The sequence below is a fragment of the Cryptomeria japonica genome, chromosome 7, assembly GCF_030272615.1.
Source record: "Cryptomeria japonica chromosome 7, Sugi_1.0, whole genome shotgun sequence".
Lineage (NCBI taxonomy): Eukaryota > Viridiplantae > Streptophyta > Pinopsida > Cupressales > Cupressaceae > Cryptomeria > Cryptomeria japonica.
Window position 1 is genome coordinate 244,765,164 of NC_081411.1, and position 72,089 is coordinate 244,837,252.

The window sequence follows — 72,089 nt, forward strand, 5'->3', positions numbered from 1 at the left end:
TACAACCATGAAAAAGAAACTATAATATACAAGGAATTATTGCTTGAAATTTAAACTAAGATATAAATTTTTACGTGATTTGTAGTACCCCTCCTCGATTGAACTTATTAGACTCATATTTTACTATTGTTACTTTCCGTGGATACATTACCATTATGTGTTATTCTAACTTATATGACATTATTTCATGCTTTATTTGGATATGAGATGCATAATTTATTTACAGTATTTCAGTACTTGTGATTTGTGGTATTTTATGGATTAGTGTTATGTACTGACACTTTAATTTATCTATGCAAAGTGTAATTATATGTTGGGTGTCTGTGAGTGTATTGGATACAAGGGGACGATTTTCCTTCACTCACTCCAGTGAGATAGGGAACGTCACGATTCTCCTTCATCGGTGTGCGTACCGTGTATTCTATATTTGTATATATGCATATGTGGTTCAATGATGCAGGTCATTGTAATTACAAGTACCAGGTAGGTACGGGGTATCGTCTCCACCTGGCTCCATAGGTCTGAGCATGCCTTACTTGTCTGATGGGAGTGGAGGAGATAGTGGTTGACCCTAATTGTACCTCAGTTACACTCTTGTGAGTGTCGTCAGTCGGTCGTTCCTTTTGGTTTTGTTCAGTCGTCGAGTCAGTTTGTTTGACTTTTTCAGAATCTTTGTTTGGGTCTTCTCAGTTTGTGTGCCCTAGTAGATTGAATTAATTAATTGAGTTATGGCATCACTTTATAGTTAGCATATTTAAATTATGAATTATAATGCTTTAGTGATTATGAATTTAATTAATTAAGGGAAGTGATTAAATTTAGTTACAAATTGCATTACATTAGAAATATAATTTTATTTAAATTTGGTAGAAAATAAATTAGTTGCATTTATTATTCTCTAGATTTTAAAAATAATATTTCCTTCCTTTATTAGTTTGCAAATTTCATGATTTTAGAAATATAATTTTATTTATACATTAGGGGTAAATAAATAAAATTAAATGTATTTATTGTACTCTAGATTTTTTTAAAAATAAATTAGAAATAAATAAAATAAGTTAAATTACTTTCCTAAATGTTGCTTTTAGAAAGTTATTTAATTGTGCATGAGAAAAGAATAAAAGAAAAGGGAAAGTGTTGTTTTTAGAATAATGTATTTTTACTTGCCTTTTTGGAAAATTAGAAAATAAAATTCAAATGATTTTTAGTTTGAAAGGGGATTATTATTATTTTGGGGAGAGGAAAATATTTTTGGGGGGAAACCTAAAAAGTTTAGGTAAAAAAAAAATCTTTATTTTTTATTCCGAGAGTTCATGGGAAGGAGGCGCCTGTGTGTGAAAGAAATTGTTTTGAGATTTTTGGAATGCATGTTCTTGGAGAAGGCCAAGATTTTGGAATTTGTTTGGGAAGGAGTTTCTGATTTCAGGTTGGAAGCTTGTTGCACGATAGAAGCTCTCCAACAAATTTCTTCCTGGAAAGCTCTACAGGTTGGACAACCTCTTCTTGTTGTTATAAGAAAATCCATTTATTTCTTCCCTTCTTCTGGATGTTGTTTGTTAAAAAAAATAAAATAGATGATTATCAACGTGCAGTGTTTTTGGAGTATTTGTTATGAGGTTTATTGAAGTTGCAGTCCATTTTGATTTTAAATAAAAATGCAACTCCAAACCCTTCTTGTTTTATTTCAGGTTTCTTGGTTAAAATCTATTCTTTCATTTTTGTTTATGAAAATAATTCGATTTCCTGGTTATTGTAGTTTTAAATTTGTGAAATTTGGGGAATTTATGCTGGCAAAATTTTGCCAAAGTTTCCCTTGTGCTTCCATTCAATTAAATTTTGTTCATGAAAGTTTCAAATTTTGGATGAAATTGGGGTTTGCCAGAAAATTAGTTTCCAGTTATTTTGGTTTTTCGAATGAAATTGTCTAGTTATGGTGTTTTCTCCTTCTTTGTTTTGTCTCAGAGATTGAGCTAGAGATTATAATTATCTCTGTTATTTTAAATGTAGTTGTAAATTAAATTTTATTTATCTTTGTTTTATTTAGTTGTAAATTTAATTTAATTTACCCTTGGTGCTAAATTTAATTTAGAATTAAATTTAATTTGTTTATGCTATTGAAATGGTTTTTTTTTTTAAATCAAAATTTTTAATTTGTCTGAGGGAGGCGACAACCTGCTACCCCACAGTAGCAGAGCTACCCTAAGGTAACGATTGCTAGCGTAAGGCAACAACGCTACCCCAAGGTAGCAACTACTACCTATGGTAACAATGCTACCGTAAGGTAGTGACTACTACCACAAGGTAGCACTTGCTACCATATGGTAGTAGGCTACCATATGGTTATCCTATAGTCATGTGATGTTTTAATTTTTAATTTTTTTTTTTTTAAATATACATTTATATATAGCATGGTTTTGCTTTGGTTATAATATGTTCTGTGTAGTTTTAAAATGTTTGTTTATGAGAAAATTAAATATTCATTTTAGTATGTATATTTTAAATATGATATAACTATATGGTGTATATTCGAAGAATATATATATTCATGTAATTCTATTATATTATTATATATATCTAATTTGGAATATGATCTATGTTATGAAAACCATTTAATTGGGATATTTGGTAATTATTCTTAAACATATGACTAGGGGGAAATATTTTAATGTGATAAATTTAGCTTTTTGAACAAATGACAATATGGAATTTCCTTTATTATATAGTTGTATTTTCATATTCTCTGAAGTAACTTTAATTGCAAGTTATTTATGCCTTGACTATTTAAAGAAAATATTGCCTATTTTAGAATCTCAGTGTAAATAATAATTGTAGTGAAAGCTTTATTTCCTTGCAATTTTAGTTGTATTGTCGTCTTGTCGTAAATGGATATACCCCTTGGTCAGAGGTTGTTGAGTAAACCTGTCGATGTGAGCCATTGTGTATTTTATTCCATATGGTCAATCATGGTTTATTTATAGTGTACCTTTCATCTGCTTTTGTTCAGGATTAGTTATGGCTGTCAGTTTTGCCATAGTATTCTCATAGAGAGAAACCTTTCCTGTTAGTGTCCTATGAGAGAGAGTGGCTTTCGATGTAGGGGCCGCACCCAAAGAGGATGATAGGATAACCCCTCGAAAGTCAGTTAAGAAGTGATAACCTAATAATTGATTAGGGGGTGGGTAGCTAAAATATTAAATTAAGATAATGTGCCTCGCACATGGTTGAGTGCTTGTATAGGCTCAGGATGTGGTGAGAAGGCCTGGAATGGCAAACCTACCACCTTGTCTTCACGAAGGGATTGGAAGGGTCTGCATGATGCTTAGATGGAGTCGGGGGTTCAGGAGAGGTTACCAGGATAACGCATGATGGGGGTCGGGACCTGTGGAGGCCTAACTAGGGTAACCACCTTAAGCCATGTGATGACACTCTCTCCTTAGAGTCACTAGTGTTAATGAGTTGAGTCACATGGGATTTGTGGAGTCATGTTATACCGTTGTGCTTGTCTTGTTTTTCTTGCTTGAGGGTCTTCTGCTACCTCCCAACACGGTGGGGTGGTTCCACTTTGGGATCACATGGTCGGGCGGTAGTGCCACTTCCCATCGGATATCTATGTTCATACCTTCATGCGAGGAAAGGCTTCGCTGGTGTTTCTTGGTTCGTGGTTCATGTACCAGCTCATGTTCACAATAATTGTTCAGTTGAGACCTTGTGGTCACTGTATCTAACATTTATATAACCTTGGCATTGTAACTTTTGTATTCCGTGGTATTTTTGGAAGCCATGTATTTATGGATATTATAATATTTTATTAATGGAATGTATGTTAATTCATTTGCTTTAATCTTTTGTATAAATGAGCTATGGAAAAATAAATGCATTGGAATACTTTGATTCTTTCATTATGAAAATTAGATGTATGAGTATGTTTTTAATTTAAGCATTTAATTTTCCTAATTAGATGGACAATTGGATTAACCATGGTGTTAATATAATCTACGAATTAATCTTCGTTGGTAACCCTTATGAAATCATGTGTTAGACTTCTGCTATGTTATTAAACGTGCAATTTTTATAATTAATGCACTTATCTTTTTAAAAAATAAATATATTTCACCCTTTAGTTGCCTAGTTGTGTTGTTTTCCTTTAGGGTTTCTGACGAGCATTACATGATTGAAAGTAACACAATCAAATCATCTACTTTTGGAATAGTATTTTCTTGAAAGAAAACTATGATAATAATTAAAATTCTAAAACTTGAACTAAATGCATGAAAGTACTATTCGTTTGAAAACTATGATACTTATAGAAGATAACTTATAAAAATGTACATAATACTTTAAGCATAAATCCTAATACCTCAAAGGTACTAGATTACTTGAAAGAAAATTAAATGATTAAATGACAAGACTTTGGAAAATAAATTAACATTTACTTGTTGAAGGGAAAAAAATTATTTAATAATAAGCTTCAAATAACCACATTATTTTAATTACCAAAGTTTGAACTTAAGATTATAAGAGAGTCTAATTACTTGCTAATTAACCAGTATAAGTAAAGCTCCTAAATAATTATAATCAATATTCTTCTAGTTGGTTTTGATCTAATGTCAAATCCTTTGCAAGAATATACATAGATAACTAACTATTCCATCCACTTGAAGCAATGTTAACTTTACCCTTGGATATTTCTACAAATAATAACCTTACAAATTTCAAACTCTTAGAAGGTAGCTAAATTTTTCTCCTAGATTTTCCCTCAATTAAAATTGTCGTTTAATTTTCTTAGAGATCATGGAATAGGTTTCTCAAAAACTCATGTTAAGGTAAGAATCCAATAATAACAAATTATAAATTATTTCATCTTCGTAGCTAAGTTTCACTAGACATTCACAAAGGATGAGTACTAAATTTGAGATTTCATAAGATAAGGTCTATTTTAGTAATATCTTGCAAAACGATAGCAATTTTGGTTCCGTTTCCATTTGCTAAAAACAATGGTTTCTTTACATCTTAGTTAATACAAGTGTTCTTCCAAATAGATTATACCATTCAGGTTGTATGAAGATTTAACTATGAAATTCTCCTCTAAGTTTAAATGTTAATAAATTCGTTGTTTTGCAATATAAATGTGATTACTTCTTTTTGCTAGTCATGAGTGCTTCTAAAGCTTGTGTACGCTCAATAGCCTTGTATACTTTGTATCTTGAAAACTAACTCACATAAAGGTATGTTCAAATGTTCAACTTCTTGAATTGAGGAGAAATTTTACTAAACATTAATTCATTTTGCTTGAAATACATAAAATGGGTAACCATGAGTCTAAACTCATTTACTTGGTAGGTAAATTCTTTTGACCTTTAATACTTGGACTATTTTGAAATATACAAAAAGGTAGTTTGAAGTCCAAAAAAAAATATAAATAAATAAATAAAGAACTTAGATATTTGAAATGTATTAAATGTCTTGGGAAAATCTACTTACTACTATGTACTATTTGAGACTAAATAGAGACACTTGAAGAAAAAGAACCAATACTATAGAATAAGTGTATCATTGGTGAAATATCATTTTCCCTAAATGATTAATCACCTCTTAAATTTTTCTTTAATAAACAAACTTTGCTATACACTAAAGAATAAATCTTTTCTTATAAGAGTAGGTTATAAATTAAATCTCAACTATAAATTAATTCTATTGACATAAATAATTTTAATAACCAAATTCTAATGAATAAATTTTAACTAAGTAAACCCCTTAGTATATATACAAAAATAAATTCTAATTGTAAATCGTAATTGTATTTTAATTTTAATAAAGCCCCCCTCCTCTTGTTTTTTACATTATTACTAACTTCAAAATAAAAATAAAAATAAATAAATAAATTTTAACGATGTAAACAAACTATAAAGAAAAAGTATATACAAATTAATTCTAATAAATTAAAATTCATTCATTAAACAATTAATAAATTATAATTTAATTCACTCAACTCGAATCAATGCAAATCAATTTAGTATTAACAAGATGTTATTTATAATCAATTAGTACCAATTTTAAGACAACATATATACCAATATTATTTTATAACCTAAACTTATTATAGTCAACTATATATAATATATCAATTATATTAATAATTTATTAATAACTAAATTAACAACAAAATTGTAAAAATAACAACAGTTATACCAATTGAAATAACATGGTTGCGATGCCATAATAACTTTACACACCCGAAACTTAATTGACATTAATTCTTAAAAGGTTTATATAAGTGTTTATATTATTTTTTTAATGTATTTATGTATATATTGATTTGATCTGAGTTTATAGAAAAATAAATAAATAGAGATAGACTTAGGAATTAAATAATGTAATCACTAAAAGATATAATTAATTCATAGAGAACAATATGAAAGAAAAAAAATAAAAATAAAAAAAGAAAAATTAAATTTATCTCTAACGCATTCTCGGATGGGTAATAATTTTTTTTTTAATTTCTCAATGAAGTGATATTACTCAGGGAGAAAGAAAAACACATGGGACATGTTCCCAGGGAGATACAAAATTTCTTGAATAGATGATCAAGTATATGTTCACAAAAAACAATTAAATTAATTCATAGAGAGAGAGAGAGTAAAATTTATTTACAGGGAAGGAAATATTATATTCACGGATGTTTACACAGAGGAACGATTTTATTCTTTATGCTCACAAAAAGAGTAAAATAAGATCTATACACAAATGAATAAATTTATATTCATAAAGAGAATATTTATTCACAAAAAAAGAATAAATAAGAGAAGTAAGATTTATACACAGGTATCATATGCTCAAGAAATAAGTTTATTCACATGAAAGTAATTAAAAAATAAAAAATAAATAGATGATCAACATATATTCACAAAAAGATAAGTTTATTCAAGGGGAGATAATTACATATGGAAAATAAGATTTTTTTTACACAGATCCTTTTTTCTAGATTTTAAAATTCAAGAAAGCAAAAACAAAGATATGATTTTTCTTTCTTTTTCTCTAAAACAGATTAAATATATAAAAAGAAATCTTGAGATGCATTTTTTTGAAAATAACTTTTATCAATGTATTATTTTTAATTTTTTAATTTTTATTTATTTATAATGAAAATAGATTTTCTTTTGATTAATCTTTCTAAACAATTAAGATGAGCAATTTTTTTATATAAATGAAGATTCCAGAGAGATAAAATCTATATATTAAAAATATAAATTTTACACATATAAATGAGAGAGTACAAGAGAGGAGAACCTAGATTGTCGAAGCTTGATGTTGAATCCTCTCCAATCTTCCAGCTATCCTTCTTAGATCCTTCCTTGTAACTTCATGAAAATTCTTCATCCAAACTTAAAAGAAACCTACTATACAAGTGACTACCAAATTCTACTTCTACCAACAAGAATAAGAACTCTAGAAAATTTCTTTTCATCCCCAAACTATGAACTCCCTTTTTGAAAGCTTTGCATACATTATATAGAAAAGATGCACAAATTCCACTATCAAGATAATTAATTAAAAATGGAGGTTCTTTTTCCAAAATTGGTTTCATACAAAATTGATTGATCACTTAGTGGATGATTTACATGCAAGAATATGAAATTTGAATTTTACCCCTAGAAACTTCTATTTCCTCCTACGACATGTGCTAAATTAACATATTAAGAAAATAAGAAATTTCAAAATTAATTTCATGCAAAATGATTGTTTTCATAGTGGGGGTTACACTTGACCATGCATTTGAAATTTGAATTCGAGATTCCTTCCCAAAAATATTTTCATGCAAGACATATTCCTTACAACTTTTCATAGTGGTAGTTACATTTGATCGTGCATTTAAAATCTGAATTTGAATTCATTCCTAGAATCTTCTTATTTCTCCTACACCATGTGCTCAATTATAATATTGAGGAAATAAATAATTTTCAAATAAATTATGACCTCACGTGCAAGTCACCACTTATTAATTCTTCGTTTTAAACTAATTCCACCCTTATTAAATTTGTCATCTCTAACTAACATTGCTCATAAAATTAGTAGTAGTAGTAGTAGTAGTAGTAGTAGTAGTAGTATTACTAATAATAATAATAATAATGTTAATAATAATAATAATAATAATAATAGCAAGTCTAATGAAGGTCTAAAAAGAGGGTTATGACACTCTCCCTCTCATAGTCTCTATTTCTCTCTCACAAAACTCTCGCCCCCTCTCCCTCCCCCCCTCCCTAGAAACTAAATTCATAGGGAAAAGATACTCCACACACCTCATCAAGATCTAAGATCCAAATATATGTAAAATAAAAACATATAAATTATAAAGATAATCAAGATCGATTACCTATAAGGAGAGAGATCTCTACATAGATGAAAATAGAGATAGAGAGGGAGATATAAATAAAGAGAGAGGATAGAGATAAAGAGAGGTAGAATATATAAATATATAGAGAGGGAGAGATAGAGATGTATAAAGATAAAGATACAAATAAGGAGAGATTTAAGGGTGAAGAGAGATGAAGGGATAAAGAGAGGGAGAGATAGAAGGAGAAATAGAGAGAGATAGACATACCTCGAAAAGAGATAGAGACATAAATAGAGATATAGATATTATGGACTATGAAGAGAGAGATAAATACTGAAGAAAAGGGATGGATATAAAGAGGGAGACATATCTAAATATTGAAAAGGACAGAGGAAGATAGAGATAAAAATGAAGATAAAGGAAGAGGGGGACGAATAGATAGAGAGAAAGAGAATGGTAAAGACAAAGACAAATATATAGAGAGATAGAGAAAAATTGATAGAGAGGGGTACATAGAGTGAGATACAAATAGGGATAGATAGAGAGGGAAAGAGAAGAGGGATATATATATATATATATATATATATAAGGGTTATAGAGAAGAATGGAGGGAGAGAGCCAGAGATATATAGAGAGGGAGTAAATAAAGAGATAAAGGTAGATAAAGAGAGAGATACATAGAGAGGGCGATAGAGGAAGAGAGGGAGAGGTAGATTTATAATGTATAGAGGAAGAGATATAAAGACATAGGGACATATAGAAAGAGATATAGATAGGAAAGAGATAGAGATGTGAAGATGGAGGCAGAAATATATATGGATAGAAGTTGATAGAGAGAGGACAAGTGGAGGGAGAGACAGAGTGAAAAAGTGAGATTTAAAGATAATGATATATAAATATATATGAAGATAGATCCATAGGAAGATAAAGATAGAGGGGAAAAGATAGGGATAGAAATGAGGTGATAGAGAAAAGTAATAAATAGGTATAGGCAAGATAAGGTAGAGTGGGGAGATAAATTGAAAGAAGAGAGTTTATTAGAGAGATATAGAAATAAGGAGTGACAATGATACCGTGAGACATTGAGATATATGTAGAGATAGACGTAAATTGAGAAATGTCTAGATGGGATGAGAAAATGAGTGAGATAAGTAGAGAAGGAAGAGATAGATAAAATATATTAATAGAAGTATAGATAGACAAGTGATAGATAAACGAGGTGATAGGAAAAAAAAGAGACTTTGCATACAAAATTTGTGTGTATTTAAAGTTTTAAAATAAAGGATTAACTTCAAACAAATATAATTAATTTTGGGTGTATATTCTATTAAATTTAACTTATTCGATTCATATTACCTTTCCAACTCCTGCAAAATGTCAAATTTTTGATAAGAAACACAAAAGTTATGCCGATTTTACTAAAATATTTTTTTTATGTTGAGAATATCCGTTTTGGAAAACATGACATCACTATAATGATGTCACAAAATAGATATCTATTAATATTGGATATCTGATATTAATGAATATCCATTTTAGTTTAGTATTACCAAACTAAATTCAAATTTTGGCCTACCCATACAAAAATTCAAAGCGGAATTTGGCATGTTTGGAAAAGTTTAAAACATGTTTTTTTTTTCCTATTGCCACTTTTTGGCCCCTCATGATCCTACACATACCCTTTTGCAACTTTCTCTCTTAAAAAATTATACGAAATTGCAATATATTTAGTTCTTGAATGCGTTACTGAATTTTTTAAAATATTAATAGGACTTGTATTATCGCACAAAATAGGATTTTCTCCTTCATACACTACCTTGATATCTTTTAGAGTTTGTTTCATCCATATCACTTGAGAGAAGTAAGATGCTATTACAATGTATTCTACCTCTATAGTAGATAAATGACATTGAATCCTATTTTTTTACTTAGCTAAGAGACCAATTTGTCTCCTAAGAAAAATGCACCACCACTTGTACTTCTTTTGTCATCTACACATATAGCCCAATTGGCATATGTATATGATTTCAATGTGAAATATCATCCTTCTTGTACCACAATCCATAGTTCACAGTGCCTTTCAGATATCTAAGTACCCTTTTTGTTTCATCTTTATTTGATTGCTTAAGGTAGGCTTGATATCTAGCCACCAAACAAATAGCCTACATAATATCCAATCTTGAGGTAGTTAGATACAATAATCTTTAAATTATAGAGTTATATCATTTATTATCAACATTTGAAGATTCATCATCTTTTCTTAGCTTACAACTAGTAGCCAAGGTAGTTGCATCTGGTTTAAAATTATCCATCTCAAATTTTCTTAACAACTCTTTAATGTACTCGGTCTAAGAAATGAAGATACCCTTTTCTGACTGAGTGACTTGTAGACCAAGGAAAAATGATATCTCGCCAATCATGGACATCTCAAATTTTGTGTTTATTAGGTAAACATACTATAGACACTATCATCTCCTCCAAATATGGTGTCATCAACATATGCAAGAAAAAGCAATAATTTTTTACTTCCAATTTTGAAACACGATTCTTTGTTCGCAATATCCTTTCTAAAGTTCTACTATAACAAATATTTGTCCAACCTTGTATACCAAACTCTAGGAGATTGCTTGAGTCCATACATTGTCTTATTCAACCTGCAAATCATATCCAGTTCTTCTATCAACTTAAACCATCTATTTATTTAATATATACTTCTTAATAAATCTCTCCATCCACGAATTTTGACTTGACATCCATCTGAAATACCTAGAAATTTGTGTGTTACAAATGCAAGAAACATCGTTATGGCTTCCATACTTTCTACTAGAGAAAATGTCTCCTCATAATCTATATCTTCAACTTGAGAGTAACATTTTCAAATAAACATTTCCTTGCTCCTAGTGAATTTTATCTCTTCATTCAACTTGTTCTAGAACATCGACTTGGTTTCTATCACATTTTTATCCACTAGTCTAGATACTAGTTCCCATGTCTAATTCTTTTCTATCTGATTCAACTCTTCTTCTAGTGCCTTCATGCAACTTTCATCTTTAGTAGTTTCCATATAGGTCCTTGGCTCAACTTGAGATAGGAAGTAATAATTTACTTGTTTACTAAGTTTTTCAAATCTTATTCTTTTCTAGACACCTTTTCTCTTGTCTCCAATGATATGAAATTCTAAGTGATTCTTTTGTACATACTTTGTTTGTATTTTAGTATCTTATTTAGGTTAGTCTTCTTCTGCATTAGTTTCTTCTACTTCCAGATCAACTTTATTTTTAGCAACAACTGGCATTAATTATATTTGAATTTGTTTTAGATGCAACCTCAAGTTGATTCCTTTCAACTAAGTGATTCTTTTGTACATACTTTGTTGGTGTTTTAGTAGCTTGTTCAGGTTATTCTTCTTCTGCATTAAAGTTTCTTCTACTTCTAGATCAACTTTCTTTTTAGCAACAACTGACATAATTTCTATTTGACTCTAGTTTAGATGCTACCTTGTGTTGACTCCCTTTTCATTCAACTTGTTTTGGAACACCCACTTGATTTCGATCACATTTTTGTCCACTGGTCTAGATACTAGCTCCCATATTTGATTCTTTTCTATCTAATTCAGCTCTTCTTCCAATGCCTTGATCCAACTTTCATCTTTACTGGTTTCCATTTAGGTCCTTGGATCAACTTGAGATAGGAAGTAATAATTTTCTTGTTTACTAAGTTCTGCAACTCTTCTTCTTGTCTAGACACCCTTGCTTTTGTCTCCAATGATCTGAAATTCTAATTTAATCTTTTGCACATACTTTGTTAGTTTTTTAGTAGCTTGTGTAGACACCTAAAAAATTGCACAATGAATTAAGTGAATTTTATTCATTTAATTTTCCATAATTCTTCAAACTAATTAAATTAAGATTTAATTAATATCCCTTTTCTTCTTATTGACCGTTTAATCAAATTTAAGATTTGATTAAATCTCCTTTTTCTAGCCTAACCTATTAATTAAAATAAGGTTTGATTAAGTACCCTTAGCCATTTGATTGAATAAATATTATTTATTTGATTAAAATCCCCTTTCCCATTTTAATTAAATCTATATTTAATTAAAATCCCCTTTGTATTTAAATAAATCAAAATTCATTTATAAATCCCCCCACTTGCAAAATCTTACAAATGCAAGTTGCATCCTTTTTGGCTAAATTAAACCATTTTAATTTGCTAAAATATCTATTTTCTTCACCCACTTACATTCTCCTACATCTCCCAATTGCCTCCTAGACATCCTTCTAGAAACCTCCTAATATCATCCTAATCATGTCTAATCTCCTAATCATGTCACAACCCTAAATTTGGGGAAAGTCTTCAAAATGTGTTGAAGACTCTACCTTTTTCAACAAGTTAACTTGTTGAGTCTTCCAAACATGTAAGGCTCTTACATAAACCACTAGTGGTTTTCCTCTTTGAGGAAGTTAGCCTCTAAAGTCTACAAAAGGTATTTAATGCCTCTTACAAGCCCACACCCATTAGCCATGATGGTTGTCCCTTTAACTAATTTCCCATGTTGCACAAGAGTTTACCTCTTGGGTAATAGTATGCCTCTCTGGTTAATGACATTATCCAATGATGTCACTCCTTGAGGTTATCCCTAATTGCTTGCTTAGCATATAATGCTTGTTTATAATCCTCTCAAGCCCTCTCAAGGTGACATTTGTCAACATGGGATTGGATTGAATCTCTCCCATGGATTGATAACTTTCAATCCTAGCCCTTGTTGAGATTACTCAATCTCAACCATCCATTTCTCCATTTTGCCTAGAAATAGAGCTCATTTCTTCAATTCAAGGATCCCAATCTTGGGCATCCAAATTATAATCATTTTGTAGGTTATCAAGGAGCTCAATTGTCATCTTAAAGCATCTAAGTCTTCTAGCATTAGCATCATAGCATTTAGCTTTATTGAATTATGTTTTAGATCTTTTAGCCTAAATTTCATGTCAATTACATACTATTTCATCTTCATCTATCTTAATTAGCTCATCATAATCTTCAATTTGGAATTAACTTAGCCTCATATCATCTCCACCATCTTGATCATAACTAGCTTTTCATCTTGCATCCTTAGCCTTCATATCATCAACTTAGTATTCACTAGGATCTTAGTTGCATTCATTTTGATCCTAGAATCATCATATAAATCTCGTTCTCTAGGTTGACATCCAAGAGATCAAATTCTCTTCCATATGAGCACCACCTTGAATCTTAAGGATCTTTAGGGATAGAGGAGCATGGAACGATTTTGAGAGTTTTTGGTTCACTAACATGTTTTTGTGATTACTAACTCTAATGAAATATTTCATGTGTGTGTTTGAGGTGTTTTCTCCCATTGCAAGATGATCCCACATTTCCGGCATATATCTTTGGCATGATCGCATTTTACATTATTATCATAGTGCATATCATATCAAGAACATTTGACACTTTAGATCTCATTATCCAAAGTACATAAATGGACAAAAACATGTTAGAAATATTTGCACAATAATAAGCATATGCAGTCATCAAATCCAACCATCATAGGCATATCACCTTCCAAACATATAGTATCTATTAGACATACATTACAATCATCATAGAAACATGTAGATCATAAAAATAAAAAAATGCATGCAACATATCATCTACATCATCATCCAAATAAAAGTCATATAGATTATAGGCATATCATATAGCTCATCAAAATCAAAGTAGCTGTATCCATAATATATCATCATGCATATGTGTGACCACATGATGATCCAAAGGAAACTCAGTGATACAAGTTAGATCCAATCATCAGTGAAACAATAAAATGTCCAAAGTCCCTATATATCATATCAATAACAATGCCCATCAAATCAAGAAACATTAGTATCAAGAAAATAAATGAACATCAATAATCAATGAGGTCATCAAAGCATCATATCAGAGCATCAATAAGTATCATATCAATGAGAATGTCAATGTATCATATCAATGGGATAAAAATACAACAATGTACCATATCGAGAGGGAGAATAAAAATACAATGATGTGTGTATATATCAATAAATACATCAAGGTACAAAATCAACATCTGTGAGCACAGTTAAGGGGTAGGATCAACATGACCACCTCTAGAACCTTCCGACCAAGAGATAGAGCTACCTGCACTTGTTCTCCTACAAGGGGCATCCCTCCTAGGTCCCATTACCCCCTTACTACCTCCATGTCTGTGAGATCCACGCCGTTGAGCTATCGGTGCCGCCGCAAAGTATAAATCCATGTAATATGTAGCCCGCCCAGACTGATAGATGAGAGTACGAATAGTCTCGTCTGTCACTTCCTGTGTGGTGACCTATTGTAAGGTCTGCACTATCTCCTCTGCCCAGCCCTGATGATCCCTCTCAGTATCTCGATCAGCTGTGAGCTGAACAATCTGTTCCTACACTACCTGCAAACTCTGTTGCATTGTATCTCTCTCGACTTGAGCGGTATCTTGCTCTAATGACACCGTGGTAACCTGTCTTTGCAGCTATGTCACTTGTGCCTGAGCCTGTGTAATCTGACCCTATAGCCTCTACAACAAGGCCTTTAATTCGGCTAGTTGTGCCTGTTGTTGATGCAGAGGCACTCTAATCTATACCACCGATGGCTTTGAAGGTTGTGGATCCTGAGCACCAACCTATCGAGGGGTAGGAGGCAACATATTTATCCTTCAACGGTGACCAAGTGGTTGAACATCCTCCTCCTCCTCATCCACATCCATCCCTCCCAAACCAATCACCCCTCCTCCTCCACCAACATCCTCAGACTTAGTCTCCTCATCGAAAGAATCATCAACATCCCCCTCAGATCTGTCATCACCTGAGCCCTTGATAGGGAGATTCTCACAAAGAAGTACAACTTGACTTATACATTAAGTTTAGGTCTCATTGTGGACTTCCTTGTTTATCCTATGCCCTACTCACCTTGTTTGAACCAACACCAACCGCCAAAATTCTTTGGAGAACTCTCTACTAGTGTGTTTGCTTTAATTACTCAATCAAGGTTAGGATTCACGAGAGTAAATCCAACCACCAACATGTCTATTTCTTTATCCTTCACTTGCAGGGGAATAGGAGGAGTCTGAGATGGTTTGACTACTCCTACCATGTAGTTTTGAAGTTTGTTTCCCTTCATTTTCTTATCGCCTTCAAGATTCCTATGTTTTAGGCCTTGTAGTCCTATGAGCCCCTTTTAGGCCCCCTTTCTCGGTTTTGCTCATTTTCTCAAAAAAATTCCAAAGGACTCCCTAAAATATTTTGTGATCTGGATACCCTTTTGGACACTCTTCAAGATTTAGGAGTTGAGAAGGTCTGGTTTGTCCATAAAAGTACAACTCCAAATTGGCTCTTTTGAAGGGTTTAGGGCTTATGAGTTTTCTTCAATGGGTTTACTGTTCTTCACACCTTGTCATATCTCTCTACTATTAATAGAGAACTATATAATAACAAAATTCAATGCCAAACACTTGACACTATTATATTGGATCACCCCTACAAGCAATAATGAGAATAGCAATCATGCTCCTAGCCAGGCTATGGAAAAGCTCGCCTAGGGAATGAAGGTAAAATGATCCCAAGAAACTTCCAAGACACAAAATGAAATATTTACATTATTTACAAACTCCATTACTTGAATCCCTAAGGGGATAGAGAAACTGCAAAGGAAATTCAAGTTGGAGCCATTCTCTTGGGCTTTAGCCCCTACTCAGGTCGAGAGTAGTGTAAATAGGAAAGAATTTCAAAACACTTGTCTAATCTGCACAAAGAAATGTCACAATTACTTTCTAAGCACCACACCAGCATATACTAAGCGTCCATGAAGGTACAGTATGAAATCTAATTCATCCAATATAGACTGCAATAAGCAATTCGCCAAATTTTGTGAAAACAAGAAAAATGCTTGAAGTTACTTATTGAAGAATTTGATTATCTGTATCTTTCAATCCACTTAAAATGTTTTGAAAGGCCATATATATTCCTAATTACTCCAAAAAATCCACCCATCGGACCTCTAACCACCGATTGAGCATTTTGAAAAAGTTGCTCACATTGTTGCAAAATGTTGTCAAGCAAACATGACAACTTTTGTGCCATAATGCATTTTTGCAACTTTTTCATATCTACACACTCTTGACCCTCTAGGATGGTTTCCTAACTACAAATAAACATTTTCAAAAACCTTATGAGGCCTTACAAGGCATTTTACACAATTTTGCAACATGATGCCATTTTAGGCTTACAAAGGCACATTGGCCAAAACTGAGAAAACAAGCTAAGATTAATGATCACCAGACTATAAAAAAAACTCAAACACATTATTGGACTCCTCAATAGTACTTTATTAAATCTTTGACCCAATGAGAATCATGCACTCCAAAATTTTGAAAATTCATCAAGAAACCTCAGGTGCTCCTGCACCAGCTCTCCGCGGCCTCCACTGCAACAACATCCTTGGCCTGCACTGGCCCTTCTCATCCCAACTATTGCCTCCATCCTCCTCCTCTCCTTCCTCATCTCCTCCTCCACCCCCACCACCACCTAATCTTCTACCACCCCTCCCATCTCTCCCACCTCTCCTGCCTCTCCCTTGTCCTCGCCTACCACCTTGACGACCTCCCCCTTCGCCCTGATCATCATCAGCATCATCATCCACCTCCTCAAGTGAAGGAATAGGCTCTCTTGGCCCTGTAAGTTTTGGGAACTTGTGTGCCATTTTACAATGAGAATACTCATATGTCATGCCCGCATCAGCTACATCCACCTGCATGTTCCATACACAGTAGGGAAATGAGTAGAACTTGACACAGGTTGTGGCAAAATCCAGTATCGGCCCCCAATCTGTCCTCTCCTTGTGCACCCTAGCATACACGAACATCCCTGCAGGATAGGTTGCACATGACCAAATTGCTGGTATACCCAAGGAAGAATAAATTGCTTTACAACATAGGGTTGCGACCCAAAAGAAACTTGCTCAAAAATAAATATTGCACCTCCAATCCATCCTCGGGCCAAGGCTCACAAAGCTGATATGACCTCCATACCACTGTCTCCATATCATCTAGGGCCTGCCTCCAATACTCTAACTTACTGAGCATCGGCTGGGAAGCAGCTAGTCAATACATCATCGAATATGGAGCTCCTCCTGGCCTGAATTTGTTTGTAATCAGGGGAGTCACTGCTATATGCCCCCATGCCCATATCTGAAGTAATCTGCACCCGAAAGCTAAACTGGCCACCTCATCATAGACAACCTAGTGGAGGTTATTGTATAAGTGAGTGAGTAGACATATGCCCCAAACATATCGTATGCGCAACTGCACCATCCGTCGAAGCACCCTACCCCATCCAACTGACAATCCATGTGATCTCCAATCTAGAATCAAGAAACCACAAATCAAGCCTACCAATACCGAAGGGAGTGTGGCATAGCTATCTAACATGTCCTGCCAAGCCACTGAGTAACCTACAATATGTGGATCGTCGAACACCTCCCACAGAGCATCTGTCCCTCCAACCTCCTCTACATATACAAACCAACTCTCTTGTAATCAAAATCCAGAGAATCCGATAGACATCCTCGGGTGTCACTGTAATCTCACCCGTCGGTAAATGAAAGGTTTTATTCTCTCTATGGCACCTCTCAGCCAGCGCGGTGAGTAGAGCCCTATTCTTCTGATAAGAAGCCATCTCTAACAAGTGTATAAAACCACAAATCTTTATAACTTCTAAATCATCAGCAGTCAAACAATCTCTCATAGACAAGGTCTTCGGCTATTTATCTTGAAGCTGAAGAGCACCTCGATGGACCCATATCAACTTAGGGGTATTATATCAGTTTTATCTATCCTAAGCAATCAATAATCAAACAACAAGGGCATCTATCAAGTGATGACAATCACGACGTCACACAAAAACCATATCGATATCAAGCTTCATATCGAGAATCAATCTATCAGGACCATATGGGTTGGGATTGGGGGTTTGCCTTTAGGTCAAACCCCAGTTTTGGAATTAACCAAGTAATGAAAACAAGTACTTGCAAGTAGATGTAAATGAAAGACTGAATTGTGAATCACCTCAAGGGAGGTTGTGATAGTAATGTTGGTAGAAGTGTTTGTGTGGAATTGAATGTTGAAATCAACCTCCTCTTCAATGGTTGAATTCTTGACTTGAATGCAACGCCTAGCTTTGAAGAGAGACTTGAGAATGCTCAATGCTGGAAAAGAATTCTTGAATGTTTGATCGCTTGTGCCACTTGAATCTATCCAACTTTGACCTCTCCAACTTTTTGAGCTTATCCAAATAAGAGAACAAATGCCCCTTAAATACATGTTAGTGGATTTGATTTTCGTCACGGGCCAACATCAAAATAGTTTCACAACCAACAATGCAACCCTATATATATATATATATATATATATATATATATATATATATATATATATATATAAGAAATAAAGTCAAAGAATAAAAAGACTACAAAAGATAACAAGAAAATAAATAAAAATAACTAAATGAATAAATAAATGAATGAAAAATAACTAAGAATAAACATTATGACTCTTCAAATGGTTGATAACAATAAATTGATCATTGCTAATGTCATATGTATCGATCTCTATTATGTTCATTTGACTAACGGCCATAAATCAACCACCGTCGTGCTTATAAGACCGAGGGCCTAAAGACTATCACCCGTTCACATGTAATAATTTGGTAAACAGAAGAATTTTATTTTGCAATTGTAGAGTGTATCAGCTTATATAAGCCCATGACATTTACATAGGTGTTTAAAGGTAATAAATTAGAGACCTTTTTGTCTTTATATAATTGATTTCCTTATTAAATGAGATTATAATATTCACTCTTTTACTCTAAAGGTATTTTCCTGCAAGATAGAGAAAAAAATACTTTTCTGCGTTGACTTTATAATTCAAATTTACACAAAGGAATTTTTCACGCTAATTCCAGGGTGATGTATGAAAATATACTCTTGATCATAATGAGATAATCTTTGAATACAAATAGATTTTAATTTTTAACTATAGAATTTCATCAATTACTTTTCTAGATGAAATAGTACATTAATATTTCTTAATTGAGATAATTTTAGTTATGATACATATATATTTGATTTCTTTTGTGTTTAAATGAAGAAAAAAAGACAGAAGATTTTTTTTTTCAAAGTGTTTTTTCTTTTTAATATATAAGTTTATGATTTATAGATGCAAAATTGTTTGTTAAGAATAATCAGTAGATAATAGATTTTATCATTTGAATAACATTATATTAGGAAACTCTTAAGAAAAAGTATGTTATATTGGTGAATATGTTGAATAAATACGAATAATTTTTATAGTATAGATATGATTATTTTAGCTTATCCTCACATAGATATTGGTAAAGTATGTGTTCATTAATGATCCTTGATGTCACTTATTTATGTTTGATATTAAATCATGTCACAATAGTGATTGCAATTATTTTTCTAATTGTGCATAATATCAAATAGTTATACAAAGATTATACTTTAATTTGCCTATACAAAATTGATTCGATCCATTATCACACATCTCAATTTCAATGGATACATAATTATCTTGATGCATTGTAGTACTGAAATATTCTTTGGTTACAAGTATACATGCATAGTGCATTCTTGTGTATTTAATTTGGTTTTGGATGGGTGTCAAATATGAGGTAATAGAGAAGGATAGATTATCAACCTATATCTAACCTGTCAACAACTAGCTTCAAAAGATGTTTTGGCCAAAGTTTTTAATCATTTGGTGTTTCTAAATGATTGTATTTCTTACTCCATATCATATCATGATAGTGGAACATAGCATTTATATGTGAAATGTATGCTAGATATACCATGTTGCACTGGATTCCATCAATCCTCCTAGCTTTAGATTGTTAGGCATCTTAGTGTAGGGTGAGATTTATGTAAGGAAATCCTTTTAGGATTGACATTAGTTTTGTACTTTATGTACTCATTATATTTCACCTTATGATTGTAAGCAATTATACTCATATGGTGGATATCAATGCTTTATTAATGGTTTAGGGTTGTCATTGATGACAACTCTTGATAAGAATCATATCTTGTATTCATAGATTTTGATATCTGGAAGTTATTGTGGTCCAGTGACTGGTAATCTAGCTCTGGTAATTTAGGTTGAGTAGAGCAGTTTTGGTCTTGAAGCTTTATAGTGATTGTGGTGGTGAGATTCATGTATTGGGTGATAGGTTCAGCTTGTGGAAGTCATTTTGACATCATTTGATGGATCCACAAATGTTTTGGTGATCCGATTCAAGCTGGCATATGGTTACACGTTACATTGCATATTGTGCTTAGCCGACTTGGTGAATGATTTATTTGGTGGTAGTGGATATATAAGACCAGTGTGACAGATATTTTTGATGTATGATAGGTCAATATGCGAGTGAGTCGTGATCAAGAATCCATTTTGGCATAGTTTCACGTGCACATTCTTGATTCGGTAGTTGACTGAGACAGAAAAAAAGCAGAGTAGCATAGCAAATACAGTCAAAGTTTTTGACACTTAACTGGAACTCATCCAAACATTGTAGATGATGTTTTGGAGTTCATTCATTGTAATTCATCTTTGTAATTGATTTGTAAGGCAGTGAGCCTTCCGGGGTTGTGGTCCTTATTGTAACTAAGTTGTAAGCTCTAGGACATGTGGTTGAATGCGCGTGCATTCTCCTTCATGTAATATTGTTTTTCTACTAGCCATAGTGGAATAATATTGTGGGTTCAGATCCCACCATGGTTTTTCCCATTTGGGTTTCCGTGCGTAAAAATTTTGGTGTTATGATTTTATGGGTGAATATTTTGTGTTTCTGCATTTCAGTTTCATGCTTATGCTTCTGGTGGTTTAAGGTTAAGTTTGAAAATCTAATAACCAGTAGAACACTGATTCACCCCCCTCTTAATATTCCTTGAATCCAACAATTGGTATAATAGCCTAGTTCCTCTAAGGAAGCCTAACCGCTTGAGGAAGGTTTGGGAGATTGAATCAATGGATTCTGGTTTGCAGATACAACTTTGTGTGGCACTTGAGGATCTTGATGCAACAAGAAATGAGATCAATTCCTTGAAGAGAAACCTGAATGTAGCTCAAGACTTCATTAATGATTTGAAGGATCAAGTGAGCACTTCAAGAGGCAAGAGGAAGGAATTGATGGACAAGCTGAAGGAAAAAGAAGAATAGAGCATGGAAAATCAGGACAAAGTTGATGAATGTGATAGAGAATGCAATATTGAAGAATGAGATGCATTCCTTTGTGATGAAGCTAACTAAGGAGATTGAAGATTAAAAAAAGAATGAAGAAATTTTGACTCAATAATTGAAGGAAAGAGTAGATGAATGCTTTAAGATAACCTATGAGAATGATGGCTTGAAGCTTGAGTTGGTACAATCAAGGAATAATGGTTAAGAACTTGAAAGATAGATTGTTGCCCTAAGAGATGAACTTGCTACTGCAAATGAATACAAAGACAAATTCAATGCTATCTCAACAAGGCTTGATGAGATGCAGGAAATTCAGAGCTGATATAGGAAAGATATGAGAGGACTTGGAGTTGAGAAAGGAGAATCCTCTGGGTCTTGACAAAGCAATGCAAAACCTAATCAGAAGAAGAGAAAGAACCCTCTGGTAAGACAAGCTAATACCTATAAATTCAATGGTAGATGCTTTACTTGCAATAAATTGGGTCATATGGCAAATCAATTCAGAAGTAGGATGAATAATGGAATGAATAATATGAACAACGGTCCTACCTTTACCGATCAATGTTTCATATGCAATAGTTTTGGTCACAAGTCAAACATGTACAAAGCAATAATGAATAACTTTCATAACAAGAGATGTTATGCTTGTGGAATGTTTGGACATATCTATAACCAATGCAGGATAAGACCAAATCAAATGAACTTTAGACCTATGCAGAATGTTGTTTATCATGTATGCAATAAAACTGATCACATTGCAAAATATTGCAGAAGCAAAAATGTTAACAAGAATGCTCCGGTAGACAAAGAAAAGGGCAAGGAAAAAGTAGAAGAGATCAGGAACAAGCATGAGAAGATGTGGGTCAGAAAAGATGAATACAAGGCAGACAATGGATCTGCACTTGAATCTAGTGTAGGATCTTCATCCGGTAACTAAGGTATTTGGCCTTAGGGGGTGGCGTCTTCATGCTCAATCTTGAAGAACCTTCTAAAGAGATCTGTGACCTATCAAGGTTGATTGTAGATGTTTGGAGATGATTATCTAGAACTCTTCATGCTGATCTGAATCCAGTTGAATTTTTTTATGTTGAACAGGGCATCCGGTTGAACCTTATTAGTGCATTTATGTCAACTTAAAATTAGGGTTTGCGAGGTTAAAAAGAGAAAATACAAATCATTTCTCACATTACGAGTGAAGAGTTGAAGCAACAGAGCTAGGAAAACCAGTTTCCAAGGAGATCAAAATATTTGATGCGGTTTGATAGGAGCTATTGTGCAAGAGTAAAGAGGTATTTACAGAAGAATACTCTTAACCCTAAAATTCTCAGAATGACATCTTCTTTTGTCGATACTCCATTGGTAGTTGAGATTTTGGAAAGAGAAAGGCCGCAATTTAAAAAGCACCCATACAAGTCAATTGAAGATGATCCAAATGGTGCCTTCTCATCCATGCCCTAAGGTGTCTTGCATGTTGACAATATGAGATCCTATATTCACTGCAACATTGAGGAGACCAGAAATGAGGCTATCCTATCACCTTACAACAAACACCTCTGGGACAGAGATGGAAGCCTTAAATTGGAATATGTGCAATTACAGAGCAAGGGTTTCACATAGTTTGTGCATTTCCCTATGTTCGACGAGGATGAATGAATAAGGTACATCCTAAGCCATGTGAATGATAAATTTATCTAGTTAGACAAATTGTACAAAATCACTAAGCAAGTCATCCATGCAGTCACTTGTGTGCATCAAACCGGTGGGAAGTCGAATTTGAGAAATGTATCAAGCACTGTTGTGACAAAGGCAACTGGTGCGTAGTTTGATAGCAGGTCAATGACTATTGATGATATCCGAGAGCATGATGTGAAATTTGCATCCATGATCATTGGCGACAAGGTCTGCCAATCTAGCAGACTGAACTCAACCTTTAAAACAACCATTTATGCAACGTATCAAATGGTGCAGGAAGACACTCAGTATGATATTTGTTCAATCCTTCTTGAGGAGCTCCTGAGAAATTTGAATAAGATAAAATCATATAAGAAGAATGTGTTTAAATTTGGTTCTCTAATTATCTATCTAACACTGTATTTTATGAATAAAATTTTTGATACATTCATAGTGCAATGGGCATTTGATTTACTGGTGGCCATTCAAATCATAAAGGCATACAAAGATTAGGAAATAAGGAGACTCAGACTACTGCCATGTGGAGCTATTTCAAAATATTCCAAGGCAAAATGAAAGATAGAGAAAGGATTCGCAAAGAAATTATTGAGAAATATGAAAACACTATCTGCTTCATGGTGGACAAAGTACAATGTCAAATGGAAGTTGTGGAGTCCAGGATGGTCTTTATCTTGCCAATGGGTTATGAGGTGGATGGTCAGACACTTGAAGTCTATGTTCAACATCTTTTGACTAAACCGATGGACCCTAATGAGCCAAGATTTCTCAACTTCAAAGAGAAAGATATGGAGTTGCACAAGAAGTTCACCGAGCCCGCAAGAAAGAAAAAAGTATCTAAAATGGTTGAAGAAGTGGTTGTGCTGATGGGATTCACCAGAGAGGCAGTGAATTAAGCAAGGGAAACATTCTCAAATGGAGGCTAAGGAGGAATCAAAGAAGCCTAAGGCTGAATCGGTTCCCTCCAAAGCAAAACCAAGGGAGATCAAGTCTTCCCCTACTCTGGTAATACCATCAACATGACAGAGCTTGTCCGGAAAGGGAATTTTGAAGAAAAAGGAGAAACTCAAATGAACCTATGTTGTTTTATCTTCGGTGGCATCTGAGACTGAATCAGATGAAGAAGTAGGAAAGGCCAAAAAGAAAGGAGAATTTGTAAGGGTGGTAAGGAAACCACAATCCGGTGGTGTAGTGCAGAGCAAGAAGGCTAAGTCAGAACCTATCCTTACCAGAAGACCCAAGAGGGGAAGGAAGCTTATATCATAGCTTGATGATGATCTTGAAATGGTAATTTGAAAGGTAAGTATACATTTGTTCCTCTAATGAAAACATATCAATTGATTGATGACATAATTGTTAATGAAAATTTGAAGAACATTGAAGCATACTATGAAAATCTAGTTGAGCAAGATCAAAGAAAAGTTGAGGAAGCTGTTGTTTTGTACTTGCACAACTTCAACAAATCTATAATTGAACTGGAGCATAGCATCCCTAAGAATCTGTATAGTATTATTGATGCGAGGAGGTTGACATTTAGTAAAATAGATAAAGAAATGAAAGAGAGAGAATTGATCAATGTCTGCACCTGTATCTCTCAAGATGAAGCCAAAATAATCATTGAGGAAGCAAATAAGAGGGAATTTAGAAGCAGGAATAGGGTAAACAAATTAATGATTGGGAGGGTTGAAGAAGTAAGAAAAGAAACTGAAGAAATTTGGAGAAAGATCATAAAGAACAACCCTTGATATAGTGATGCAGTTCAGACTCCCCATCCAAGAGTAAAGGAAGGTGTCTCTGGTGATCAGAAGGATGAAAATCAGACAGAGGGACGTCCAAAAGATCAAGTCTATGTAATCCTTGATGCTGAGATCAATACAAATCCTTCGATGGTAGAAAATATTGAAGAAGTCCCTGAGATTCCAAAGGGCACTACACCAAGTGGTGACACCAGTGCTCAAGTAAAAGGGAATGATGCTAAGGAAAAGGAACCAAAGAAGGAAGAGGTTCAGGGTGAAAAGGTAGATAAAGGAAAGAGAGTTGTTGATGCTCCAACAATTTACACTCCTCCAGTCAAAGGGACAAGGACCCTACCTCAAATATCAATCAATCTTGATGGCCCTCTTGATATTGGACAAATGTCACCAGTCGAGAAGTTGATGCTTGCAGTAGCTAGTACAAGCTCAGTCCAGTCAAGATCTGGTCAAATCAGAAAATGAAAAAGATTTTTCAAATGTCTGTTGATGTGTTATAGAAGGTGGTACCAAATTTTCAGCTAGATCCCAATTCTAGCCCCTTCAGTAAATTATTGCAATCGATTAAAATGTAACCGCCAATTTTGAATCCTTGGAGAAGACCACCACCAAGCAGGTACTAGATAGATTTAAAGAGGTTTGTATGTAAACTTTCCAAAAAATGATAGAGGATGACAGAGTAAGATTGAATAAAGGCTTGAAGACAATGTCTAAGGCATTGACTGAGGGTGGTAAAATATATAAGTCTTGTCTAATTTTGCCAAAGTTCATAGCTGACATAGATAAGAAAATTCATATCTATCAGGGTAAGCTAGTTGGTATTTCATAGTCTTTTGATTCTAATTTATCTCTAACTAGTAGTATAGAAGGGTAGGTATTGGCTCTCAACGATTAGATCTCAAGCCTCAATGTAGATAAAGACAAAATTTGAGGAGAGTTGGTGAACTCGAGAATCTGATTGACTCCCAGATGGACACCATGTTGAGTAATAAAGTAGATTTTATGAAAGCTATGGCACAACATATTTCAACTGAACTGAAGGATGTGGAGATTCATGCCTGTGTATTAAGTGTGTTCATCACAATTTTTGATAAGTTGAAGAGCGTGATCTTTTCTGACATCTTCAAGTATGTATAAAGTGTTCAACAAATATCTTTGTACATAAGTTTTGGACAACACCCCCACTTTGGCATTGTTGTCAAAGGGGGACTTTGGAGTGAAAAATGAATGTGCAAAGAATGTTACAGGTTTTTGAGTTTTTGGTCTAAGGGGGAGCCTTAAAATTTTTGATATGATGTACAAGTTTCAACACTTAGTCATTTTTCATGAGTGTCGCCATCAATGCGAAAGGGGGAGAATGTTGGCAATTAACACTCATCCTGTGGATATCGATGCTTGATTAATGGTTTAGGGTTGTCATTGATGGAAAATCTTCATAATAATCCTATCCAATATTCATAGATTTTGATATCCAAAAGTTATTATGGTCCGGTAACCGGTAGTTCAAGTTGAGTAGAGCAGTTTTGGTCCGGAAGCTTTCTGATGATTGCGGTTGTGAGATTAATGTATGGGGTGATAGGGCCAACTTGTGGAAGTCATTTTGACATTATTTGATGGATCCACATATGTTTTGGTGATCCAATTCAAGGCGACATATGGTTACATGTTACATTACATATTGTGCTTGGCTGACTTGGTGAATCATTTATTTGGTGGTAGTGGATATATAAGATAAGTGTGAAAGATATTTTTGATGTATGATATGATAGTATGCGAGAGAGTGGTGATAGAGAATCCATTTTAGTGCAGTTTCACTTGCGCATTCTTGTTTCGGTAGCTGACCGAGACAAAAAATAGAGCAGATTAGGAGAGAAGATATAGTCAGAGTTTTTGGAACTTAACCAAAACTCATCTAGGAATTGTAGATGCTATTTTGGAGTTCATTCACTGTAATTCATCTCTGTAATTGATTTGTAAGGCAGAGGGTTGTGGCCCTTATTGTAACTGAGTTGTAAGCTCTAGGCAGTGCGTCTGAATGCTTGTGCATTCCCCTTCATGTAATTTTATTTCGATACTGGCCATAGTGGAATAATATTGTGGGTTCAAATCCCATCGTGGTTTTTTCCATTTGGGTTTCCACGTAAAAATCTCGGTGTTATGATTTTGTGGTTGAAAATTTTATGTTTATGCATTTCAGTTTCATGCTTATGCTTCTAGTGGTTTAAGGTTAAGTCAAAAAATTTAATAACTGGTAGAACACTGATTCAACCCCCCTCTCAGTTTTCTTTGACTCCAACAATGATCTCTTATAAAGGAAATACTTTCCTTACTATTTTTAATCTATGGCTTATGTACTAATATTTTATGTCAAAATATAATAACACATCTCTATTCTTTTCTTTGATTGAGCTTGTCACTTTATATGCATAACTACATGTAATTTTTTGTTATAATAATATTTTGGAGGTCCTTACACTTTCAAATTAGTCCATTCTAACATGCAATCTTTCCTCCATGTAAATCAAAATTTAAAATCCCTTCCAACTTATTTCCCTCATTTTTTGAGAGAGAGTTTGAGAGAGCATTTCTATTTTACAAAATTAAGAATTAAATATGAATGCAAGCCTTTTCCTTTTTATCATTTTTCTAATTTTCACATTTATTTTTTCTTTCTATTTTATTTTTCTAACTTTCATCTATGCATAAAATGTTACTTAGAAATTACCATTAAATTTTTAAGTTATTTTATCATTTTCAATGATTAAGAATCATTAAAATTTAATTTTCTAGGAAATTGATTGTTTCATGTTCCTAATTTAGATAACAAGAAGCTAATTATAATTGTATTCCCCCCAATCAATGACATTAGGCTATTATTAAACTAATTTCAAAAATCACGAATATCATTCTTACTACATTTACGATCATCTACCCTTTTTTGCAATTCCAAATTTCCTAACTACATCAAATATCACTAAAACATAAGTATTTATCTTTTAAATACAACTAAAATATAAATGGGGACATAAATAATAATCATCAAAATAACACATTGGTAATTTTTCTACAAAATGTGGATTCCTATAATTATAATTTTTCAAGTACAAACACATATGAGTAAACAAGACTCATATCACATTGAGCTTAAGTGTTATAGAGGTTACCAATCACACCTAATTCAATTGACATATTTGATATAACAACCAATTGAGAAATAAAATAGATCTACAAATTAAGTAGCAAAATAACCTTGCACCTACACACTTAAATAATACATTAAATCTACCTATATCATACATAATTGCTAAAGTAATAAGTGATATTACAATGGGGTATATTGTTTTGATTAAAGGGGAAAATAGGTTTTGAGGGCACTCGAAACCCCATTCAATGGGTTTTGAAGGGACCCGAAACCCTCAGAATCAACAAGGATCCGAACCTCAGAACAAACAACTGCCAAAAGACACATCAGGGATAAATAGCAGCCCAAACTCAACCTACCTACAAAGAAATATCAATGAACCTAGTTGGAAAGAAAGAAGACCAAAGCCTTTCACAAGAACAAGGGTTTTAATAAGGCTCCCTTAACCTTCAAACAAAACCAAGGGGTTTTTCTAGGCACCCATAACCTTCACAAACACAATATTTTTGTTGAAATACATACAATCACAATTTGAAAACAAGGTGTTTTGAAAGGCTCCACAAACCTTCAACTTGGATTTTAAAATGGCTCCCAAAACCAATATCATAGGTTTTTTCTAGGATCCCTCAACCATAAAGATGGGTTTTAACAAGGTACCTGAAACCTTAAACAAAGGAATGAGAAGAAAAAAGATCACCAAATTCTTCAAGAACTCTGCCTAAATAGAAGAAGGATGAAGATTGACACATAAACCAGTCTCACGTACCTTACAACCAAGAAACAACTGACCATCAGTAAACCACCAACAAATCCTGACATCACACACAACATCAACCTCCACCTCAATATAAGAAAGGTCATCTTTGGAGAAAACCAACTCCACCTCTATAGAAGCAAGGGCCACCTCAATAGGCGAAGCCAAAGAAGACCAAGGATGTTGACGAAGACATAGGAGAGCCGTTTTGTTGGGTTTTAAAAAGGCTCCCAAAAATTTAATGAAGCAAAAAATCACCACCCTGTTAAATACCAAGAGAAAGAAATCCACCAAAGACCCCACCTCCATAGAGGAAAAATGATAGAGAAACAAAAACATGGTGCCAAAGACAATGAGGCAAACAACAAAAAGAAGGAGAGCAACAAAGAACTCTGAAAGTCCTCTATCAACAAAGCCCTTATAGCCGCTCTCATCCTCAAAAAAATAGTCATCCATACCTCAATAGGACTGGCACAAAGGTAAAAGAGATAGAAGGAAACCCTCATTTGACCCCTCTCCAAAAAAACCTGAGGGAAAGACAAGAGAGCCAAAGCTATGACAAAGCCCCACCAAAATAGAATAAAATTAGAGACGTACAAGGGCTAAAGAAAAGAGAAAAAATAAGACCCCGAGGAGGCAAATAACTCTCCCAGGAATCCAACAGAGAACCAAACCCAGAAGGGAACTGAATAAGTCCACCAAACAGAGGAGGACAAATCCCAACACAAGAACCATCTTCTGCAAGGATGGTCACCACATCCCCAAACCAAACGACAAAACCAAGAGGGACACCCACAAAAAAATTGGTGCATATTTCCCTCCACACGCAAAATCTCTAGCATGTAGGGCATGTTGGAAAAATGGAGGAATTAATTATGTGTTGCAATGATGTTTTGTCATTGATGGCAACACCGACTATTTTGGTTGTTTACTGGTTTCCAATAGGTTCCGGTAGAGCTGTTGGATTATGATATCAATCTGGTATGCTCCGATATGATTTGGTTTGTGGAATTGGTTTGGTTCTATCATTCATGCTATTCAGATTCGTAACATGATCAGTTGGTTCAAGATTTGATGGTTTAGGAGCTATCAATTGTTCTAGTAAGCATTTTGATCACCAGTAAGGGTTTTACCAATAGAGCTTTGTTGAAGATCTTTTGATACACTTGATAAGTGGTGTTGGTGCAGCTTCTAGATGGCTTTCGGGATGGTGTTGCTTATCATGTTCCTATTCCTGTTCATCGGTGGTCTTGCATTTAGGACCGGACCTAATGCTATCTTATTCTGCTAGGTTATGGACCAATGTATGTAATGTGTTGGTGGATGACCCTGATGCGTTACCGATTGGATCTATTGATTGGATTATGTTGTTTTGGTTATAGGCTGACTTGGTGTATCATTGGATTGCGGGTTTATGATATGAATTTATTGTATTATCTTTTAGGTGGCTGACCTAATTGTTTTGGTCTCAGGTTGGTATAAATATGGTGATGGGTTTATTGTTTTAGGGGTTATACAATTATCTGTGTGTGAATAAGGTTGTAATCATATGCATAGGTTTTGGTCGATCATAGATTATCAAATTGGGTTGGTGAAAGAGGTTTAAGACCTCTTGTATTGAGCTTAACCGAAACTATACTCAGGCATAGAAGATGCTATTCTTGTAGTTCTCTCTTCTTTTTGGATTGTAGTCTAGATTTATTTTGTAGTCAGTGAGGCTCCTTTTGTTATGAGCAGTGCACTCTAGGTTGTTGGCCTTCCTGCATATGCAGGCCCCTCCTTCTGTAATCACATACTTACTACATAAATATTATCTAACTGTGGGTAGGCTTCCCATCGTGGATTTTCCCTTTACCGGGTTTTCCATGTACAAATATTGGTGTTATCATTTGTGGATGGTTGGTAAATGTCCAGTGGCTTATATTTGTGCTTAACTGTTATATCTGCTATTTTGGTATTTGGTTTATGTATCCCGGTAATAAGGTTTTAATGCTTAAATTTCTATAATCTACTGACAACTGATTCACCCCCCCCCCCCCCTCTCTCAATTGTCCACTAGTTATCTGAGTTGTCTAACAATTGGTATCAAAGCTTGGTCCTCTTTGCAGAAGCTTAACCGCTTGAGGAAGATCCTATGGAATCTAATAGTTCAAGTTCATCAAGTTCATCTGTAGCTGTTTTCCGGAGAGAAATTACTAGGCTTGATGGAACAAATTATAGAGTATGGAAGATTCAGACGGAGTCTCATCTGAGATGTCTTGGTAAGGATATTTGAGAGATCACTGAGAAAGGATATACACCTCATAATCCAGCATCTGGAAATCCTCCTCCGACAGGCTTGGATAAGGACATTGAAAATGATTGTAGAGCTAGAGGAGCCCTTTTGTGTGTACTTTATGATCAACAAGTTATGGGACTGACAAATCAATTGCAAAGGCTATATGGGATAAATTGGAGACTTTGAACGAATGTGACCCTACTGTTAAAATTACTAAACTTGATGATTATCGGGTGAGATGTGAGAACCAGAAGATGGAAGAGGATGAAAGGATTACTGCTTTTATGGAGAGAGAATGGAATTATCATGGGAATTTAGTGTTGTGGTGGATCTATGAGCAAAGATGAAATAGTTTCTAAAGTATTGAGGGCTTTTCCATCGACTTACAAGATGAAGGCTACTGCAATTAATGAGTTGAGAACAATGGCAAACACCTCTTTTAATAGGGATACCTTGGTTGGGAAGTTATCTGCTTTTGAGCTTGAGGAATTTGGTCCTTCTGGAGTTGCAAAATTTGAACCTGCTTTTCATGCATCTACATCATCTACCGACAAAAGTGATTGGAAAGCCTTATATGCTGAGGAACTGGAGGAAATGAAGAAAGAAGATGAAGAGTTTGAGCAACTTGAAGCCCTATTTTTTAGAAGAGTACCTAAAGGTCCGATGGGAAGTAAGTATGAAGGAAAATCACCTTTTAAATGTTTCACATGTAATAAGATAGGTCATTTTGCATCTAGATGTCCTAAAAGGAATTCAATATTTGAGGAAAGATCTACAAGATCTTTGAGGCCTAACCATGATTATCAAAATCAACATAAGTACAGGAGGAATAAAGACAATTCATGATACTATGTGGATGCAGAAGGTGTGACTGATTCTGATGATGAACCAAAACAAGATTCAGCTATTAGATCCAGCAATGGAAAGTGATGCTCTGCAAAATGGGGCAAGGTTAAACTAAAACTTGTGGTCGTATAACACAAAAACACAAGAAACAAAGGCAAACATTAGTGTTAATCAACCAAAAATTAGTCTAAGCACGCATACCAAAAGAGACACTAAAAACAAAGTAAAGCATTTAACTATGAATATAAATGCAAGAAGACATCTCCAAATGCCTTGTATCATGCTCTTAGCTCATTCTCCCTTGTTCCTCTCCTCTCCAAGTTCCAAATTAGTGTAGCTCTCAACAGCTTTTTGCACTATGGATGCCTATGGAGGTTTGAGATTGTAGATGATTATGAAAAGTATGCAAATGTAAGCTTAATAACCAAATAAAGATGAGTTCTAATTGATTGAAAAACAAGTTTTAAGGACCCGAAACCTTTACACCATAGTTAATAAAAAGCAGAGAAAAAAGAGTCCACTTACAAAGCGACTGGTCCAAAAAACCAACAAACAGAAAAAACAGCAAAACAACAAAAAACAGCAAAGAACCCAAGGAGACACTACATAGTAATTTTCTTCAGCACCTCCTCTGCCTTGGTCACCAGCTCATCATAGGTCGCCCCAACTACTTTTAGCTCCTCCAGGTCCTTATTCACTTTCTTTTCCTTCTTCTTTCCATGGGTACGAGTTCTTGGGCCTTGGGCTTCCCCGGTTCCTTCTGCATCCAGGTCAATTTCCTGGGTTTCCTTTTCATCATCGAGCTTGCTGATGAGGGTATGGGTGTTGTTGGCTGAGATTTTCAGAATGATGAGACTCTGCTCCACAATGTTCTTGAGGCACTCCTCTATCTTGTCCACTTTGGCAGCTGTATCCGAGAGCATTTTTTCGTTAGTTTCCTCCAGGGTTTTTCTATCCTGTATCTCCTTCTCAATTTTCTCAAACCGGGGATTAAAGGCATCTCTGATGTCTTCCGCTTTGGCAATTGTATTCTTCAAATCTTCAATATAATTGGCCATAGTGTTCCCCTCTCCAATGTAATCATTCACAATATTCTTATTCCCATCAATAAGCCATTCAATGGTTTTCATAAAACCCTTCAAGGCCTCGGGGTGAGGACCAGGAGAAGGAGGAACTTTACCAGGGGTTATCTGTTCATCTTTAGCAATATGGAGGGCAGAAATAGTATCAGTGGCCCTGAGGGTCTCCTCCATTGTCTCCATCTCCAGGCTTTGTTTAGCTTCTAGGGTTCTTGTTTACTTGTCCTCTTCTGGTTCCTTTCCTGTGTCCTCCAGATCTTTGTCAGTCTCCTCTGTATTCTTTTGCTTCTTCCTGGGTAGGGCTTGGATTTTACTTTTTCCCTTCTGCACTCCCTTAGGGTTCTTCTTCTCCTCAGGGAAATCAGAGTCCTCTTCTTCCGAAGAAATACTAATCAAGGGTTTGCTTTGGGGTTTTTTACCCTTAGAAGAAGAGGGTTTTGATTTCCTCTTCTTGCTCCTCTCATACTCTGAGTCATCAGAGCTTTCCTCATTTTCAATCGAGGAATCATAATCTGAATCCTCCTCCTCTGAGAAATCAGAATCAGACATTTCTTCTTCTGAATCCACAAAGAGCTGCATTCGATTGATTTTACTGGCCTTTAGATGATCATAAATGAGGACCATAAGTCCCTGGTGCATTGCAGTGTCACCCTGAGTGTTTTCTTTATATGCTTTTATAGATGCATTCATAGAACAAAGCAAGAAATAAGGGAAATTCACCTTATCATTATGCCTAAAATGATTTAAGAGGACAAAGTGATATCCATATACTTTCTTAAACCTGCCATCTAGAGTTATATATCTCATTAAAACAAAGAGAATTTCTCACCAGGGCTTTGCAAAAGCCCTAGGCGGGAAATAGGTTTTGCTCAACTTTACCAGTTTTTTCTTCTCTTTCTCTGTGACCGGGTACCTTTCAATGGCTTCCCTGCTGACCTTCTTGTCTCTGTAGAAATTGCAGCCCTCCCTTTTGAGTCCTGTAGCTTTAGCTATTAACTCTTCGTCAATTTCCACCAGTTGGTCGCCCATTTTAAGCTTGTCCTTCTTCCAATTTTTGTAGAAGAAGCTGGTTATCTTTCCATCACCGCCATGGAGTCTCTCAAGGAAGCTCGAAAGACCACCCTTCTGCAAAATCTCCCACACCTCTTCATTCTGTTTCCACTCCTTACAACTTCCTGGCTCATATCTTCTCCTATTTCTACCCATGGTGTCATTTCTCACAGTCAAGTTCAAGTCACAGAGTTGGTGAAACAAAAAGCTTTTTGAAGCTAAAGCAAAAGCCCAGAAAGCATGCATAGCATTAGTGATTTGACAAGTAATAATGCATGATCTTCTAACTTTGATGTTATAATGAGTAGTTCCCTCATTATCAAAGTAACTCGAAGTGCTAGCTTCGGTACTTATCATAATTGCCTTTTCAATCAAGATTCTTTGGGGTACTTCAATATCTTTCATTAATTATGATTTGTCTTACATCTCTGGGAAGACCGCTCTCACCTGTCCACGTGGTTATTGCATCATTCTTCACTGCCATGTTTGTTAATTTTAACCAAATAAAGATGAGTTATCTAAATGCTATTTGTTAATTTTAATCAAAAGAATGAATATGAGTAAGATATGCTAAATGCTCTCTAAAATTCTCTATAACTTAGATGCATACAAGTTTTTAGGATCTGGATTATGAAGAAATGAGCTCTATTTATAGGGAAAATGGAGCAATGGATGGTTGAGATTGAGTAATCTCAACAAGGGTCAGGATTGAATGATATTCAATCCATGTGATGGCTTTCAACCCAATCCTAGGATGACAAGTGTCAATATGAGATAGGTTGAGAGGAGAGGGAATAAGCATTAAATGCTTGATATGACCTGAAGGTTAACTTGGGAGTTAAGGTCAAGGTTGGGTTGAGTGAATAAATTCTTTATTCAAAGAATAAAGCTTTTATCCAATGGATAAACTCTTGTGCAAAGGTAAAAGGGATAACCATGGTCAAAGCAATAAATGCTTGAGGAGACACGAGTCATATGAGGGTTGAGTTAGGGGTTAACCATAAATGGTCATGTAAGAGCCATAAGTGGTTTGGAAGACTTTTAGAGGTTAAATTGTTGAACACAGAAAGCATTAAATGCTTTTCAAAGACTTTGAAGTCTTTGAGAAGTGACTCCAACTTGCTTAGGAATGTGACAATATTTAGGGGATGGATTAGGCCAATTAGGAAGAGGTTAAAAGAATCTAGAAGGGGTTTATGAGTGCAAGTGGATTTGGTGGGTGAGGGAAAATAGGATTTTAATTAAAATAAAATTAATTTATTTCAACTTGTGGTTGCAACTTGCATTTGTAAGAAAATGCAAGTGGGGGGATTTATGATTTAAATAAATATTTTATTTAATTTATTTAAAAGAGGAAAGAGGATTAAATTGAATAAATAGAATTTATTCATTTAATTGATTGTGAATTTGGTTTAATGAATTAATTAAAATAAATTGAATAATTTATTTAATTAATAGGAGAATATTTGAAGATAAATTAATTAAATATTAATTTAATTAACTAATGACTAGTGGATTTTTAATCAAATAAATATGAAATATTCATTTAATTAAAATGAACAGATTTATGTGACTACATTTGCCCCTCTTTGAGACGGTGTGGTTTATCGCGTCGTTTCAAAGAAAGAAAAATAGGTGTGAAGAAATGCCCCATAAAATATTAATTTAATGGGTGGTATGCCCCTTGGAGAGATGGGCCGATTTTTTTTGAAAAATCGGGCAATCTCTCAAAAAAGAATGAAAATTGGCAGGGTGGTAGAAGATAAGATTTTAACAATATTGGTGAAAAATAGAAGAAATCAAAGATAAAATGAAGAAATGGGAGACTCTGGAAGTTCACGGGGACCACAACAGTTAACGGGGGAAAATTAGGGTTACGACGAATGGTATATATGGGGAGGAAGGGGTGAAAATAAGCTTATTTGCATTAGCGTCTATAGTGAAATTTGAGCTCTGATAGTGACCTTTTGGAAGAGCAAGCAGCAGTCAGGATGTCAATTCCCATAGCAGAGAACCGATTAGAGAGTCTGACGATTCCAACGGCCAAACGACTACAGACTAGCGGTATGTGAATTTGAATTTTTAATTTTTGTGCATTTTTTATATGTTTTTTGCTTAGTCCAAGTTGAGTCAACACAATAGCGCTAAAACTGTGTTTTGGCGTTGTTGTCAATTTAATTAGCACTATTGTGCCGCTACAGCGCTATTGCATAGTGATTTTAGCGTTGTCGTCCAATGTTGCGCTATTGTATAGTTGATTTAGTGATGTTGTCTTTGTAGCGCTATTGAGTAGTTGATTAAGCGCTATTGTTGTGAGGTAGCGCTATGGTATAATCAAAGTAGCGCTATTGCCTAGTTGATTGAGCGTTTTTGTAAGCATATTAGCATTGTTGTATTCAAAATAGCGCTGATGTGTAAGAAGATAGATGCCCCAGTGTGTTTGAACAAAAGTCTCCCGATGCCAATGATAGATGGATGGGGAGATGAGGTGAGAGTTGTTTTGAACCATTGTAGCCCTGATGAGACTTAGGTCATTAGGATAAATGCCTGTTGAAGTCTAGGTGTACCATGATTGATTACCTGTTGAGACCCAAAGATACCTGATCAAAGTATTTGTTGATAGTCTAGGTTTAAACATAAGAAAGTTTGAAACAAAACAACTGATGATGATGATTGATGCACTTGTTTAGGAGGATCTTCGTGTCTTACAATTGCGTGAGAGGCATCCCGCCACACAGGTGTTGCACGATCGCTTGACAGAGGCTGAGGTGGATTGTATTGCAGCGACATGCTTGTACGATGTGATGTATATGCTCGTGATTCAGATGAATCATGGTTTGATTATAGCATTGGTAGAGCGGTGGCATAGTGAGACATGTACGTTTCACTTAGTGCAGGGGGAGATGACAGTTACACTGAAAGATGTATGGCACATCCTGCACATTCCCATTCGAGGAGAGCTAGTGACATATGACCAATCTTGGGGGATAGTAGCTATACAACAGTTTTTTGAGGAGGATGTGTATATTGGTAATGGGTCGATAGCCTGGGAGGACATAGCAGCCTTGTATGAACCATTACCAGCAGTGTTATCAGGGATTGTTGGGGGACTGCTGTGTCTAGATAGATGATCGCATCAACTTGTCGTTGGTTGGGGTTAGGTGATCGAGCAGATGATTACAGAAGGGACCCGGTTTGCATCTGGATCATGCGTGCTATCGCACTTATATCGGGATCTACATGAGGTAGCATACCGAGAGGGGGGCTCATTGGGAGTGGGTATCATGTTGTTGCATATCTGGGCATGGGAGCATCTACTTGTAACTCGACCAGTCAGTCTGAGATTTTGAGTAGTGGATCAACCCTATGTATACATGTATGGAGGGATGATGAGTCAGCCCCACCTGGGGAAGCTAGAGTGGTGGCGGCGGGCACTGGATGACTTGGATACAGTGATATGGAGGTCATACATTGAGTGTGATTTGTGCGAGGATGATGCGGAGGCATTGCCATATGTGTTCATGACATGATACGTCATTGGTAGGACAACCTATAATGTGGAGAGATAGTTGTTGGGTAGGGTGTTGAGACAGTTTGGGCGGAGGCAGGGATTGCCTAATGGTTTGGGAGAGTATGCATGGGTAGTACGAAAGAGGTACTTATGGGGGCTATTGCTACCCTGTGATCAGGCACTGGTAGAGTTCCGCACACTACAGGCGAGACCATGGCATATGAGGTGGGGGATGATGGATGCTAGGGTGTCAGAGGAGTATATACAGTATATTGTGGCACATTCAATTCCTCAGATATCAGATCCGACAGAGCCGATTCTAGATTTTGAGGAGGATGGGGGATGGAGACAAAGGAGGAGAGGAGGTCGCGGAGTAGTAGGTGGATGGGGGAGAGGGGATGGTGGTGGTGGGGATGGAGGAGGAGGAGGAGGAGGGGGTGGTGGATTCAAAGGTGGAGGTGGGGGTGGTGGATGATTACAATGAAGAGGGAGAGGTGGGCAGCCATTGCTGTTATCTCAGGGACCTTTGATGTAGGGAGGCATGAGATTAGGTGGCAAGGATGCAGGAGAGGGATAGACACCTATGAATGTAGGGGAGGGAGCCACTAGAGAGGCACCTATGGATATGGGGGAGGGAGCTACAGGTGGATATCTGCGGGATCATATGATAGGATATTTGCAGACTTGCGTAGAGGATTTGGAGGCAGAGGTAGCAGCTAGAGATGTGCAGTTGTTTGCACGAGAGTCAGAGCTGACTGTAGTGTTGCGGGAGAGAGATCAGGCCATGGATAGGGTGATCCAGTTGCAGGAGAGAGTGAGGGTTTTGGAGGGAGTACAGGGATAGGGGCCATTTATGGAGGCATTGGCTAGGGAGGTACGAAGAGAAGGTGGAGAGGTTGATTACTAACGGGGCTTATATGAGCAGGAGGTGCCATCTAGTCGACGGACACTAAGTTATTCATAGATGCATCGGGAGAGATCAGAGCGGTCTCAGAGGATGCAGAGCAGTGGTGGTGTGATGGGTCCTTCCCAGAGAGATAGATCAGATGGTGCAGGGGCTAGATGGTGATGCAACATCTGGTTAGAGTGGAATATGAGAGAGCATTTTGTATGCATTTATTTTATCATTTGGACTGTATCTTGGATGGCTCTTGGTAGCCAATATTTTGGACTTCATCGTACTCTGATACATGTATATTTTTGGCGATATGATATGATATATGACGAGATCCCATATTTTGTGATGATATGCAATTTGATGACATGTATGGACGTTTATGCAGGATGATGATTTTATGATTTTATGCTTAGATGGATAGTTGTACTTGCTATATGTATGTGTTAATGAGATGATTCGTATATGCATGTTTTATGATGATTTATTTTTACATGATGTCTATATGCATTTTTTTATGATGTGAGAGGCTAACATGTGGATGCAGGTTGATATGTGTGTTCATGATGTGTTTGGTGACATAATGTCTTATGTATGTAATGCCATGATGGTTATGTGTGCATAATGCGATGATGATTATGATGGTACTTTGGTTTGTATTTTGATGAGACAATGCAATGATGCTAATGTAATGTGTGGAATGAATGATGTATATATGTAAATGCATCTAGATGGTTTGTTAGATGAATGTAATATGATAAACAATTGTAAAGTACAAATGTTTACATGATGATTTCTAAATGAATGCATATGGATAATGTATGAACCAATGTTGAGGCAAATGATTTTGTTTTATGATTCTAAATGTTGGAAAATATGATGAAGTGAAATGATAATGCAACTCATGAATATCTACACCTTAATGCAATTAAAAAGTAGAATGAATGCATGTTTGTAATGAATCCTAAATGAAATGAATTGAATGAGTATAAAAATATACTAAATTGATAAATGCATTCACTTAACTAATGGATAGATAAATAGATGCATGCAACAATAAATGATGATAAATGATGATAAATGATGATTGGTAACTGACACTAAATGAATGCATAGTAATGGCTAATACAATCAAGGACAATTTTATCATGTGAATGAATCTAAATGTCATGATTATGCAATGATGAAATGATATAATAAGACTAATGTCAATAAATAATAATGAACTATATGTAATTTTATGCAACTAGATAATATGAATTGCACTCGATGCAAATGCAACTAAATGTAATGATGATGATATGATCATGATAGATGAATGCAAGGTTGTTTAGACTTTGCATGATGCACTGATGATGTATCAGAGTACTCTGTTGTGATTGTATCCAAAACCAACTCAATTTTCACATAGCTGCTCACATTAACTTTGTTCACACTTGCATACAAAACCATGCATATGAATAATGAATGAGTAAATGGATGGGCGATATGGAACGAAATGCAATATAAATAGATGAGATGGAATGACGATCCATAGTGCTTTATTTTCATCATTTATCTTTTAAAATGTTGTAAGAAAATACAAGCAACTTGACATAATGATTCAAGATGACCTGAGTATTCCTTACATGGATTTTGATACAGCAAGTTTATACAAGCAACTTGATATAATGGATCAAGTTGACCTGAGTATTGCTTGCAGAACAGACAAGGATTATCTCCTCTCATGCATGACTTGGAACGTCTTCCTTGATCTTTTGCCGATCATATCCCAAGACAAGTTCATACCACAATAAGAGATAAACCATTATCGAGTTTGGATGAGGTAGTAGGAACCAAAGATGGAGCATGGTACCTACAAGCAAACAACATATATAAAGAATAAAGAATATGGACCCTTGATAATGGTTCATGCTCATATTGTCGAGGTATACGTCGTAGTCAGCAAGTCGTAGTGATCTATGACTGTATTTCGCATAAGATCACGTAGCTTAGTGAACTTCCCACATAGACAACATTAGGACATGCCTCAGTACTTCATCGAAATAGTTCACAGAAGACATACAAACAATGTTGTAGGAACCATCTCGGCCACTCTAATCATTTGTGGATATCTCGGAGTAGCGTAGGAACCTGATATAAATGAATAAATAACCCACAAATCAACCAAGTATTTGATAGCTTAAACAGAATTTTCTTGTCAAAGAAAAATGTCATCTTTGTCTTTGTTTTTGGTAAGGAAGGATGCATCCTTGTTAAGACAGTTTGCATGTGTTGATGTTGATTGTTTGGTTGATTGGATAAGTGGCCATTTGTTTGAGTTTTTCACAATGTTTTCTTGGTATCGGCTTGAATTCGTATATACAAAGTATTGCCATGTTTTTTATTGATTTTGATGTTTTTGAAATGTTTTTGGATTTTGATTGGTTTTTCAATGTTTTTGGTATTTGGATGGTTATTTTGAATGTTTTTGGAGTTTTTGTGATTGTTTTGAATGTTTTTGGATTTTGTGAGAGTTTTGAATGAAGAACTCAATGAATCACAAAATAATGTAGAATCCACTTCCATCAACTAGATTAAGGGCATTGCCCCCAGTTTTAGACATGACTATGAAAAAGTGGGATGCGAGATGCATAAAGTACTATCCTGGATTGCAGATTAATAACAAGCCATGGGTTTGGACTGATGGATGAGTGAATGTAGTGAATGTGATCACAACAAGTCTGAAAGATAATGGAGCCATAGCCTTTACGAGTGGCACCTGTTTGCCAGGTTTTCACCATCGTACTTACCCAAGGTGCCACCAGAGTGGTTGTTCACCGTTTGGATGCATGATTTTTCTTTACTATTTTGATTTTTTTGTATTTTCTTCATGATATTTATTTGAATATTTTTAGTGTTTTTGCTGATATGCATGGGAGCCTGATGCTCTGTGCAGCTCATGTATAAAACTTTTTAAGGTGCATTTTGTTGATTGGATCTGCTAGCGGTTCTCCTTCTGAAGTAGCCAACTGATATGCCCCAGACCCAAATACAACAACGATAACATATGGACCCAGGAATTTTGATTCAAACTTTCCCTGATGTTCTCCATTTGGTTGGTTACGAGGATTCTCTTGAAGAACAAGATCACCTAACTCAAATGTGCGAGGTCTAACTCGGTGATTATAGCTTCTGCTCATGCACTACGGATAGGCCTTGAGGTGATTGTATGCAGCTTGTTGTTTCTCATCAAGTAGCTCTAAGTCTTAGAGACGAGACACTTTGTATGCTTCATAATCGATGAGATTGTGCAAGGAAACCCATAGAGATGGTATCTCAACCTCGATAGGTAAGATAGCTTTTGCGCCATAGACTAGTGAGTAGGGAGTTGCACCTGTAGGGGTTCGAATGCTAGTTCGATATACCCATAGTGCTGGATTCAATTGAATATGCCAATCATGGTCGACATCATTGACTGTCTTCTTGAGGATTCTCAATATGTTTTTGTTTGATGCTTCGGCCTGACCATTTCCTTGTGGGTAATAGGGAGTGGAAAAGCGGTGTTGGATGTGAAATTTCTCACAAAGCTCACGGACATCCTGATTTTTGAATGAAAGTTCGTTATCTGTGATGATGGACATTGGTACACCATACCGACAGATGATGTAATTAAGGATGAATGAGGCGATCTGCTTGTCAGTGACTTGGGTAAGTGGAACAGCTTCAATCCACTTTGTGAAGTATTCGGTGGCGATAATAATGAATTTGTGGCCGTTGGATGAAGATGGATGGATTTTACCCACAAGGTCAAGTCCCCATTGACAAAAGGGCCATGGTGTTGTGATTGGTTGCAATTCCTATGCTAATGCATGGATCAGATCTCCATGAACCTGACATTTCTTGCATTTTCTGACAAAATAGTAGGAGTCTTTTTCCATGGATGGCCAAAAGTATCCAGTGCGCAGGAGTTTCTTGGCTAGTGACAGACTGCTTGTGTGAGTTCCACAAATTCCTTCATGTACCTCTTCCAAGGCCTTTGTTATCTCATCCTACTCCAGACATCGAAGGAGAGTACCATCAAGACTACGTCAGTATAGGGTTTCAGCAATAATGGTATATCGAGCGGTTTGGCGAATGAAGGTTTTACGTTGGTTATTTGATTGGTTAGGAGGAAGGGTGTGATCATGGAGGGAGGTATAGAACTCACCATACCATGGGGATTCGTAACCGATAAGGCGACATATCATCTCAGATTCAGGGATATCATAAGCGGGAATCCAAAGTTGTTTGACCAAGAACTCATAGCATGTTGAATTCTGTGAAATATCTAGGAGAGATGCAATGGTAGCCATAGCGTCAACAACTCGATTCTGATCTCTGGGTATTTGCTCAAAGGTGATAGTAGTGAATGATGTTTTTAATTTGTCCACCATTTGTTTGTACGACATGAGTTTGTCATCCTTGGTCTGATATTCACTTGTTGCTTGTTGAATGACCAGTTGGGAGTCACCATATACTTGTAGTTCTCATAACTTCCATTGTATGCCTAGCCTGAGTCCTGTGATCAAGGCCTCATATTCAGCTATGTTTTTTGTATATGGAAATGTGAGCCTATAAGACTTCGGGATGCTTTCACGTTGAGGTGTGATAAATAGAATGCCTGCCTCTGAGCCATGCCTAGTGTTTGAACCATCAAAGTATAGTTTCCATGGTTGTCCTACTGTGATCATGAATATCTCTTCATCTAGAAAATTGGAAATGAGAGGATGATTTCCTATGAGGGGAGCATCGGCCAACTGATCTGCAATAACTTGAGCCTTAATAGCCTTACAGTCCACATACTTGATGTCAAATTCACTTAGAATCATCACCCATTTGGCCAAGCGACCTGTCAATGTTGCTTTGTTGAGTAAGTACTTTAGTGAATCAATCTTTGCAATTAGTTGTACTTTATGTGTTAACAGATAGTGCCTCAATTTAGTGGCTGGCAAAATTACAACTAGGCAAGCTTGCTCAATAGGTGTGTAATTGAGTTCATAGCCAACTAGTGTGCGAGAGATGTAGTAAACAACACACTCTTTCCCATTTGCATTGTGTTGTGCCAATAGTACACCCAATATTGTACTTGTTGTTGATATATAGAGTAATAAAGGCCTACTCGGATCTGGTGGGATTGATAATGGTGTATTCATGAGATATTCTTTAAGCATCTGGAATGCTTATTGGCATCTGGTATCCCATTGAAAGGAGATGTTCTTGTGTAACAAGTGTGTAAATGGGTTACACTTATCTGTCAATTGTGCAATGAATCTTCGGATGGACTGAAGGCGCCCTTGTAATGTCCTTAACTGACTAATGTTCTTTGGAGGTGGCATGTCCATGATTGCTTTGACCTTTGTTGGGTCGACCTCAATGCCTTTGCTTGAGACAATGTATCCTAGAATTTTCCCTAAGGTTACTCCAAAGACACATTTCTTTGGGTTGAGTCGAACATGATATTGTTCTAGTCTATCAAATATTTTCTTTAATATGTCCAAATGACCTTCTCTTGTGAGTGATTTTGCCAGTAAGTCATCAACATAATCTTCTATTATAGTATGCATCATGTCATGGAAGATGGTGGTCATTGCTCGTTGATAGGTTGCTCCTGCATTCTTTAGACCAAAAGGCATTACATTCCAGCAGTATGTTCCCCATGGACATGTGAAGTTCATCTTATGTTGATCCTCTAGTGTGATCTTTATCTAATTGTACCTTGAAAATCCATCCATGAGCGAAAGCATGACATGCCCTAATGTTAGGTCCACTATTATGTCGATGTTTGGTAGGGGGAAGTCATCTTTAGGACATGCCTTGTTCAAATCTCTGAAGTCAGTATAGATCCATATGCCCCCATTTGGTTTGCCAACAGGCACAATATTGGATATCCAATCTGCATAATCAATTTGTCTAATAAAACCAACATCTAGGAGTTTCTTGAGTTCTACTTTGACTAATACTACAATCTGGGGATGCATCTTGCGAAGCTTCTGCTTGACAGGTATGGCTCCTTCTGCGACAGTGAGGTGATGCATGACTAAATCAGGATCAAGACTAGGCATGTCTGCATATGACCATGCGAAGTTGATCTAACGCTTCTGGAAGAACTCTACAAACTTAGGTTGTTCCTCTGGAGTTAAAAGAGATGCCAGATGTATGTGGTGAGGTGTTTTAGAAGTCCCCACATTGTATTCTTTTGTCTCTTTAATGAGAATTGTTGATTGTTCCTACTGTGTACTAGAGGGGAGAATGTCAAACCTTTCATCCTCAAGCACCTCAGAGAGGTTTTCGCCATTGGATATGCTCTTTCTTTTTACTTTTGTGGGATCAAATAGTGCCACAATGTGGTTTTCACTGGAAGATCCATGTTTTATTGTTATATTTTTGCAGCTGAAAGGTTTCACATCTGCCCCAAAGTATGTTGTGTTGTTAAGTTCTATGGCGAATCCAGCTTTGTGATCACCGCTTGGTATGTTATCCCGTAGTTCCAAAAAGTCAATGATCGCCTCATCATTTTGGAAATGGTCAAGACATGGGGGATTAGGTTGGTTCCATTCGATGAGTTCAAGATGGATAATGGGCATTACCTCATCGATTAAGTTAAGTTTGTTAGATGTATCAGTGAGGGTTAAGACGTTGTGGTGAAGGTCGTTGATGGTACTCTCCCTATCAAAATTAGGCATAGGATGTGACGTAGGGTCTGTGGAAGATGTTTCTAGCTCAGGAACCCAAGAGGTCTTTATCTGTGCTTCCCCGTAAATAGGGATGTCTTTGTGGGGTGGAGGTAGTGATGTATCTTCTTCATCTAAAGTATTAAGTTGGATGGAATCAAATTCCCATTCATGTGAGTCAGTCTCTGAGTCACTTTCCAGTAGCCGATTACTGTACCATATGGGGATATCCTTTGAGTTAAACACTGCAGGTGTGATCGGTTGATATACCTTTGAAGGTTAAATGATTGGTGTCGTAGGAAGGATTATGGGGATCAATGAATCTGATACGAGGAGTATTGGTAGTGTTGACTCTGCTGCTTTTTCTGGAACTGTTGGTGTCATAGATACTGTTGTGGGTTCTGATACAGTTGTTGCTACTAACAGTGCTATTGATGTTATTGTTGCTGTTGATGGGGTTACTGGTTTGATTGGTGTAATGATGGGTGTTGTAGATGGTTTTGCTAGGATTTTTAGCCTCAATGGGGTAGTTGCTATGGTGTTTGACACTGCTTTTATAACCAACGGTGACCTCTTTGTAATAGGTTGATATAGTGGTTTGCTGGGTTTCCCTTTGAATCTGATCTTAGGAAGAATCGCCTTTTAAAAGCTTAGGCCAGTGTTATATTTGAGCTTTAATTACGGATGCAGGGATTCATGTTGTCCTTGCTTGCAAGGTCCTAGAGCACTCTGACCATCATAACCCATTCTTTGCATAATGAGAAGGCCTTTGCCATACTGATCTGTGGGAAGCTTAGCTTGCAGAATATTGATGGTGATGGGATCTTTATAGATCCATTTTGCTATGTCTTCATCTCAGGTCTCTTCTTCTTGACTCTTTTCAAGGATGAATGGCGTCAAAGTACATGCTGGTTTGACCAATGGCATTTGAAGTAATCGATGAGGTTTTCCATGTGTCCTAGGAGAAGTAAGCATTTGTCCCACACAAAAAAGTTGGCTCAAGTTGTACTCCCTAGGACCTTCCTCTGCTATTTTTATTTTGAGCTTCTCTTGCTTGGGTATAGTGGTGTTTGAATTGGAAAGAGAGGCTGGACTTATGTATGATGTGGATGAGATGGCTTCTCTATTGTTGGGAACGGTAATCTCTGGTTGATGACTTATATTATGACAATATGCAAAGGGGTTTGCATCGCCCAGGATTGTGATTTCTACACCATTATGCGGGAACTTGATACACTGATGGTAGGTGGATGGAACGACATGCATGGCGTGTATCCAAGGTCTTCCTAACAATAAATTGTATGGCAGAGGAAGGTCTAGAACTTGACAAATGATGTGTTTCACCATAGGGCCCACTCAGATTGGTAGCACAACGACTCCTTTGGATGAACACTCTGCATCATCATAGGCCTTGATTGTGATCTTCTTGCGGGGATGCACTGATTCAATCGCATATCCCAAAGTTGTGACTAATTGTAGCGTATAGATATTCAGGCCTGCTCCATTATCGATCAAGACTCACTTGATCCTATGTTGGTTGATAAAGCCTTCAATGTGTAGTGAGGCATTGTGAGGTTGCTGGAAGGATGAGTTGTCACTTTTAGAGAAAGTGATACAAGGTGATGACCTTAGGTTTCCAAGCATGGCTTGGAACTGATCTGTATTTAGGTTTACAGGGACTAATGCCTCTTGAAGAGCTTGATCCAAGATTGTTTTATGGGATGGAGATAGGTGCAATAGCTCTAAGATAGATATTAGTGCGGGCGTTTTGTCTAATTGGTCCGCAAGGTTATACTACTTTGGGATAGATGGGGTACCTTGTGGAGCTTCTTTTATGGTAATCTTGTTGCGACATGTAACAACATTGCAAGTGGAGCTGAGATTTTAGATGGTTATAGTTGCAATCTATTCACTAGCATCATATAGGTGATTCACAATGTAATTATACGCGGCTTACATATAATAAATAGTATCTGTGTTTCTCCCTGAAGTGGAAGGACCCCTTTGATCTTGTGATGGAAGTAGATGTTTGAACATAAGATGATCATTGTTTGTTGTTTTTGGGTCATGTCCTTCGATTTCGATTTCACCTTGGTCAATAAGATCCTGAATAAGATCTTTCAATCTGTGACAATTGCTTGTCTTATGCCCTTTCCCCTGATGGAAATCGCAATGTTCAGTATCTCTCTACCATGAAGGTTTGACTTGAGGTTCATAATTTGATGTTTTGGGTAAGGTAACCAGATTTTGAGAAACCAACTGACGTAACACTGTTTCGATGGGTTCCCCTAAGGGAGTGTATGTTCATTTTGGTTTAAAATTTTGTTGACATTGTCTGTGTTCCTCCTGAGATGTGTTGCGTCCTTGATTTGGAGGAGCAACTCTGTTATTCTTGGGTGGGGGGTTCTGTCTTGCAAATCGAACCACATGTTGTGCACTTTTGATAGTTCTTGCATCCACAACCCCGTCATTGACGACGTTTGTGTTTTTATACCAGAAGTTAGGTTTGTCACTATTGAAGTGCGGGAAAGGACCATCCTTTCGCTCATTGTGTATCTTGATAAGCCCCTTTTTTATGAGAGCCCGCTCACATTTAAGCCTTTTGTGATCATGTCATTGAAAGAGTTTGTGTCTTTTATATCCAAGTGAAATTCCATTTCGTCATTTAAGTTGGAAATAAATATTTCCACTAGTTCTTGTTCAGGTAACTGAAGAGAACGTCTGCTAGACATTTGACGCCATCATTGCAGAAAGACTGAAAATAGCTAACCTGGTTTTTGTTTAGTGTTACATAGATCATCCATTGTGATATCACATTCAATGTTGTGTGAGTAATGTGCCAAAAATTTCTGGATGAGTTCTTCAAATGTCCTAATGCCACCTGGTAATCAGGAAAACCATGATGTGGTTGTTCCTCCCAAGCTTTGGGGAAAAAGTCACATTAGGTAAGTATCCTCGTATGCCACTTTGAGGCAAGCTAAATCAAATTCTCTAACATGATCGTGAGGATCTCCTTTTCCTTTGCACTTTTCAAACTTGGGTGTTTCAAACCCTTGCGGAAAAGGTGGCATATGAAGATTCTTATCAAAGGGATAGGGAGAAATGTCATTAAGTGAAAATTGATTGGTTTTTACACCACTATGAAGTTGTTGGGCGATATTCTTGACTAGTTGCTGCAACATGTCTATTTCATTTGGAGGAGGAGGAGATGGGGGATTACCTTGATGCAGGTTATATCTGATGTGATCTCAACCTCTTTCATCCTCATTACAACTTTGGCGTTCTGATGCTTGTCTTAGTTGTGCAACGTAAAAGTCAGAGGGTAGTTTAGCCCCCTCTTGAGCAACTCTTAAAAAGTGAGCATCCACATTGCTCCTAAGTATTTCGTCAAAAAGTCTATTAAAGAGAGGGTTTTGTTGTGCTCTTTCTATTGCTATAGGAGTAGGAGTACTTGGATTTTCATCATTTGTGTTTCCTCCAAGGGCTTCTTAGAATTCATTAAGATTTTCCTCCTCTTCATCTTCAATTTCTTGTTGTCTAGAACTGGATCTGGTATGAGCCATTTTGTTTACAAGTTTTTGTTGAAGTTTGATGAAAATGATGATGAGTTGGTGATGAAATGAAAGATTGATGTTTGGTGAAGTGCTTTGCATACGGATCCCTAGTACTAAAGGTAGATGTTACCAAAGTTCTTTCTTGAATTGCTTGTTGTGCTGGATTGACAAAGTTTGATGTGATAAGGTTTAGAGAGATCTGAGATGTGTTACATACTCAACTACCTAGTAATGAGAGGATTCACTCATAGACTAGTTTTAACCTGCATAGAAATGTCTCTTAGGATGAGTTTATCCTAGATGTAGAGACACTTTAAAAAAGTGATGTGTTTGTGTTTGATTCAAGCAATATCCAAAATAGAACTTAGGACAAAAACCTTTTGATGTTTTGAGAGTTGGAATGGATTTGATGAGATATGAATGTGATAATGGATGAAATGTGAATTTCAATAGAAACTCTGTGTTACAAAAGGAACAAACTCTTCCTCTTCTCTTTCAGGGGTTGGTGGTTCTTCCCTAGCTAAGTTATATGTAATGCAAGTGTCGGGAAAGAAATTAGGATTGATTTTGCCTCCTTTGTTTTTGTGATAACTCAAAGCTCGATATTGCGTAAAAGCTCTGCGATTTAATGACTCTTGATCAAATTCATTTGATTTCCCTTGAAGATATAGACACATGTGACGTAGGAAGGTTCTATGAGAGACAAAGATTTGTCTATTAAGATAGAAGAATTTCCTCCTTTTGATAAAAGCCTTTGAACTTAATGGTCTTTTCTTCAAGTTGATGTTTTGATGGTCTTTGTTTTTGATCTTTGGTGTTGGATGAATACTTCTTTTGGATTTTGGTTTATGATGTTTCTTTGACAAGAAAACAAAGCAAGCACACAAACACAAGAATGTTGCTTCAAAAGGCACAAGTAAGTATGGGTCTAGATCAACCCAATCTTTTGAAATTTTTATGACCCTTTCCTTCAAATGTTCTTCTTTTTAGGTGTTTCCAAAGCCTGAAGTCGGCTCAATTTGCACTGGTCTTGAATCAAAAACAAAAATACTTCAAACACTTTTTATCCCTAAGGTCAAATGGCCAGTTGCGATAATTTCAGCCCACATCTTGATATTTCTTTGGCTTTGGTACTACATACCTTATGAATCCCACTGTGGTAGGTAATGATGTGATATACTAAGTCTTGCATGAGTATAAAAAATAGATGATGCCTATGATGGGAGAGTCACCACTTTTTTCGGGCTACAAGTAACCTTTCAAAAAGCTATGTTTCTACTCAAGGAAATATGCATTGTGAGTATCGTGGGAGCAAAACCATCTATGCTCTTGCACTGAATTTGTCATAAATATCCTCAATCAATAGAATGGGTGGGCTACTACTTAAAAATGTTTAGTAATTTTTGATGTTTTTGGACATAAATTCATTCTGCAGTGACTCACTTAAGAGCCTTGTAACTTGTGGTGGGGCTCATTTGTCCTTTCGACAAGTTACACTATAGGAATAGCTATACCCAAGGCTACAGATTTCGCTCTCACCTAATTTCTATAGCAGCTTGAAAGATTTACCACGTGAGGTCGTTCCCAAGAGTGATGTGTCTCTTGGCAGACCTCTCTTAAGAAGATAAAACTTGAGTGTTACTAACACTTTTCTCTTGCACCTAGGACCACGAAAGCCAAGGGAGAGGATAGTGTGTGTTAGAAGTGGGACCACTTGACCAACTCTTTTTCACAAGTGTGCCAAACACAAAATACACTTGTTCTTTTTAACTTGTCATTGCAATGATGTTCTATCTAATTGGAGATGTTGCTCCAACAACCATGATGTTCTTTTTAACTTCAAAGGCAATATGTTGACTAAACTAGAATTTGAAATCCTGGTCAACTTAATGAAAAACATGTTTGTATGAAGTAAAACCATTTTGCAAAATTGGGACAAGTTGATTGTTCTTTTTACTTGCACAAAATCAAAATGTTGATTGTGAATTTTTCTTAAATTTGATGCAAGAAATGAGATTTGTCTTGTCTTGTTTTAAGCACCAAATAAAAGTTAATCCTAACTTGCAAAGAAATGAAATTTGTTTTGTGATTTTTAGAGCACCAAAGATGAAGTTTTAATCCTAACTTGCAAATAAATGAAATTTGTTTTGTGATTTTTAGAGCACCAAAATGAAGTGTTTTTTATTTTTAAGCCAAAAAAAGAGTTAGTTTAAAACTTGCACATAAAGTGAAAAGTTAGTGAAATCCAAAAATATGGTGGGCTTCCACAAGCCTAAAAAAAATTGTTTTATCGGTTACATGGCCTTTTTTACAATGTTTTGTTACAATAGCGCTACTCTGTGTGAAAACAGAAGCGCTACTTAACACAAACGTGCTATAATCTAGACAAAAGCACTAAAAGAAAAGATTTTTACAACAATACAAAAGTGTTAATACAGAAACACAAGCGCTAACTAATGAACAAAAGAGCCATACTACTAGCAAAAGCACTAATTCTTGGACAATAGTGCTATTTGTAAGAACAAAAGCACTAGAATACCAAAAACAATAGCGTTAAAGCGTGAACAAAAGTGCCAAAGCGCAACCTATGTGTCAAGCTAAACAGTTAAAAAGCTAGTTTTATAAACAAAAAATGTCGTTGGGTGTTCGATTCACGTCGGGTTCACCAAATGATGCTCTGCAAAATGGGGCAAGGTTAGACTAAAACCTATGGTCGTATAACACAAAAACACAAGAAACAGAGGCAAACGTTAGTGTTAATCAACCAAAATTTTGTCTAAGCAGGCATACCAAAAGAGACACTAAAAACAAAGTAAAGCATTTAACTATGAATATGAATGCAAGAAGACATCTCCAAATGCCTTCTACCATGCTCTTAGCTCCTTCTCCCTTGTTCCTCTCCTCTCCAAGTTCCAAATTAGTGTAGCTCTCAGCAGCTTTTTGCACTATGGATGCATATGGAGGTTCGAGATTGTAGATGATTATGAAAAGTATGCAAATGCAAGCTTAATAACCAAATAAGGATGAGTTATCTAAATGCTATTAGTTAATTTTAACCAAAAGAATGAATATGAGTAAGATATGCTAAATGCTCTCTAAAATTCTCTATAACTTAGATGCATACAAGTTTTCAGGATCTGGATTATGAAGAAATGAGCTCTATTTATAGGAAAATGGAGCAATGGATGGTTGAGATTGAGTAATCTCAACAAGGGTCAGGATTGAATGATATTCAATCCATGTGATGGATTTCAACCCAATCCCAGGATGACAAGTGTCAATATGAGATAGGTTGAGAGAAGAGGGAATAAGCATTAAATGCTTGATATGACCTGAAGGTTAACTTGGGAGATAAGGTCAAGGTTGGGTTGAGTGAATAAATTCTTTATTCAAAGAATAAAACTTTTATCCAATGGATAAACTCTTGTGCAAAGGTAAAAGGGATAACCATGGTCAAAGCAATAAATGCTTGAGGAGACACATGAGTCATATGAGGGTTGAGTTAGGGGTTAACCATAAATGGTCATGTAAGAGCCATAAGTGGTTTGGAAGACTTTTAGAGGTTAAATTATTGAACACGCAAAGCATTAAATGCTTTTCAAAGACTTTGAAGTCTTTGAGAAGTGACTCCAACTTGCTTAGGAATGTGACAATATTTAGGGGATGGATTAGGCCAATTAGGAAGAGGTTAGAAGAATCTAGAAGAGGTTTAGGAGTGCAAGTGGATTTGGTGGGTGAGGGAAAATAGGATTTTAATTAAAATAAAATTAATTTATTTCAACTTGTGGTTGCAACTTGCATTTGTAGGAAAATGCAAGTGGGGGGGATTTATGATTTAAATAAATGTTTTATTTAATTTATTTAAAAGAGGAAATGTGATTAAATTGAATAAATACAATTTATTCATTTAATTGATTGTGAATTTGGTTTAATGAATGAATTAAAATAAATTGAATAATTTAATTAATTAATAGGAGAACATTTGAAGATAAATTAATTAAATATTAATTTAATTAACTGATGGCTAGTGGATTTTTAATCAAATAAATACGAAATATTCATTTAATTAAAATGGACAGATTTATGTGACTACAAAAAGGAATGGGTATTATTGGCTATCAAGGAAGATGATCTTGTACTTGAAGAAAATGCCCTTGCTGCTAAAGTTGAAGACAAGGATGGATGGATGATAAACAGTGGATGTTCATATCATATGACTAGAGATAAAAGGAAGTTTCTATCTTTACAAGAATTTGATGGCGTTTTGGTTAGATTTGGAGATGACAAAGCATGCATGATCAAAGGAAGAGGAGCTATATCATTGGATGGTAAGCATGGTACTGATAATGTTTATTATGTTAAAGGTTTAAGGCATAATATTTTGAGTGTAGGACAATTGGTTGATAAGGGATTTCAGTTATAGTTCAAGGATGAAAAATGCAAGGTTATCAACAGATCTAGATTGGAGATTGCAACCCGTACTCAAACTAAAGGTAACATCTTTCATTTGAACTTCGGTGAGAGGACATGTTTAATTGCACAAATCAATGAGAGTTGGCTATGACATAAGAGGTTTTGTCATGTGAATTTTGATTGCATTGTAAAGATTAGTTCTACTAAGCCAGTTAGAGATATACCTAAGATTGTAATTCCCTATAATCTGGTATGCAAGGAATATCAAATGGGAAAACAAGTCAGAACTTATTTTAAGAGTATACAAGACAAATATAATGATGTTCTTGATCTTATTCATATTGATTTGTGTGGTCCTACTAGAATCAAAAGTTTTCAGGGTGATAGATATTTTATGCTAATCATTGATGACTATTGTAGAATGATATGCGTTACTTTTCTAAGGGACAAATCTAAAGCATTTAAAATGTTTAATATCTTTAAAGGTAAAGTTGAGACAAAGACAGGATTGAAGATTAAATGCTTAAGGTCTGATCAGGGTGGAGAATTCACATCCGATGAATTTAACAGTTATTGTGAAAAGAATGGGATAAAAAGACCATTATCTGCATGTCAGACACCTCAACAAAATGGTATTATGGAAAGGAAGAACAAAACTATCTTGGATGTGGCTAGAAATATGATGATGGAAGCTAATCTACCTCATATCTACTAGAGAGAAGCTATGAGGACAATGGTATACACCTTCGACAAAGTTCATATCAAATGAGACACTGGTAAGACAGACACCTTATAAGTTATGGTTTGGCCATACACCTACAGTTAAGTATTTCAAAATCTTTGGTAGTAAATGCTATATCAAAAGAGATGATTCCATTGGAAAGTTTGATCCTAGATGTGATGAAGGGATATTTATTAGTTATTCTAATGAAAGAAAAACATATAGATGTTATAATAAAATATTGCAGAGAATTTTGGAGAGCACTAATGTCAAAGTGGATGAGATGAATAAAAGTCAAATTAGAACTTATGAGAGAGAACCGAGAGTGGAAATTATCATAAATCAATAGGTAGTGCCTACACCGGAACATAATGTTGAACCAATTACTTCGACAGTATAAAAAAAATCAGCAGTAACTGAAGATCAGAGAAAAGGAACAAAAAATCAAAAGACTCCTAAGTATGTTAGGTTAAATCATTTAGAAGATCAGATCATTGGAGACAAGAATAAAAGGAGTGATGACAAGAAGAAGGTTGGCGGCTCATGAGGTATGTTTAATTTCTCAAGTTGAACCTGCATCAGTAATTGAAGCATGTAAAGATGAATGTTGGATGAAAGCTATGGAATAGGAATTAGATCAGATAGAAAAGAATAATATGTGGACTTTATTTCCCCGACCTAAAAATAAGAATGTTATTGGGACTAAATGGGTTTTTAAGAATAAATTGAATGAAGATGGACAAGTTGTGTGTAATAAGGCTAGATTGGTTTGTAAAGGATATTCTCAGAAGGAAGGAACTGATTATGATGAGTTTTTTACTCAGGTAGCTAAGATTAAAGTTGTGAGATTATTTCTTGCTTATGTTACCCATAAGAACTACAAGGTTTATCAGATGGATGTTAAGTGTGAATTTATGAATGGAGATCTTGAAGAGGAAGTTTACATTGAGCATCCTGATGGATTTTCACTTTCAGATGATAAAAACATGGTTTGCAGGTTAAGGAAAACTTTATATGGATTGAAACAAGCCCCTAGAGCTTGGTATGCAAGATTGGATAAATATCTTTTGAAGCTTGGTTTCACTAAAGGTAATACTGACAATAATTTATATTATAAGATCACTGATGATGACATATTGATTATTGAAGTCCTTCTTGATGATATCATTTTTGGAGGTGGGGATACATTATGTATGGAATTCTCTAATAATATGAAGAATGAATCATTGGCCATTTAGAGGAATTTATTATGTGTTGCATTTATGTTTTGTCATTGATGTCAACACTAGTTGTTTTGGTTCTTTATCAGTATCCTTTTGGTCTCGATAAGTTGTTTAGTTTTTGGTTGGATTTGATCCGGTATGATCCGATATGCTCTGGTATGTTTGGGTTATGGAATTGGCTTATTCATGCTACTCATGTTCATGTTCAGTCAATTGATTTTGCTCTAGTGATCAGATGCTATCTTGTTTGCTAGAAAGCTTGGTTTGTGGTTTCCATGAGGGTTTCACCGATAGAGCTTTATTGAAGATTTTTGATGTTATGCATAAGTGGTGTTGGTGTGGCTTTTGGTGGAGATTCAGGATGTTGACGGTGATCATGTTCGAGACTTAGTTGATTGGTATCATGGCTTTAGCATGTATGGACCTAAATTGGGCCCCGATGTATCTAGGTTATGGATTGGCTTAATATAACATGTGGATTGGACTTCTCGATGTGTTTTAAGGATGTCTTATGGGTTGTATATTATTTATTTGGTCTAAGACCGACATGTTTTGTAATTTCTTTATTGTCTGGTGGATGACCTTATTGTTTGTGGTTGAGGGTTTCACATTGTAGATCATCATAATATGGATATGTAATGTGCGAATAATGTAATAATCATTCAGGCAGAGGATTTGGTCGATCATTGGTGATCGAGTTGGGTTTATGTAAGAGGATTTAGTGCTCTGGTATTGAGCTTAACCGAAACTATACTTAGGCATAGGAGATGCTATCTTTGCAGTTCATTCATTCTTTCAGATTGTAGTTTGGATTTCTATGTAGTCAGTAAGACTCCTTTTGTGATGAGCAATGTGCTCTAGGATGTTGGTCGTCCTGCAAGTGCATGCCTCTCAATTGTAATTCACATACTTACTGCAAAAGTATTATCTGACTGTGGGTAGACTTCCCACCTTGCTTTTTCCCTTTACTGGGTTTTCTGCGTATAAATCTTGGTGTCATTTGAATGGTATTTATTCTCTGATTATTGCTTATGCTTAATTGTTATATCTATTATTTTGGTATTTGGTTTATGCATTCTGGTATTGATCTTTTGGGTTTCGGTATTAAAGTTTTAATTGCTGAATGTTCTGGTAATATGAGACAACTAATTCACCCCCGCCCTCTCAGTTGTCTTCTAGTTATTTCAACTGTCTAACAATTGGTATCAAATATTTGGTCCTCTCTGTAGAAGCTTAACCACTTGAGGAAGATCTTATGGCGACTAATAGTTCAAGTTCATCTAGTTCATCTAGAGCTATCTTTCAGAGAGATATTCCTAGGCTTGATGGAATAAATTACAAAGTTTGGAAGATTCAGATGGAGACTCATCTGAGATGTCTTGGCAAGGAAATTTGGGAGACCACAAAGAATGGTGTTACACCTTATAATCCGGCATCTAGCAATCCTCCTTTGGAAAACTTGGATAAGGAGCTTGAGAATGATTGTAGAGAAAGAGAAGCCCTCTTGTGTGCACTTTCTAATCAACAAATAATGAGATTAACTAATAAATCATCTGCAAAGGCTATATGGGACAAATTGGAGACTCTTAATGAAGGTGACCCTACTGTTAAAATTGCTAAACTTGATGGTTACCGGGTGAGATATTAAAACCTGAAGATGGAAGAAGATGAAAGGATTACTGCATTCATGGAAAGGGTAAATGGGATTGTTATGGGAATTCAATATTGTGGTGGAACTCTGAGTGAAGATGAATAGTTTCTAAAGTTATGAGAGATTTACCACCGGTTTACAAGATGAAGGCTACAACAATTAATGAATTGAGAACAATGGCTAATACTTTTGTCAATAGAGATACCTTGGTTGGATAATTATCTACTTCTGAGCTTGAAGAATTTGGTCCTTATGGAGCTATGAAGTCTAATCCTCCTTTTCATGCATTTACATCATCAACTGGCAAGCAAGATTGGAAAGCTTTATGTGCAAAGGAATTGGATGATATGAAGAGAGAAGATGAATAATTTGAGCAACTTGAAACCCTATTTGCTAGAAGAGTACCTAAAGGACCGATAGGAAGTAAGTATGAAGGAAAAGCACCTTTTAATGTTTTGTGTAGACACCTAAAAATGTCTCATTGATCATGTACTAATTATTCGTCTAATTAGTTAAATAATTCTTTAATTCTTTAATTTAGTTAATTAATCTTATTCTTCTAATTTTATTTTTTTCTCATCATCTTACTAATTATTCTATTTCTTATTCTATCATCATTTAATCATTTTAATCATTCTCTAAATGTTAATTAAATATTTATTATTTAATTAATTATGGTTAATTCCCCAATTTAAATAATCTTTATTATTTAAATAAATTAATTCTCAATTTCTATCTCTAATCATCTAATCATCAACCCTTTTCTAAATATTAATTAAATATTTATTATTTAATTAATTGTGATTTAATCTTTTAATTTAATAAATCTGTATTATTTAATTAAAGTCCATTTCTAAAAAAATTAAATAGTTTCTTTAAATTATTTAATTAACTAATTAATTCTTCCAATTCCAAATCCCCAAATTCTAATTTCATTTTATTTAAATTCTTCTAATTTCATTTAATTTCTTATTTCTTCTAATTTCTTCCAAATTCAATTACATGTGCATGATTTCAAAAACCAAATTGCAAATCTAAGTCAAGTTCTAAATATATTCAAATACTAAATTGAATTAAAATAAATTCAATTATTTGAATAAATATCATGCAAAGATTAAATTGAAAATCTAAGTCAAAGTGCAAGCACATGCTAATTTAATTAATTAATTCAATTATCTCTCCAATCTCTATTTCCATCTTCTAGTTCTCTTTGTCATCTTCTTTATTTCCTCCAACCATTCTTTTTCTTCCTTCAATCAGCTTTTTCTCAATCAGTTGACTCCATTGATCTATTCAATCTATTGTGTTTCACCTCCAAGTCAGCAGTTTAACTATCAATCAACATGTGAGCTCACCCGAGTTCCACCTCTTGATCATTTTATTCCACCTTTCAATCAATGTCATCCAAAAATCTATAAATTGAGCATTCAATCTTCATTTTCAAAAAATCACGAACTTTGAATCTTTGTCATTTGTAGGTTACCAACGCAATATCTGAGAGCCATCATACCACAGAGAAGAGAAGATCAATGGAAGCAATACATAGTCACAGAATAGGGAGTCTTTAATTGATTTCATTTATAGTTCCTATTTTGCTTGATTGTGTTATTTCATTGTCTGTTTGTTAGAATTCTTTGATTAGATAGGGATTCGTGATTTCCCTTTTCTTCTAATTGATATTTGAATAAGATGAATTTTACATGCACCAAACTTTGGTGAACCCGATGTGAACAACAGCTAATTTACCTTCTATGTTCTCTGTGTAATTTTTGCAGGTCATACGAATATTTCAATTTTTTTTACATATTTTGCACGGATTTTGAGAATAGATTTTTCATCACGCAATCGCATAGACAGTGCTATGCATTCGACCCCTCAAGGTCACGCATTCAACCTAACAAGGTCATTCAATCGCCCTTTTTAGATCACACAATCACCCTTTCTAGATCACGCATTCGCAGGGAAAATTGTTGTTTGATTGTTTCTAGTCTCATATCCTTTATGTTCTCTGGTCTGTTTAATTCTTTCCAAAATTGAGTAAATCTGGAAATGGATTACTGTTATTGCATGATTTTATTATAACAGTTTATGGCATGAAAGGTACAATTCAGGATTTTAGGTGCAAGAAGGACAAAGGAACAAAGAAGATAGGCCAAACGCTATCAAAGGGTTCTCCAAGTAGAAAAGTAGATACAAGATTCAGAAGATCAACTAGCCTTTGATAGATATAACAACTTAGTTCTTTCTTATCAAGTTAAATATGATCTAATCAATATTGAATGGATGATGAGAGATTTGGCTAGGGCCTCACAATTGGTTTTGTGGGTTTCTGATCGGGTTTTGCTCAACAAATCAAAACTTTGCAACAACAAGTGGTAGACATGGCTAGTCCTGACAACCATAGGGGCTGGTTAGAGAATATGATGAGAGAAGTGATGACCACAAGGGGATCAATATCAGATAGACCTTCTTCTTCTTGTGAGACCATTCAAACATGCCAACCTTCATTCTTCAATAAAATCGTTCCTACCTCAATTCAACCAACATTAGAGTCATGTAAACCTTCTTTTTATTTAAACCCACTATATCAATCATACAAATCATATCAACCCAACAATCAAACCCATTTCAACCAAAATCAAACCCCATTCAACCAAAGTCCAAAACAAAATTCATATCAACCCAACATTCAAACCTCTTTCAACCAAAATCAAACCCCATTCAACCAAAGTCCAAATCAAAATTCACACCAACCCAACGTTCAAAATACCCCTTTCAACCAAAATCAAACCCCATTCAACCAAAGTCCAAATCAAAATTCACACCAACCCAACATTCAAACCCCTTTCAACTAAAATCAAACCCTATTCAACCAAAGTCCAAATCAAAATTCATTTAACCAAAATCAAACATCTTTCACCCAAAATCATACTCCTTTTAACCAAAATCAAATTCCTTTCAACCAAAGTCCAAATCAACCATATTTATCCACCATTTCATCATCCCCTAAAGTCACAAAAGACCAATCCATGCCATCTCTATTCAATAACATAATCTCTCAAGGGATATCCATAGCATAAATCCAATCTAATTCAAGTCATGATTCAGAGCATATCATTCAAAATCCTTCTTCATCAAGCCAAAATGTTGAAACATTCCAACAATCTCCCATGCATTTCCAAAATCCTTCCCTGTGTCAAGAGGATGATCCAAAATCAAAAGAAATGAGTCCTGAAACAAATAAAGATCAAGAACAACCACTTCCATCCTACCCAATTTTTGATCAAGATCCCACCAACCAAGAATCTTATGATGATCTCCTCGCTCTTTTCTATTCCATCCATAATCAAACCCTTCCATCTCAAGAACAAAGTGTCATTTCAAGTCCCATCCAACATCCACCTCCTAAACAAAATCAAGACATCCCTTCTATCCTTCCTAATAATCTGTTTCCAAGACAAGATCAAAGCATACCCTTAGCTTCATGTCCTAAACAAGATCCCATTATTTCTCCAAATCTTGATCAAGGTCCTTCCATCCCTTCATCTCCATGTCATAATCCTCCATGTTCTTCACAATATTCCCTCTCAAATAAACTTACCATTTCTCCTCGTGATCCCAATCCCTCTACACAAGTTGTTCATGAACCCCTTATCAATTAAATCACCAATCCAGATCATACTACATAGAGAAACTTGTCAACAATTATATGTGTGCCATCATCAAATGCCAAAGTGGTGATGGAAACAAGCATGGCACTAGCTAATGAAATCAACACTCAAATTGTTTCATCATTTTTTTCATGCACAAGCATAACACTAGCTAATAAGATCAACACCTAGTTGGTTTCATCATCCTGTTCAAGTGCATCAATAAAAACAAACATAACACCCACTCATGTCACAACTTCAGAACTAGAATCAATTTGCCTCATACACCCACACTTGAAAGACCAAGGGCAAGAGAATCTGCCACAGTTGGATTGCTTTGAAAATGATAATGCTATAGGTGAATTCAAGGGTTCCAAAGCTGGATTTCCCTCTGATTATCCACAAAATTGAAAAACTAATAAAATCAACATTGGATATTTTGAACATGTACACCCAACTGAGTCCTTATATTCTATTGGAAAGGACATTTTTATCTGTCTCTTCAAACAAAGACCAATGAACTACCTATACAAAGCTCTCTAACCTGATGAACAATGAGCACCTTAAACTATATTATATCTAAGGGTTGGGTTAGTTTAGGTTTTACTTTCCGCATTGCATATCATTTTATACAAAGCACTACATCACATATAGTCTCTTTCTAAGCACATCATATTCAGAAGTTGCATTCGCAAAATTTTTGCATTTTCATATAGCAACATCAATAAAATAAGGCAACTGTTCAAGTTTATCATCTGTTTGCATTTAAGAGAAACAAGGGCCATCTCCTTTCTTAGATATTCAAACATGAATTCTTTGAGATCCTAAGGTCATTCATTTTCAACATCACCCTATGACGACGCTTTACTTATGGTTGGGTAGTGATTTCACTATTTGAGACTTGTTAACCCAAAATATATCAATTGCTATATCTCAAACACATTAACAAGATCTCTAATTTATTCTAGACACCTAGTTGATCATATGAGTAGTAAAAAAACTAAAATTCTACTTCAGCGCAATTGTAATTATCACACCCAAGTAGGTTTCATTACTTACAAGTTAAGGCAAGAAAAAAAAAGAAAAAAAAAAAGCTATGCCGAAAATTCATTTGAAGGTAAAAGAGCAATGATATATAACTGAGATATCATGTATACAAATGTGACAAAAGAACTTGACTATGGGAACATACAAGTAACTCCATCAGGGCTATGGACACCTACTAGCAATGGAGGAATATTTGAGAAATTATAGTCTATAACCTCGTCGGAGCTCTAAAAGCTTGTTGGCAACGAGGCTCTATTTGGGATACTTTTGAAGCTAGGATAATCCATGTAGCTAGTCATGTACGATGCTAAGGATCTTTAGTGAACACAAGAGTAGGAAATAACTCATCTGCACACACATGGGCAAAAGAGGATCAAAGTTTGAAAAATCAATGAGGTAGTTTTCCACGTCTCCATTTGTAAATCCTAGTCACTAAGTGTGTTGAGTTGAATGTTCCAAAGGGATCGATTGACTGCTTATTTATGAAATTTTTTTCACCTCCATTTCAATTGGTGTATTACAAATGTCATAAAAAACACAGTCGACCTTGTTTGAATAGGAAATACATCTTCATCATGCATATTGTATTAACATAGGTCATGTCAAAAATTCATTTGTCTCCATACACATTCTGCAGATCATCATGTCATACAGGTCTGCACACTGGGGGCATAACTAAAAAATCCAAAAAATCATATAAAGTCCTAAAAAAATCCTAAAAATCATATAAAGTCCTAAAAAAATCCTAAAAATTAGATAAAGTCCTTAAAAAATCCAAGAAACGTTGAACAACTCAAAATCTAAAAACACTAAAAAACTCAAAATCCAAAAACACTGAAAAACTCAAAATCCAAAAATAGTGAAAAACTCAAAAAACCAAAAACATTCAAATACGGTTCTAAAAAAATCAACCAAAAACATCCATATAATGTCCTAAAAAACTACCAAAAACATCTACAAAAAAGTCCTAAAAAAATCAATAAAAAACATTCAAATATCGATCTACATAATCCAAAAACATCAAAAAAAGCTCTTGGAAAATAACTAAAAATCTAAAATCAATCAATCATAAAAACTTGCAATAAAATGTCTTGTGAGAAACAAATACCCTAGCAGATATCCAGCAAACGCTTCGCACGAAGTTAACAAAGGATATGACTATCCAGTCAGACATCTGCAATCGACTGATCAAACTGTCTTATCAATCATATCATATCCATATCAAAGTGATCATTATCTTGTCTTAAACAAAAGAGGATACACTAGAAATCAGACAGGTCAGTCTTAAACGGGGTTCGCAACTTTATGAGATCAGACATCATCAACCATCACATCAAACAACTGGGAAAGAAGGCACGAGGTCAGTATAGCTGCTGAATTTTATCTGGGTCAGTCTTTATCTTTTATCATTTGGTCACAGATTATGTTCCTATGCTACTCAAGGATGTCCACAAGTGACTAGAGGAGCTATGATGAGCATTATCTTTTTCTTTGTTTGCTACTTGTCTGTTATTTGTTTGTTTCTTCAATGAGATATCTTTACACCTTGGTTCCTTATACCCTCATGTGCTAAGCTTCATTGTTCAATAATAAGTCTCAGTGATGAACATATATTGCACAATAAATAAATGACACAGGTTCCTAATTCATTCAATTTCAATTTCATTCTCATCTCATTTGCTTATTGCTAGTTTGTTGATTCTTTTCTCATCATCTCTTTCTAAATCATTTTCTAATTCATCTAATATTATTCTATTTCATTCTAAGGTTCATTCTCTTATATTCTATCTCAATATCATCTTCACATCACCTATCTCTATCTCTAATCAACTAACTATTCTTTCATCTCCAATTCTTCTTTTTTTCGATAGATCATTCATGTCTTCAATGCAAAAACAATCTCTCGAGGGGGCATTAAACCCTAAGTATCACCGGGGCATACTAGGGTAGATTCTTTTTTAATTTTCTTTGATATAACATCATTTTGACATTATCTCAAAGAGGGGAAAATGTAGACACCTAAAAATGTCTCATTGATCATGTACTAATTATTCATCTAATTAGTTAAATAATTCTTTAGTTATTTAATTAAGTGAATTAATCTTATTCTTCTAATTTCGTTTTTTCTCATCATCTTACTAATTATTCTACTTCTTATTCTATCATCATTTAATCATTTTAATCATTCTCTAAATGTTAATTAAATATTTATTATTTAATTAATTATGGTTAATTCCCCAATTTAAATAATCTTTATTATTTAAATATAATTCTCAATTCTATCTCTAATCATCTAATCATTAACCCTTTTCTAAATATTAATTAAATATTTATTATTTAATTAATTATGATTTAATCTTTTAATTTAAATAATCTTTATTATTTAATTAAGTCCATTTCTAAAATAATTAAATAGTTTCTTTAAATTATTTAATTAACTAATTAATTCTTCCAATTCCAAACCCCCAAATTCTAATTTCATTTTATTTAAATTCTTCTAATTTTATTTTATTTTGTATTTCTTCTAATTTCTTCCAAATTCAATTACATGTGCATGATTTCAAAAACCAAATTGAAAATCAAAGTCAAGTTCTAAATATATTCAAATACTAAATTGAATTAAAATAAATTCAATTATTTGAATAAATATCATGCAAAGATTAAATTGAAAATATAAGTCAAAGTGCAAGCACATGCTAAATTAATTAATTAATTCAATTATCTCTCCAATCTCTATTTCCATCTTCTAGTTCTCTTTGTCATCTTCTTTATTTCCTCCAATCATTCTTTTTCTTCCTTCAGTCAGCTTTTTCTCAATCAGTTGACTCCATTGATCTATTCAATCTATTGAGTTTCACCTCCAAGTTAGCAGTTCAACTATCAATCAGCATGTGAGCTAACCTAAGTTCCACCTCTTGATCATTTTGTTCCACCTTTCAATCAATCTCATCCAAAAATCTATAAATTGAGCATTCAGTCTCCATTTTCAAAAAATCACGAACTTTAATCTTTGTGTCATTTGCAGGTTACCAACGCAATATCTGAGAGCCATCATACCATAGAGAAGAGAAGAGCAATGGAATCTATACGCAGTCACGGAATAGGGAGTCTTTAATTGATTTCATTTATAGTTCCTATTTTGCTTGATTGTGTTATTTCATTGTCTGTTTGTTAGAATTCTTTGATTAGATAGGGATTCGTGATTTTACTTTTCTTCTAATTGATATTTGAATAAGATGAATTTTACCCTCACACATTTTGCATGTAATAAGATTGGTCATTTTGCATCTAGATGTCCTGAAAGGAATTCAAGATTTGAAGAGAAAGCTAGAAGAACTTTTAAGCCTAACCCTGGATATCAGAACAAGTATAAGTATATGAAAAACAAAGATAAATCATGCTACATAGCGGATGAGGAAGGTGTGACTGATTCTAATGATGAACCACCACAAGACTCTGCTAGTGGTTCCAACAATGGAAAGGAATGGGTGTTCTTGGCTATCAAGTAAGATGTTCTGGCATTGGAAGAGAATGTACTTAAAGAGAAGGCACTTGCTGTTAAAATTGAAGATAAGGATGAATGGATAGTTGACAGTGGATGTTCACATCATATGACTGGAGATAAAATGAAGTTTTTATCTTTGCAAGAAATTGATGGCAGGTTAGTTAGATTTGGTGATGACAAAGCATGTATGATAAAGGGAAAAGGAAATATATGATTGGATGGTAAAAAAAATATTGATAATGTTTATTATGTTGGAGGTTTAAGGCATAATATTTTGAGTGTAGGACAATTGGTGGATAAGGGATTTCAATTACAGTTCAAGGATGGAAAATGTAAAATCATTAATAGATCTCGTTTGGAGATTGCAACTGGTTAACAAACTAAAGGTAATATATTTCATTTGAACTCGGGTGAGAAGACATGTTTGATTGCACAAATTGATGAGAGTTGGTTATGGCATAAAAAATTGTGTCATGTGAATTTTTATTGCATTGTAAAGATCAATTCAACTAAGGCAATTAGAGATATACCTAATGATGCTCTGCAAAATGGAAGGATTAGTAAAAACTTGGTTTGATAGCTAAACACACACAAGGAAACACAAGAGACAAGAGTTAGTCATTAGTGTTAGCAAATCAAAGATTGAATACTATCCTAAGCAAGCATATCAAGAAAGACACTACTAAACAAATAGAAAGCTTAAGGAATCTACAAAAAGTAACTAAACATCTCCATATGCTCTCTACCATTTTGGTAGCTTCTCCTCTCCAAGTTCCAAATTAGTGTAGCTCTCAGCAGCTTTTTGCACTATGGATGCCTTATGGAGGTTCAAGATGAAAAGATTATTAATCTAAAATGTTATGCAAATGTGAACAAGAGCTAAAAGAAGAGATTATCTAATTAGCTAGTGTTGATTTTAAAACAAAAGAGTGAATATGATTGATTATCTAATGCTCTCTAAAAATGGCTATAATGTAAATGCATACAAGTTTTCAGGATCTAGATTATGAAGAAATGAGCTCTATTTATAGGTAAAATGGAGCAATGGATGGTTGAGATTGAGTAATCTCAACAAGGGTTAGGATTGAATGATATTCAATCCATGTGAGGGATTTCAACCCAATCCCAGGATGACAAGTGTCAACATGAGATGGGTTGAGAGGAGAGGGAAGAAGCATTAAATGTTTGACATGACCTGAGAGTTAACTTGGGAGTTAAGGTTAAGGTTGGGTTGAGTGAATAAATTCATTATTCAAAGAATAATGCTTTTATCCAATGGATAAACTCTTGTGCAAGAGTTAGTGAGGATAACCATGGTCAAAGCAATAAATGCTTGAGGAGACACATGGGTCACATGAGGGTTAAGTTAGGGGTCAAAGTCCCTAACCATGGGTGCAAGTGGATTTAACCATTAATGGTCATGTAAGAGCCATAAGTGGTTTGGAAGACTTTAGAGGTTAAATTGTTGAACACACAAAGCATTTAATGCTTTTCAAAGACTTTGAAGTCTTTGAGAAGTGACTCCAAGTTGCTTAGGAATGTGACATTATTTAGGGGATGCATTAAGCTAATTAGGAAAAGGTTTAGAAGAATCTAGAACGAGATTAGGATTGCAAGTGGGTTTGGTGGGTGAGAGAAAATAAGATTTTTATTGAAATAAAATTTATTTATTTCAACAAATAGGTGCAAGTTGCATTTTTAGGAGAATGCAAGTGGGAGGGGATTTGATGATTTAAATAAATGTTTTATTTAATTTATTTAAAAGAAGAAAGGGGATTAAATTCAATAAATAGGATTTATTTATTTAATTGATTGTGAATTTGGTTTAATGAATTAATTAAAATAAATTGAATAATTGATTTAATTAATAGGAGAATATTTGAAGAGGAATTAATTAAATATTAATTTAATTAACTGATGGCTAGAGGATTTTTAATCAAATAAATAACAAATATTCATTTAATTAAAATGGATAGATTTATGTGACTACACCTAAAATTGTGAAGCCCTATAATCCAGTATGTAAAGAATGTTAAATGGTAAAATAGGTCAGAACCTCTTTTAAAAGTATATAATACAAATCTAATGATGTTCTTGATCTTATTCATACTGATTTGTGTGGCCCTGCTAGAGTTAAAAGTTATCAAGGTGATAGATATTTTATGCTAATCATTGTTGATCATTCTAAGATGATGTGGGTTACTTTTTGAAAGGAGAAATGTGAGGCTTTTGAAAACTTTAAAATCTTTAAAACTAAAGTTGAGACAAAGACAAGATTGAAGATTAAATGTTTAAGGTCAGATCATGGTGGATAATTCACATCTGATGAGTTTAATAACTTTTGTGAGAAGCATGGTATTAAGAGATAATTTTCTACTCCCCAAACACTTCATTAGAATGGAGTTGTGGAAAGGAAGAACAAAAATATCTTGGATGCTGCTAGAAATATGATGATGGAAGTTAATCTACCTCATATCTATTGGAGAGAAGCAATGAGAAGAACGATCTATACATTCAACAAAGTACATATCAAAGGAGAAACCAGTAAGACACCTTATGAATTATGGTTTGGCAATACACCTGCAATTAATATTTCATAATCTTTGGTAGTAAAATTTATATCAGGAGAGATGATATCATTGACAAATTTGATCCTAGATGTGATGAAGGAATTTTTCTTGGTTATTCTAATGAAAGTAAAGTATATAGATGTTATGTAACGTGGAGATAATTATGGAGAGCGCTAATGTCAAGGTAGATGAGCTGAATAGAAGTCAAACCAGAGTTTATGAGCAAGAACCAGCCATGGAAATGATTATTACTAAACCGGTAGTACCCTTACCAGAACAAAATGTTGAACCAATTACTCTGGCAGTACCAGAAAATTAAACAGTATCTGAAGAGACGAGAAGTGGAAAAGAGAGTCAGAAGACTCCTAGGTATGTGAGATTGAATCATTCAAAAGATCAGATCATTGGGGATAAGAACAATGGAGTGATGACAAGAAGAAGATTGGAAGTTAATGAGGTATGTTTAATTTCTCAAATTAAACCAGCATCAATAATTGAAGGATGTAAATATGAATGTTGGTTGAAAGCTATGGATGAAGAATTAGATCCGATTGAAAAGAATAACACATGGACTTTAGTTCCCTGACCTAAAAATAAGAATGTTATTGGAACTAAATGGGGTTTTTAGAATAAACTGAATGAAGATGGACAAGTTGTAAGGAATAAAGCTAGATTGGTTTGTAAAGGATATTCTCAGAAGGAAGGAATTGATTGTGGTGAAAATTTTGCGCCTGTAGCTAGGATTGAAGTTGTAAGATTATTTCTTGCCTATGTTGCACATAAGAACTACAAGGTTTATCAGATGGATGTCAAGTGTGCATTTTTAAATGGGGATCTTGATGAGAAAGTTTATATTGAGCAACTTGATGGTTTTTCACTTTTAGATGATAAATACATGGTTAGTAGGTTAAGGAAAGCTTTATATGGATTGAAACATGCACCTAGAGCTTGGTATGCAAGGTTAGATAAATATCTTTTGAAGCTTGATTTTACTAAAGGTAATGCTAACAATAATCTATCTTATAAAGTCACTAATGATGATATACTGATTATTGGCATCTTTGTTGATGACATTATTTTTGGAGGTGAAGATAAGCTGTGCGAGGAATTTTCTAAGAATATGGAGAAAGAATATGAAATGTTTGTGATTGGGGAAATGAAATTTTTCTTAGGTTTGTAGATTACTCAGATTGATAAAGGTATTTTCATCTATCAAACTAAGTATGCTAGGGAATTGTTGAAGAAATTTGGTATGAAAGATTATAAACCTGTAAGTACTCCTATGGTTACCAGTGAGAAATTGTCAAGGAAAGATGGATCTGCACCAGTAAATCCAACAAGATAAAATTTTATGATTGGAGGTCTTCTATATTTGACTCAGACTAGGCCTAACATAATGAATGCTATTTGTATTGCATCTAGATATCAGAGTGATCCTAGAGAAAATCACGAGGGTGTTGTGAAAAGAATTTTTAGATACTTGCAATGTACATTTGAATATTGTTTGTGGTACCCTAAGGATGATGACTTTACTTTATGTGCATATACAAATGCAGATTGGGCAGGTGATGTTGATGACCGAAAAAGTACTTCCAGTGGAGCTTTCTTTCTTGGAAAGAAGTTGGTTTCATGGATCAACAAGAAGCAATCATGTACTTCTTTGTCTACCGCCGAATTTGAGTATGTTGTTGCTGCTACTAATTGTACACAGGTTCTATGGATGAAGCAAATGTTGAAGGACATTAAAGTGCTTTACACTAGACCGGAAGGTATTCATTGTGATAACTTTGCTGGTATAGACATATCAAAGAATCTGGTATTTCACTCTAAGACAAAGCACATATCTATTAAGTATAACTTTTTGAAGGAGAAGGTGGAATAAAATGAAGTTAGATTGGTTTATGTGAACACTAAAGAGCAGATTGTAGATATTTTCACTAAACCTTTGCCTAAAGAATCATTTGAGTACTTGAGAGAGAGGTTAGGGGTTTCTGCCCCTCCGATAGAGAACTGATTGATGTTATTTGGCATCGGTCCGGTATGTATTATCAGAGATATTATTCCTTTTGGCAATGATGTGGGGATGTTACTGCTTAGGGGGAGTAGTTAGCCTTGTGTTTCAACACTTTTTGTTTTTGCTTTGATATTTTTGTCAAATTTCTAACATTGATGTCAAAGGGGGAGAGATATTGATGTGAAAAACTTAAGGAATTGTATACATTAGGGGGAGAGATACTTATGTGTAATACAAAGCTTTACAGAGATATCATTCACAGGGGGAGTTTGATCTTTGTTTCAGAACTTCATTGCGATATCTTTATGTGGGAGATTATTGAGTGTCTTCCATTAGGGGAGACTTGTTTGACATTTTCTTGGTACTTGGATGTTTTTCACATCTAGTGTTTCCATCAATGCCAAAGGGGGAGATTGTTGGCCATTTGGAGGAAGTGATTACATGTTGCATTGATTTTTTGTCATTGATGTCAACACTAGTTGTTTTGGTTCTTTACTGGTATCCTTTTGGTCCTAGTAGGTTGTTTGGTTTCTGGTTGGATTTGATATGGTATGCTCTAGTATGTTTGGGTTATGGAATTGGCTTATTCATGCTACTCATGTTCATGTTCAGTTAGTTGGTTTTGTTTTGGTGCTCGGATGCTATCCTGTTTGCTAGAAATCTTGGTTTGTGGTTCCGGCAAGGGTTTCACTAGTAAAGCTTTATTGAAGATCTTTGATGTTATACATAAGTGGTGTTGGTGAGGCTTCTGGTGGAGATTCAGGACACTGATGGTGATCATGTTCGCTAATTAGTTGATTGGGAGCATTGCTTTAGCATGTGTGGACCTAAATTGGGTCCCGATGTATCTAGGTTATGGACTGACTTAATGTAACATGTGGATTGGACTTCTCAATGTGTTTCTAGGATGCCTTTTGGGTTGGATATAATTTGTTTCGTCTAAGGCCGACATGTTTTGTAATTATGTAATTGCTTTATTGTCCGGTGGTCGACCTTATTGTTTGTGGTCGAGGGTTTGTATATATATGATGCACGATCTCATTGTAGATCATCATGATATGGATATATAATGTGCGAATAATGTAATAATAATTTAGGCAGAGGATTTGGTCGATCATTGGTGATCGAGTTGGGTTTATGTAAGAGAATTTAGTCCTCTGATATTGAGCTTGTTGGTGTAATTATTTATTCTCATAGGATATAATTACACTTTACTTAAGTTAACTTATGATAATGCATCTCATCTTAGTTTGGATATGAGACACTTAGGGAAGTGTGCACATAGGGATGTAGCTTGTAGGAGAAATTCCACCTTTTGTGGTCTTATCTCGCTATTACACTCCACATTTGGTGGGTCATCCACCTCTTGTGGAATATTATATTATTTATCCTACCTACCCCTACTTTTTCTTACCTACCCTTGTTTCTCATTGAGCCACATGTCATGATTGTGTGCTCACATATCCATTTGGCCTTGCCTATACATGCAGGCCTATATTAATTGTATTGGTTAATCCAGTTGATCATTGGTATATTGATGAGAATACAGCTGGTTCTTGTCATACTATTGTCTCTCTTTTATGCTTTTCATTGTGCCCTTGATCTTGGCAAAATCTCACATGGTATCAGAGCCATTGGGGCTTCATTGATTGGTTTTGGGAGACATCTTGGAAGGCTTCTATATTTGGATTTGAGGTACTGCATGTTTTGGAGGTATCCTAGAGCATTTTTGACCTTACCATTGCGTTTGGGAGATCATTTCCATAAAAATCAAGTATAAACTCTACTTGGCGAAAGTTGGATTTTGGGTGTTGAATTTTTTTTTGCCCAATTTGGGTGGTACGGTACGGTTTTTTTGAATTATATATATATAGCAAAAAAAATTTACATTTTGAACCGCAAAAAAATATTTTTCTTGGAAATTTCAAAAATATCATATCGGGGGGGGGGGGGGGTACGTTGACCCCACCCCCCGCACCTACTCCCTGCATAGTTTGCATGTGTCGTAACAGACCGTACCTCTGTTCCTACCGTGCACACTGCTTCCCCAACACCCTTCTTTTTTAGCCCCCACAACTTTGTCCACCGGCGGTCACCACAGCTTTGTCCATCGACGGCCCCTGCAACTCCATCCATCAGTGACCCTCGCAGCTTCGTCCATCAACGGCCCCCATAGCGGTCCCCACAGCTCCATCCCCGACGACCCCCACAAATTCGGCCACTGGTACCGCCGCCAACCATCGACACTCTGACCACCGGCACTAGCGCTTTGGCCACCGACAACAACGCTTCGGCTGTCGGCAACAACAGCCCGCCGACCACCGACACCGAATCTCCAGCCACTGGTCTGTCTGTCGTAATGTCAGAAACTGATAATGCATTCCCCCGACGTATCAAACATGGC